The sequence below is a fragment of the Ixodes scapularis genome, unplaced genomic scaffold (assembly GCF_016920785.2).
Source record: "Ixodes scapularis isolate PalLabHiFi unplaced genomic scaffold, ASM1692078v2 PGA_scaffold13__105_contigs__length_92229423, whole genome shotgun sequence".
Lineage (NCBI taxonomy): Eukaryota > Metazoa > Arthropoda > Arachnida > Ixodida > Ixodidae > Ixodes > Ixodes scapularis.
In genome coordinates this window covers 48,878,916-48,951,004 of record NW_024609839.1, presented here as the reverse complement: position 1 = coordinate 48,951,004, position 72,089 = coordinate 48,878,916, and the positions used below count along the sequence as shown (strand labels likewise).

The following is a 72,089-nucleotide window of genomic DNA, read 5'->3' as shown; positions in this document are numbered from 1 at the left end:
GATTGGCCGGCAAAGGGTTTGACCTTGGCGCCGGCCACTCAGGGCGGTCCAATTCCTCGTAGACGTTTTTGGCAAAGTGTCCAGATTAGAGCCCCAGTTTGGATTTTGATGCCAAGAGCCAACGCTTCAATGACTGGCAACATGGGCTGCCAAGCTGAGATCAAGGGGCCCTAATCTACACAGCGGGACCAAGGGACCGGGGCATTGCCGTCTGCTGCGATTGGTCAGCGGTGCCGAGCTGGCCAATCGCAGCAGGCGGTGATGTCCCGCTTTCTATTCAAAATATACGCACGGCGCGAACTATGGTTCAGGTAGATGCTGTAGATTTTTGTTATTAATATTGTTTACGCAGAGTTTGTCTTGGGAACTAACGCCACCTGATTCGGCCCTGCATGCCGCTAGTCATTTATACCGCTCATCACAAGAAATAAACGAAATTAAACCAGCAGAAGCGCTAAATACAGGATTCTACAAGGAATCATAATCAGATAACAATGACAGATAAGGATGCACCACTCAAGGCTATCAAGGACAACTTATAGCAAGAACTGCAAAGGCAGCCTAGAAAACAATCTGCTAGGTTGCCCTTACAGTTTTGTCTTTGGCTCTGTGACGTGTATAGCTTACTGAATTAGTGTTGTGAACGGGTATTGTTACTGTTCATTTTCTTTTTTTTTTTACCCCCGGTAATAAACCTCAGTGTGCCCCGGTAATAAAGCAATAATAAAGAGTAAAAAAAAGAAAACGCAATGACAGGATTCGAATCCAGGGCAGGAGTGTGAGAACCCGACGCGCCAACCACTGAGCTGCAGGGGCTTCGCTGCAACGCTCGGCAAAACGAGAGCTACAAGTCTGCGTGCAGCTGTTGGGGATCACGTAAGTAGGTGCGTTGCGAAAACTATGCCCAGAAAATTCTTTCGGCTACTACCGTTCACTCCCTGATAAAAAAAAGCGAGCCCATAGTCCCGGCTTTCTAAATCAAGTGGTACTTTCTTCGAGGAATCACGAGAGCGTAAAATTATATATATAAAGCCACGTCTCGTTTGAGTCTTTTCACATAGAAAAGTTGCCGAATTTCAAACGTCCTTGGTATGACCTTCCGCTATTTCTTGGGGCCTTCTTTTTTGCATTAACGAGGTTTCAGAGACTATAAAGAGTATCTGAATTCGGTTTCATAGCGATGGGCTAGGCTTCATTTTATTTAAAGAATAGCAATTTTCCCATTGAAATTTTTGGAATGTACAAGTGCCTACTGATAGATCGCGCAACTAGGTTCCTGGGCTACATTGCTTGAGATTATGTACGACACTGGAAATTTACCCAAACGCCGAATCTGAGGAAAAAGTAAACCCCAAAAAACCAGCCTCAATTTTTTTAAACGCGAGATTATTGAATTTCGGATATAACGAACATACTTTAGATACCCGTTGACTTCGTTATAACAGAGTTTGACTATCAGTTATGAGAAAATTCAATAATACAAATTAATCTTGAATTCCTCCAAGCAGCACGTATATTATTGTCGCTTTGTTGCATAAAAACGCAAAAGGGAAACGCGCAGATGGTGTGCACCAGAGCCAAGAACAAGCAGGTCAAAGAATTTCATAAGCAAACTGAAAGGGAAAATCCAATAGCTTACTGCAGCTTCAGTTTCTTCTCTACTACTGAATTTCCATATTTAAAATAGAGGAAAAATTCTAAACCGAGCAGCGCCTAAAAACTGACTGACTAGGCCAACCTCAAGTCCCCGATGAGCAGAAAAGCTAAAGGGAAACTGAAGCGGTTTTGTATTTGTGCAAAAACGCCTAAATCTTTTTCATTTGGCCTCCAGGATCACGAATATCGACATTATTATTTTTTTTTTTTTCAATTTGGTGCACGGAGGCTGCAGAAATTTTTATTCTCAAAGTACCGCTGAAGCCCCTCCTTCCCGGGGCGTGACGTAATACTAGGAGTTTTCGGAATCCCTGCTCTCGCGCACCTTCAGGGCCAGTCAAAGCTATGCACGAGCACTCTTGCTATTTTCAGAAAGGTCAGAAAGAGACGTCACGACTGGCGTAAGTGCGGGAAAACATATCTGGCAAGCTAGCAATTGCACGCGCTGCCCACACGAGCAACACGCGCTTGGCGCCCCAAAGATCCTAGTATGACGTCACGACTGGTCAGATGTTTTCCGTGTTTTATCATGTTTATCTACATCTTCGATGAAAACGAACATGATATTCAGATGATATTCAGATTCACGGGATAAAAATACGCCAGAACTCACCTCCAACCCGTTTTTTTCTTCCAAGAACTGTTTCAGCTTTTCTTTAAGTAACCAGCGAACAGTTGAAGTTGTGTAATAATGAAATGCTTAATTAAACATACTGTACAACACATTTCTAACGGAGGTCCATATTGGCATATGGCCAATGTATGTAATGATTAAACGAAGCAATAAAAGCAACAGTGCTCGAAACAAAGAACCTGCTACCTAATATACAAAAAGAAGCAAGTGCACATGTCCATAGAATCAACTACCGTCAAGTTTTACAGATCGTGCAAAGTACGCATCAAAAGCCTATTCCCCCAGAAGAGCCCTTATTGGTCAAAATATGCCAGCGTTTACACGGATATAAAGGAAAACAAAAACCCGCTACCCCTTTCTTTCAGGGCTTGCAATTCTACATGACCCTGTGCCTCCATTTTTTTTTTCTGGACCCTCTCCAACAAAAGAGGAAAACAAACAGCTTTGGTATGCATTGTGCAACTGCTGAGTAACTTGAAAATGCTTTCTGGATGTTGTTCGGCTTTCCTTTTCCCATTAAAAAATCCTGTGAAGTATTTTATATTCTTGTCTTGAAGATTTATAGGTATCCCAGGGTTCCCCATCTTCTACATTTATTTGTAAGAAAAATTGGAGGGTGCCAAACTGTTTTTGCATATAAAATTAAGCTATTCGGATAAATCCAAATCCATAATATATTTAGCGGCATTTTTCTTTTTAACTTTCTATCCATTATCCATTATATCCATGCCTTTGTTTCACCAAATTTCTGGCGAGACCAGAAATCTGGTGAAATATATTTCTGGAACTCGCTGTTCGTTCGATATCTGAAACTTTTCAGGGAGTTTCTTCGGTATTTTGTTATAAATTTTATCTAAACATTTCACTTCAACATACCCAAAATACTGAAATTATCACATGAACCGTTAATTTCAAAAGCCAGGCAAGCTAAGAAACGCATGTACGAGACTGAATCTTAGCATAGCTGGAAACAAAATCCACAACCCATAATAAACATTCAAGCTCGAAAGCTTTCTCGTAGCTCGAGAACACCTACCTTCATCGGTGAATCCGTCAAGTCAATGAGCCTCTCACCGCTGTCAGTACTGGAGTTCAAGGCACTGCAAGTTGTATGCAGCAGCAAAGAAATGGTAGTACAAAACAAATACGGATCAGTAGGAAAAACCTCCAAGTTCCATCAAGCTGAACAATGGAAAAACAAACAAAAAGATACAAGTGACGCTAAAAAAAAAAAAAAGGACAGACGAAGTATCCCATAAAAACAGCGATGCTACGGTGCCTATATCGCATCTTGACTGCTGTGTAAAGCGTCCTATAGCGCCCACCCATCGAAAGTGGTCCCGCATCGCCAACAAGTTACACCACAGGAGCAGGCATGTCACGCCGTTGGACACCAATCCTGACGATTGCTCGTTGAAGCTCTGGCAAAAAGTATCCGAGAACGGAAGTGTTGCTGTCATTGAGGCGACGCAACTCATGACTGCCGACATTTCTAAACGTCGAACCCAGACAGTTACAGCAGACCAAGCGTCAACCGCAACCAGCTTCACTGCTTTGCCACCAGTAAGATCTCAGCAAGCAACAGTATGACACTGATGACGTTATCAGGCAGAAATCTATTAACATTTGAGGATGCAATAAGCACATCAGTTTTTCCAGGCACCATACCAATGGTACGGTGTGAGCCGTGTGCCACCGAGATATAAACTATAGTCTGTTGCAACTCAAGGTAGGGCGAGGGAAAGGAAGGCCGGGGAGAAGGAAGCTGACGGAACGCTGGAGAGGAAGCAGACGAAACTCTCCAACGTTTCGTCTGCTTCCTCCTCCCCGGCCTTCCTTTCCCTCGCCCTACCGTCTTGAGTTCCAACAGACTCTAGGAAGTGCCAGCAATTAAAAATTCCTTTGCAGTTGCATTGCCTCCCTTAGCAACAAAACTTTGCAAATTTAAAAATGTCGAAATGCACCGAGTCGTCTTATGGACCCCCATAAGTAGGAAATAACTCCCTATGAAAGCTGAGAAAACTGACACTGTTTGAAGAACGCAGACTGCATAAACAGTTGAACCAATCTAGTTTCTCGGTGTACGGAAGTGCACGCCAAAGATACGACAATCCTTTATTGTGGAACTGACATAGGCTCGGAATAATATAATAGTACTAATAATTTCGAGTACTGTACAGATGGGGCGTGTAATCACTTTGTTTATTTGCTGTTCAAAGCAGTTAACGCTGAGCATCTCGTGCTCTAGAAGGCTAACGCAATCGAGACAACCAGCCTAGCAGCCCACTCCCTACACTTGTTCAGTAAGCACTATACAAACTTATTAGCTAGTTTTAGATACCTTTGCCATGAGGCTTTCAAAACTATTCATAGAGTGAACCCTCTAATGTTTGACAAGTTAAGACACCACCTCAAGTTGGACAAGCTGGATCAGCACCAACACAGCATATCTGCCACTTGAAACCTCCCGGACGTGTACGACTGAGACGAATGTCGTAAGCGCGAAAAGTGAAGAGGCCTCACTGCATTAGGAAAGTCACAGCTCCTTCTGTCCCAAACGAGGAAGGGATATTACAGGGGCAGATTTCAGAAAGCAGCAAACAATAACGTACGATGGCTGTTGCTCCTCGGGCTGTTGCTCCTCTATAGGGTGCACTGCAAGTAAGTTAAATGTTAAAAAAGTAGTGAGTAGAAATGCCGAAAGAGTTGCAAGAAAGCACATACGAGCCTATCAGATCTCACAGCTGCTTTTGCCTGTTACAATATGTATGTACCCTGCACATTCGACAGACCGTTAACCGTGATGATTTTAGATAAGACCATGGTTCAACACTCTAGGCAAATTGAATCAACCAAGCACGCATCTATCTTAATTTAACAAAGAAAGCTTGAAATTCTGGCCCGTGCCAGAATCGTTTTAAAGTAGAAAAGTTCATGATCTAACCCACTCAACTTCGAAACAACTTTATTCACATTTTAAGGGCTTGGATAAGAAGGGGAATGTCCCTCAAACAATTTCCTGAGCGCCTTGCATAATGCCAATTCCATCTAAAACCATCCAAGTAAATTTAGTCGAGCTGTTGGATATGTTCAATATTTTCAATAGGCCATAGCGCTACGTTGTCATTTTGAATCGCCATTTATCTCATTACAATCCTTCATTTCATTGCCAAGAAAAAGCAAACCCGCCTGCATACGGAAGAGAAAACTAGCATAACAAAGAAAAACCATCATGTATGTAGAAGGCGGTTCTAACATTTAGTGGCCAATCATGAATATGGACTAAATTAAAACAGAAGTGAAAACCCAATAGACTAGTTTTAAATGCCTCCATGCCATACTGGACACGCTACGTACTGGGAACCAATTAGACAAAGAGCGGAACGGCATGGTTTCAGTCGACGCATAAAAAAAAAAAAAGACGTGGAGAGACTATATCGGGAGCATGGAGCCACATAAAGCACCTACCTCCGCTTTTTGCCACCTTTTGGCATCTGGACAAGCTGGACGACCAGCCCGCACCACAGTGTTTCTATCGGCGCATGTCTGCTCAATTGTCGTACAAGAACGTTTTTGTGGACACTTCCTACTCTTTAGCAGAGTCGGATATCGGTATCACGACACTGCGTATATCCATATTTGCCTCACCCTAGTGAAATATCTTATTTGTGTAAGATTTTGTTTTGGTCCAATAAGCGCATATGATCAAATAAGAAGCTTGCCTTTTTACACTGGTTTTGCTGGTGAGCAAGGTTACATGTAGGGTTCCATGTTTTCGATATTTATTTTTCTTCGAATTGGGGGGCTATTCATCGGTGTTTACTTCTCTCCCTTTGAATCGATGTTTTTCTGTGTCTAATGTTAATGTCGGAGAGAAACGGTAGTTTATCGGGCTTGCGTTGTACAGCAACTGTAATTTATGGAGAAAATATTTATACTTATAAGTACTTTCTCCAGTAATACTAGTAAAGATACAAAAATGAAACGGGGCAAGGAATGTGGTTTTGATAGAAAGGAACAACCCCAGGGACAGTTCAGTGCTGCTGTGTACACAGGACCACAAAACAAAAGCATGGTAGACATTTTTTGCCCATAAAGCTAACTTTTTTTTTTTTTTAAGGACACATTTGTTTTTGGGTTTTTTGGTTTTCACAGGTTCAGAGAAAACCGCCTCGGGGGTTAATTTTCGGGTGTTTATCGGTATATACCGAAAATACAGAACCCTAGTTATACGTTTCTGCGTCCATTGACGAAAGGTCCTATGCGAGGAAAAACAAAACATCGTTGAGAAGCTGAAAGTGACAACTTTGCCTTCTTTCCGTGCTGTATCACAGTGCTGCACGAAAGTAGGTACTCGCTGGCATTTTGCTCATTCAAATTTGCTTATTACGCCAGACTTATCATGCAGTAAAACGGGAACATCTAAAACAAACCATTTGTCAGAAAGCAGGGATCAAGCATTAGCATGGGGGGCCTCGCCCGGTGTTCACCCGTTCGTACTGGCATAAACCCCTAGACTGTGCACCAAATAAACTAAAACCCAAAGTATTAGTAGTTTTTCTGGGGGCTAATATATATACAAGAATTGGTATATATTATGTTTTCCTCACTGCATGAATTTGGAGCAAGAATTTCAGAGCCGCCGTTTCAACACTGAACTATACCTGTCGTAAAGGCTTGCCCAGAAGGCTTAGAGATGGAAGGAACCGCTGACATTTGCCACAGTCTTCGTCACAGTTAATCTCAGCGTGTGTAAATAATTACCACTCAGTAGAAAATTTGGTTAGATGACAGTTAACATGAGGAGCACTTGGCAGCTCATTCTGTGTAGCAGGCAATTGTTTGGTGCTTTATAGTTTTATGCGCCAGCAACAGGCACAGCTGTGAGTACAGCATGGGCGAAGCTCGCATGTAGATCAATATTTAGTCAAAACAACCTGACTGCTGGAAAACCACATTTATTAGGCTTGAACTAACCACACTTCAGTTGTCAGGCGCTAGTCTAGTACTGGATTAGATTAATAATATTGGGCTCAAAGATACTCTTGTGGAAAAACTAAAGTATTTTAATCTGCACAGAAACTGACATGTGGAAACCAGGAAAAAAAAAAAGGTTACAGAACCTTTTTTTCCGTAATGCTCGTAAACACTTAGAGTACATCAGATTTGTGGAAGTCGCATAATACAAATGCAAGCTGTAGATTCGGTCGCGACCTGATGCCCTGAATGAGTTCAAGGTAGCCAATCGAAAGCAAAACTCACTGGCTAAGTGGTTACCAGAACGCATTGCGCTGGGCCGTCTGTCCAGGGCACTTCAATCATGCTAAAAATATCTATTGCTAAGACTCACAACAAACACATCAAGAGCTTAGGATAAAAAAATAATGATCTACAATCTAGAACAAAGTACGCAAGTTTTTAAGAAAGTAATTTTATAATTCTAACACCCTTGTTAGTGTTAGACTGGTGGCAACTGATAAAACCTCTTTGCGCTACGGATGTCTACCAACTGTGCTAACCCCTGGTTAGCTTAGTTGGTAGAGCGCTCCACCTGTAATGGAGAGGTCCCGGGTTCGATACCCGGACCAGGCGGATTTTTTCGGTCGCGCACCAGTCACCTAGCTGTGTTTGGAGATTTGTCCTTTGTCCCTCTTGTTCCCCTTCTCCAGTGATTATTTTCGTCAAATACATTTAGCCCGACCCTGATCCAACAAATAAAAAAAAAGACAGTTTTATTTTTTGCGCCTCCGAACTGCACCGGCCAGCGTACCTCAAAGCAGCGACTGACAGCCACTTACCAGAACTCTGGTAGACTGGACGAAGCTCCGATAGCAGCGGATCAAACTTGAGCAAGGTGGACCTGCGTCCAAGATGAGTCTTTTGCAGGCGCCCACTGCTCGCCACCTTCGGCAGGAAATCGAGGTCCGACGGGTCCTTTAAGCTGGCCGCAAAGGAAAGGGACTCCTCTTTGGAGATCTGGGCCACTTCAGGACCAGCCTCAAAGTCCTGGGGCTCGTTTGCGGCCGTGCAAACGTCAGTCCCTTCCACCGCATCGGGCAGGACGTCCCCCTCTGGCTGCTTCTTTACACAAACACGGGATCGCTCCTGGAAGAGGAGCGTACCGGTCAGAGAAATAAAATGGCGATATTGTAGTGCCGCATAAAGACCTCGTCTTCCTTACGATATGCAAGGACAACAAACTGGACCCGAGTTTTGAGCCTACTCTAAGTTAGTGTGGAGTATTTAGCGTTTTCTCCCGTCATACTCTGCTCCAGAAAGGAGTCACGTACATGCTCAGCAATATTATTGAAGTGACACGCAGTAAAATGTATGAGGGACCCGTTCTGCTCAATGCAGTATCTTCCGTTCTAATTGCAAGAAATAGCTCCCCGGGATAAGGGACAGGACAAAACTGTGTCTAAAACCTGAAAAACAACGCAATTTTCAATTCCAACATGCAGGTCTGTCAAGAGTGATTTTTGCTTAACACTCACCTTTTAAAACCTTTAACAGCTTGTACAATGTACCCTTAAAAAAATAAACTGCACACCAAAAAGAAACCATTGAGCAAAACCTGAACTCAATTATCCTAACATTATGAATGCAAAACCTAAAATAAATTGAGCCTTACTACACTGCATTTCATAGCCGACGCAGCAAAATCGTGGTAGAAAGATGTTACTCTTACCCCAAAACAAGTTCAAAGCTTTACACACCCACTGCAATTTAGAGGATTTCACAAAATAGATTCATCTTCCGTTCACCTTATTTTCAAATTGTGATTGTTGGTGCAACACAGAGGTACCGCATTTTCAGTAATCAAAATCCCAAAACAATCGGAGAAAGGACGAATACCACGTCCAAACACAAGATCAAATATTAATGGACTACTCAGAGGAAAGGTTTTCACGCGTCTAGATTTTGGGCCTGTATGGACAACAAAACGCAAAGAGCAGGGCTTGTACTTCCTTTTGACAGATACAGCTGCCTTAAAACTTCGCTTATTTTTAAAAGACCACAAAATGAATCAAATGTGTCAATGGGCAATATTGGGAAAGTCAAAGAAAAGGCCGAGAGGCTTGCAACAAACCACTCACCGAAAATTGAAGAGGAGAGCAGTGAGAAGAGGCAGGCATGATCAGAACACGGAATAGAAGGGAGTAGCACATATGACGGCAAAAAAACACAAGATGCACTAGCTCGGCGACTGAACACCCACGATCACTGCGGAAATCTTCAAAACCTATAGAAACGTCACACAGTCGTGAGAATTGCAGAAGGGCACACAGGATAGCACTCATTCCTGCAGTGTTTTCACTGCCTTTACGAGCACTCGAAAAGAGAGGACGACGTCGCAGCCCTGAACAAAACACAGCTACATAGTGTTTAGGAGCATGCCGCGAACCGTTGCTGCTGCTTGGGGGCCAGCGGTTCACACTGACAGATGGGTATGAACAAGTTGGCTTACCTCGGCATCCATAGTTCCGCCAACGTTGAGTGCATCAAAATACAGCGTCTGCTCCAGCTCCCCCGGCGTCGTCTGCTCCAGCTCCCCCGGCGTGGTTTCCGCCGCTGTCTTAAAGGTGTAGTCTAGCTCGCTCGGCCTGTCGAAGGTGACGTCAGTGTCACATGCGGGGAGGTTACCTCCCGCAGAGTCCATTCAAAAGCAGCGCGATGCCGCACGCAGGTTTCGAGATCGCTCTAACCGGACGCGTGTAGCCCGAAACAACCCATTCTCGTTTTAAGCTGTGACAGTACAATCCATGACCAAAATGCTCTTTGCATTTGATCTCATCCCGTTACCCATTCCCAAAACGCCCTGTACATTTCAACTGTTTACAGCGGTAGCTGTTGTGCCCCTTCCCGGCAAAAAATGTTCATGTACTAAAGCAGAAACCCCTACAGCAGAGGGTCGAGGTACAACTCTCCCTCTCGTTCCTCACACACGACAAAGCTCTCTCGCACCCCTCGCCCTTCACCCCTGTAGGCCGCCGCTGTTTTCAAAAACCCATGTGATCACGGGAAGAGTGCTCTTAGCCTCCCCATCGTTCCTGCTACATTCAAGCATCCAGGCACCCTCCGGCAACACCACCTAGAGTCAAGGCCGGAGCGCTCCTCCCTTGACGTCATCGCAATGAGGCGTTTGAGTCGGGCCACGTGCCTCGCGATAGCGACGATATGAAGGCCTCGAGCGTGTATATATCGCCGTAAAAACAAGTTCTTGTTGATACAAACAGGTTTTATTATCTATAAAGTAGTTTAGAAAAAACAGATGGTCTAGTAAACAAATATTGTTGCACGGGAAGCGATCGGGCGCCGCGGAACAGCTCCAACATGTAAGAAATTTCAAGTGGATTTGTTTACATGCAATCTGAGCTGGAGCATCGGGAACCAGCATATGAAACTCGTAGGTCTGACGCATGGATAGTACCGCACTACAGAACAACTTACTGCAGTCCGATGTTAATCTGCAGTCGGCAGCAAACGTTTGAGGGGCGCGGGGGCGCCAGCCGAAATGACTCGTCGCGCCTTCTGACGGCGGGTGGCCGCTCTCCAGGTTCACACTCCGAGGATACACTTCCTTTCGTGCTCGCATTGATGTCTTATTTGATTCTGTCCAACGCGCACTAGATAACCAGGACCGGCGCAAGGTGTCGCTTTGTCAGCTGTCATGCCGTGCCTCAACCACCGCGATGAGTGACGGAGTTCGCGCGCTACAGGTAACATTTTGTGGCACCTTGGGACAGTTCGTCATCTCGTACACGTCGGACGAAAGTGAGCTAAAAAAGAAAAAAAGAGGGCTCCCAGCACTGAAGGAAGCGCATGCGCAAAGCATGCGCTTCCTTCTGACGGCGTGTTGCCGCTCTCAAAACGGTTTTGAGAGCGGCAACACGCCGTCAGAAGGCGCAGCCAGTCTTTTCGGCTGGCGATCCCGTGCCCCGCAAACCTTTGCTGCGGACTGTAGCCTTCCCCAACTTTTAAATTGTTCTTGTGCGCCTAGCATTGCCATTTCGAATGAATCTGCTAAAAACATACGGTCATTAAATGTTTGGGAGTCGCCATCTATGCTCTAAATGTATAATCACTGAACTAGTTGTATGATTTTAGTCCATTTATATTTCGTTGTGTTTTACGTTATTTTGTGTTTTACACTTTGCTTTAGAAACAAATATTGTGTCCGTGGTTTCTGAGTGAGAGAGAGACTCGTCAAACAACGAGGAGTTGATTTTATATTCGTCTCCTCTCTCCAATGCGAAGATAAAACGCGCTCAATAAAAGTAAATTAAATCTAGTAGCGTAGACGAATGGGCTTGTTGGTAGTTCCTGTCAAAGGAGTCATGAAATGATATGGAGTAGAATGTTCTGGACTTTGAAGAGGCCTACTGGATCTTATCCGGCCCAAGTATATTCGCACAGACCGCGACTCATTCAGAAGCTTCCTTGTCGCGATGAAATCGCAAAGATAAAAGGGGGAACTATTTCTCTCAGCCGAGCGCAGCTCATGGATTGGACACGAGAACTGCGTGAGCACTCGACTTCGGCTCGTACAATCAATGCCTCAGGGGACACTCGGGTAGTGGTTTGTGTCCAACCACTGCGGTGGTGAGAATAGCCGAACTCTAACAATGAGCTCAGCACGCGTTCTCTACCTTGCCGACCCCAGCGCGTTGCTATGATTAGCGTTGGCGGCATAGGATAGGCACCAGGCCACGTGACCACTTGTTCTGGCTCCGAGTTGAGGGGATGAAAGATGCTCACATTTCTCGAATTATTTTGGCGACTACTATTGCCTAGAAAGAAAAACTAAGGCAAGTTCATTCAGTTATTAACGTTAGGAAGTGACTCTAAGTAGTATTTAAGCGAAAGTATACAAATCGTTTCATGACCCCTTTACCGGTAACAACGCAGGGACGCGGACAGAGTATTAGACGGAAGACAAACACAGCGCTGACTTACAACGTGAGAGAGGTCTCTTCTTGGGAGTCCGGCTCCGGAGACCGCGGCGAATCCTGACCCTCCATGGTGAACGTTCGGTCCTTCCGGTGTCGTCCAAGTCCGTCCCCGGCGGCCAGACTCGCCGCAGTTCACCTTCGGATTCGGAAGAGTCAAAGCTTCGGTAGCCACTGCTCGACGGTTCAGATTGACGAACTCGACGTAACCAATAGCATGTCTTCCAGTAATCTGGGCCAAATTATCGGGGTGTCTGGTGGGTGGCAAGACGTTGCGCTAGTATATTTTTTTGTTTTTTTTTTTTGTTACGGAATTTCGCGGTCGGAACATAGAGTCGGAACAGATAAGGCTGGCTTTCCTATTTCTCTTTCGTAGTCCACTATTGTCAAGCGTACGCTCGATAACTGCCCAAAACGCACCGCGTTTTGGATGAGTCATCCTGTCATGAGCGGCGAATAAAACTTGATCATGCGAGCCCCGCCTTTTAGGAATAGCAGTACTTAGCGCGGATGATACAACTACACTGCATAGTGAAACAGCGCGTCTCTGTTTACTTTACTTCTACGTCGCCATGTTCTTCCTAAACATTGCACCGTCACGCTGGTCCGCGGGACGCGGCACGAAGGTGGGCGCTACGCTACGGTTCACCCTAGCGCCACTGTATATGGCTCCCGTAGGGAGCCAGAGTAGCGCCATTAATTGATGTCGATTAAAAGGTTAAAAAGCGCGAAGAAAACAGGACGATAAAAGACACACGTACGACACGAACAGTCGCCAACTTCCAAGTGATTTAATGAAACACGAAACATTGTCTAACTGTCGATCCCCATCACCTAAACAAATGCAAGTGATAGAGGTTTCTATCGCTCATTTCACACACTCCTCGAGAAACACAATTATTTTGTTTAGTAGATAAAGGGATGGCATGCTTACGCATCTGTTAGCCGCTTTGTGTATACAGAAAGCGCCGGTTAATTCCCTTTCCATCTTCTCATTACCTCTCTTAATAAACCTTGTGTTTTCACCAGTGTGTCGAACCGAAAAAAATACGGGTTCGGTTACGGTTCAGGTTCAGGCAAATTTATTTTGTTCCGGTTCAGTTCCGGTTCGATTAATTCGATCCGCGAACCGGTTCGCGAACCGGTTCGGAAATTATAAATGACAAATTGCAACATCAAAATAAATTACAAATAAAACATCTGAAATCAGCACATACGAAACGGGATACATCGTAGTGTAAGGTTCAGGGATTTCTACCAGGAATGGTTTCTTTATGTGCACTCAAAGGTTACCTCACCGACGTTTACGCGTTCGGACTTCATCTAATTGGGTCCGACGCAGTAGCTGTAAAATCCGCGACCTCCTTACAAACCCACTTACAAGTAGAACTCGCTAACTATCCTGTCACCTCGGCGTGTAAGCAATTGAAGGAACACTGGGAAGAAAATACAGCTTTCTTTATTTGAACTAGCCTTCGGTAACTCAAATTAGACCCTTAAAGAAGTTTTCATTAAACAAGATACGTAATATGAAATACACTTCACCGAACGCAACGCCAGAAGGACGTAATAGGATAAATATTAAAATAGAAGAGTTCGCTGTCTCACAAATATGTTAGCTTCTAAGTGCCTATACGCACTTAAAAAACAAATGGCATTGATAGCAGATTCATTGTCAACAGCGCGTGGCCGAACCTTTTCGACATGAGCCGGTAACCGTTATTTGTTTTCCGGTTCAGTTCCGGTTCGGGTTCATCGCGATTACAATATAACGGTTCGGGTTCGGGTTCAGTTCCGGAAAAAATACCGGTTCGGTTCCGGTTCGACACCCTGGTTTTAACAAAGGTTCACACCCACATCAGCCATGTCAACTATATTATTCCAAAACTAGCTCGCGTGGTAGGGATTGTGAATCGCTACGGTTACATAATGCCAACAAACGTGAAACTCTTGATTTATAACTCCTTGTTTTACTCCCACTTAGCCTACTGCTACCTCGTTTGGGGTACATCAACGTTAACTAATATTGAAAAACTATTCATACTACAAAAGAAACTACTCAGAGGTATGGTAATGTACCTTTTGATTTTCACACTGCTGAATTATTTAAAACCTACAGGATAATTTATGTTCACAAATTGTATTCATATCGACTTTGTACCAGTTTTAAGAGTGAAATAATGAAGGGCACATGTTTCTTACAAAATCTTGCATTGTTGGAGAAAAATTGACCAGTGTATTCTACTCGTCACGCGGAGAAGTGGAAGATGGTTACTCAGCGAACCAACTATGGCTCTCAGATGCTCCAATTTACTCTTCCAAATTTGTTAAATACTTTGTGCAGTAGTAATGTTTCTCTTGGAAACTTGACTTTCAAAGACTTGAATGGATATTTTTGTACATGATGCATTATTTTCATAAAACGTTGTTTGTTTTGTTTTCTTTTTCTGTTAACAATACCTTCAGCTGCTACTGAATGTGATTTTCATCTTTGTTTCTCGGTGCTTGCCGTTGACCACTGTAAGGGAACCGAGGACCAGTCAAGCTGCATATCGCAACTTTTTTTCTCGGGCTCCCCCATCAAGATTGATGGAAATAAAGATATTATTATTATTATTATTATTATCGTTTGCAGCGCTCCGCAACGGGCCCACCCGAATTATTGCAAAAGACGGCTGCGCTCAGGTTGTTCAAAGACGTGAACCTTGAAGGAGTAAGAAAGGCTGGTAACAAGGCAGAAAATCTCTTTTTTTAGGTTTTCTTTAGCGGAAAGTCTCATAAGCCTAGCTGTCCCTTACGAGTCATTGTCTCGGAAAAGAGTGCCTGGCAGGCCCAGGTTAGCAGGTACTTGCAGCGTCACTCAAGCGCATTATGGCGAATTCGCGTGGTTCTTTCTGCGCGCTCTTGAGCGCTCTTTCCAGAGCGCGTGAAATCGGCTATAAAGTGCTTGTGCATTCGACAGTGCGAGCATTACAACGGACCGGACGACATTCGTTTGTGACCGTAACAGGAAAAGCCGAAATGTGAAGTATTCCCAGTGCTTTCACGAGATTGTTCAACTCACGGCGATGAATCCGCTAAGCCTAACCGACGACGAAACAGCTCGCAGAGCTCGCCGCTGTTTTACCGGGTTTTGTGGTCGCTTCAAGAAATTTTTACGGTTTGGTAAAAGTGCGTTGAAAGGTTTGTGCTGTAAAATAAAGGGAGAGCAGAATATAATGCACTGTGATTTCTGTCACATTGCGATGCCTGCACGATATTTCGCCGTGAGAAAAATGCGGTTAATTAACCATTTTATATTTGCCTGCTCTGTCGTACGCATGACCGCTATCGCAGCGCGTTCACTGTCGAAAACGCGATGAGTTGACAACTGTTTCCAAGCGTTGGGCTTTCGTTCCGTTCTGCAAAAATCAATCCGCACACTGCTGTTTTCTTTTTTTTTACATGCCGATGCGTAAAACGATTTACGTCAAAACCGTTATTTCATCACGTTGCGAGCGTAAATTTTGCTCAATCGTCCACCGTACGCTGTAAGATCGTGTTGTTTTTAATGCATTACCAATGTCAAGAAATTTCAATTCCGTGACTGGTCTGAGAATGTCAGAGCGCTCTGAAGCCAGCAGTTGTGATCGGCTGAAAAAGATCCCGAGTAGCTCTGGCGGCGAGGAGGGGGCGCTCTGCTGAATCGAGGTCAGAGGAGACAGGCGACCACCCGAATTCACCATGATCATTGACGATCCTTTTCCAATTCGGAGCTCCAGAGAAGTAGTTCAAGTTTCGAAAACAGGATTGCAAAATGCGGCCACAGCCTTTTTTGTGGATGTAGATGAGTTGTTTTACTCGGTTCCACATAATGTACTTTACACCGCGGTTCGTAAGAGCATAACGCAGTCAGGTGAAGTGGGGTTCCAGAATTCTACGGGTGTCAACTGCGACCGCTTTATGGCGCTGCTAGAATATTACTTGCAGTCCAGGGCCGTTGTTTTTAATGAACAGTTCTACGTACAGAAGAATGGTATTTGTATTGGTTCCTCCATGGCACCCGTTTTGTGGGACATCTATCTTTCTGTAATGGACAAGCGCATATCGGGGCCTCTTGACGGGATAAATGTGGTCAAGATTTTCCGCTGTGTGGATCATTTTTTGGTTATTTTGGGTGAATGCAAAAGCAAATTGTATGGAACATGATGTGGTGAAAATTGTTAATCTGTTTAGATCACTGTCCGGTGAACCGAACGTCACTTGGGAAATGCCTCGTGATGGCAGTATTCAGTTTCTAGACTTGCAGCTCATTTTTACTAAGGATCATTTATGCTGGAGCTATAATCCATGAACTGAGAAAGGCCTCCTTTCTTTCAGCAGCGCCCACTCAAAGCTTGTAAAACGTGGGATTGCATCCACCTGCCTTCACATAGACATTACAAAAAGCTGCCGTCATAGACTGCCGGTCAGCTTTGATCACCAGGTTGCACGCTTGACGAGTACTGGTCAAATCTGTGTGAAAGGCTCCCACTGAAAATAAAACGAGAGGGCGGTGACAGATGTCGTGAAAAGGCAGACAAGATACCAGTGCAGGTGGTTCCATATTTGCACAAAGTGTCCCACAATAAAAAAAAAAAAAAGATGGCTGTTAGACAAAGGATTAATGTAATCTTCCCAGTCTCGTGCAAACCTTCAAAGATATGCTCCGCGATGTCAAAACGAAAGTTTGTAATGTGCTAAAAAAAAAAAATGTCACAAGAAACATCGAATGCGTGACTAAGGTGTTTCATGAGATTCCGTTTAGTTGCGGCCAAGTTTACATCGGTCAGACCGGCCGATGCTTTACTGAAAGAGCGCGCGAACACAAGCTAGCCGTACGTAATAATTCGGGTGGGCATCTTGCGGAGCCCTGCAAACGATGTGAGTGTGAACCTTTGTTAGAGCACACAAGGTGTATTAAGAGAGGGAATGAGAAGATGGAAAGGAAATTAATCGAAGCTTTCTGTATACCCAAAGCAGATGACAAATGCGTAAGCATGCCATCCCTTTATCTACTAAACAAACAAATCTTGTTTCTTGAGGGTTGTGTGTAATGAGCGATAGGAACTTTTATTAGTTGCACGTGTTTAGGCGATAGGGATCAACAGTTTGACGACGTTTCGTGTTTCATTAAATCAGTTGGAAGTTGGCGCCTGTCCGAGTCGTACGCGTGTCTTTATCGTCCTGTTTTGTTCGCGGCTTTTAACATTTTAATCAATATGTACAAACTAGCCACAACCAAAGTTTTATTGATGTCGAGTTTGACAATCCGCGCTCCCTATTGGCTCACGACGATCACGTGGGCGAAATTCTCCCGCTGTTTCGCAAAAGGTTCCAGTCTTCTCGGCGGGAGCATTGTTGTTGTATGGGCAGTCGTTGTTTTTGCAGCATTTTGAGCGGCTGAAAGGGATCCAGATGCCAGGGTGCTGCGCTTTCGCGTGCAGTAACCGGCATGAGGCTGGCAAACAGCTGTTTCGTATCCCGGAAGGCGAAAAAAAACCGCATACGACGACTTTTGTGGCTGTCGCGGATCAGCAGAAAGGGCTTCACTCCCACCTCTTGTACTGGGCTGTGCGAGTTATATTATTGCGATAATTCATGCAACAGTTTAAAGAACTGAATGAGCACAAACTGCGATGTTCGTAGAATCAATTTGCCGAAGACCAGTTTTTTGGACGCCGGAACGACGGCAAAATGCAAGCTAGCCCGAAATGCCGTGACTTCGGTCTTTGCCCACAAGCCGAAGAAGCCACCACGGAGAGCTCCTCTTTCACGAGGAACCGAGAAAAATGTATAGTGTGTGCGTAGTATTATTTAAAAACTACGCGTCAATGGAATGCTACTATACAGGCTTGCCACTAGATTGCCGTGAAATTCTCTCGCCTCATTACTGTGTCATGTTTCTTACTTGCACGTACAATGCCGCATCGCTTGTCGCGCATTGACTATACGCTGGTTTTATTCCGCATCAGGATCAGCGCGTCTTGGCTTGGAGCACATAGAACGAAAGTTCGCGCTGCAGAAGCGCGAAACGGGAAGAGGTGGTGATTGAGCACAGGGATCCTGTGCTCAATCACCACCTCTTCCCGTTTCGATTTGGATGAGCATCGTAATGGCACTATTTCGTGTATCACTACTGCGTGATGCACGTTACAGACCCCTGGTAGCAGTCGTCCTGCACTGGCTAAATTGCTCATCCAATGCGGAGACCCGTCACCTCATTTCAGTGACCGGCCAACTTTACGCTGTCTAAATACTAAATATGCACACACCTGAATTAGTATCTCCGACTTGAAATCGTAGAATTAATATTCCTAAAAATCTGTGTAATCTCATTTAGTTGCTCATGGAGGCGACTGTAAGTTCCCCGGTCAGCCCGCCAGTGGACTCCCAGGTAATTTATTAATTAATGCAATCTAAGCTCACTGAATGAGACACGGGATTCAGCGATAGATGTTGGTGGTTAATTAACTAGGGCACACATTACTTGTATCTTTTCAGGTACCTATGAAGCTGGTTCAAGAGATGTCGACAAGCGATAAGGTGATCCTCTTATATCTTTTTTTGAGTCCAGGCACTTGGCTTATTTGTTTTATGAGTGCATAATTTTCAAGTTCCCCTTGGATTTGTCGGAGGCCCGCAGTGCTCTCAGTGCTCCAAACAATCTGGTAAGTGATATACCTGGAACCTTCTGTTGTATATGTTTACTTGTATGCTGATGTGTTGCTAATCATAGGAGCGATACACCAAGTAATTATCTTTTTTTCTCTTCCCACAAATAGCTTCCCACAGACGTTTCCACAAACATCGAGCAAGACACTTGCGGCAACAGTGAGGCATGTATGATAACATTGAGCTCGTACACCTTTACTAAGGGCAGTGCGAAAGGAATCATTTTAACATACGCGTATGATCGCTTACTTACCGCTGTTATCCTTAAGCACAGCAGATTCTTCTGCATGTCAACTCCAGGTAGTCTTTTTGTATGTTCAATTGCGGAAACTAGGAGTCTGGACCTTGTCAAATATTTCAGATGTTTTAACCAGGAATTAAAGAAAAAGGTGCTGGATTTGCAACGCAAACTTAAGAATGCACAAAAGCAGGTGAGTATACTGAAGCAAGAAGTACAGACACAAAAGAATGACAGGAGACATCCCGCTGAGAACCAGGCAAGAATTATAAAATATTTGAAAAGAGTCTGTACTAACGGGCTCATATATTATCAGTTCAAAGCTTATACCCTGTCTTATTCAGCAGAATTTAAGATTAATTTCTATTAATTAATGCGCAAAGCCTGGTCATACCACAAAACAGATACCATAAGTGAGCATAGGCACTCTTATTATTTTCATTTTCGAGCAAAGTTTGCTCACACTTTGCTTTCACACCATTAAAAGCTGGTTCACACGCATGCGGCTTAGAAGCGGAGAGGCTAAGAACTGGTTTTTAAGCCTTTTGTGATGACCTATGACCGGCTCCGCAGCAGCGCAGTCAGTCATAAGCCGCAGCAAGAGGCTTAAAAAACCGGTCATGTCGGAGTCGGTCCTAGTGTGTGAACGGGTCAGTATGCTTTGAGTTGCCATTTTAGTCTTATCAGCGCAATATTGCCGCGCGCCAAGTAGGCAGCGCGGCCGTGGCCTAACGGTTATCGCGCCTGCCTCCCACGCGAAGAGCCACGTTTCGATTCCCGGGAGTTACGCGTCCTTTTGTTTATTCTTGCAGTTTAATGTTCTGGTGAATTCGAGAACTTTGTCGCCTGTTCGAGGTGCGAATATTCTAGTCGCCGAACCTTCCAGGTCGATCGTTCCAGAAGCCAACGCGTGTACATATGGGGCTCCGCGTGACGATCTGCAGTCAGTCTCGCCCCAGCGCTCGAACCTGCTTTTACGTCAACTTCGACGCCCGCGACGCTTTGTTCTCATCTTCTGTTTTTCCTTTTTGTTTTGGGCACAAGTTCGCCTGATTAAACGTTTAGTTTCTTCAGTTATTCTTTGCCTCATCATTTGTCATTCGTGACAATATGAGCTGTTGGCTGTTCACCTGGCATCTCAAATTACAACAGTTTTTTTTTTCTTTTAGCAGTTGTCAGGTTTCTTAAGAAAGGCTCATATGCGTATGAACTAAAAGCTATTTTGTTTTCGTTTTAATCCTGAGCTATGCGCTACCAAGGGCACGATTAGAGGTGTGCCATGGTCGGACAGCACAGTAAAAATGGCTCTCCAGCTTCGCTTCGCTTGTGGTAGCAGAGGCTACAGTTTTATGCGAGGGCATTTGGTGCCACTCCCTAGTTAAGCGAACTCTTCAACGAAGAATAGGAGACATCAAGCCATGCCAGGGGTGGTGAAAGGAGCAGGCAGGAGCGTTATATTTCCGCGGGCTCGAGCAAGAAACTGGTCTTCCTGAGTGTATATAACTCACGCGCGTCTTTTTCTCTATTTTTCTATCATTGAGACCGGAGGCGCCTAGCGGTGCGTCCAGTCCCTACACGGGTCTTTTAATCACAGCAGCAATCGATTTTTTACTCCTCATGCAATCATATTTGGTTTAGCTATTTCTCACTACATATTATTAATCTTAAAAACAAATAATTTCAACAAAGGTTTGGTAGATTAAGTTCCACGTCACTTCTGTAACCAAAAACAATCTATCTTTATGTATCCTTAAGTATCCTGATAGAGCTCCTGCCGTAATTGCCGAAAAAGGTAGAGACTATGCACACTGAAGAGCGACATGCAGCCCTCCTCATTCAAGAAATGCAGATAACAACAGGGATATTAAGGATATCTGCTCCTTAATTTTATATACTGGTTGTCCTTCTTTCCTGCTGTACATAGATTTCTTGTAATTAGTTGAAGAACTTCTGCTTGCCATGACCCTATGCGCCTTTGGTTCATTCTTCCATGTCTTTCGTTTTTGTGGGCTTGGATTATGATCAATCATCCAAGAAAGTGCTTGGGTACTCTACGATGAAACCTGGTCCTGGTACCACACAATCCGACCCGACCTATGCCTCACACTCCCTGGTGTCCATGCCTGGGGGGGGGGGGGGGGGGGGGGGATATGTCGTCAGGATGGAAACAAGTGTTTGGCTACCAATTCACATGTATGTACACCCTCCACATGGAAGGCAGTGCTTTGATTTCAGAGTACCATACAAACTACATACTATAACAATACAAACCACTCTGCTAGAGCAAACCCCCCCGGCCACCATGAGATGCACTAAGAGATAATCATAACGCTATGTATTTTAATTATCTGCAATATTTACCGATCGGGAAACTCCGAGCATTAATCCGATTGCACAAACCCGTACCTTGGTTTATAGGAGCCAGTGGAACGTTTCTACAGCCTTTTCAAAGAAATTTCAGTTTCAGTTTATTATTTCTTTAGCAACTCACCCGACTTCACAAAAAAAAAATATTCCCTTGAGTGAGCATGTTATTATGCTAGATGGATAGAGACAATCACCCGATTCTTTTACAAACTTATATTTGACTTCCCTCAATCTAACATACAGTCAGAACACCCTATGCTTAGGCTGTTTTATTGCTATAAATCCGTTTTCTTTCTAGAGTACCTCATTCAGGTGAAGAGCTTTGTGTATACTTTTTGTGTGGTAAAAATTACAAGCCTAATAGAGTAAGAAGTGCTAATTTTATGCTTGCAGGCAGTTCGTTTAATCTGCAGAAAGTGAAGAAATTTCGCTTCAAGATCATTCAGTAGTGCAAAGAAATCGACGTAGCCATCGATGCTGTCACTTCTGACAATGGGCCCGGGGAGCCAAGCCATCTGGCGACTTTGCGGCATTACAGCATCGCAGTTTGGCCCTACAGTGGTGTCGTGCAAGCATCAATGTACTGGGGAGATAAGCCGGCAACTTCACTTCCTCGTGGATGCCCCACACCTACTCACGAATATTCGTGGTCACCTCACCAGAAAACAAAAGTTCATCTCATGTCCAAGAAAAGTAAACCTGCCATCAAACCGAGTAATTTTTTCTGCTTGGAATCACCACTAAGTTGTATAACATAAAACAATGAAGATAATTTTTAATATATTAAAACACACACTCCTGGCTAGTGCAACTACACACTTATGAAACTTCACAATGGCAACTTGAATAAACCCGAATGTTTAATCGTTGTTTCAACATGTTCAAGTTGCTACCCGTCATTACTATTAGTAACATGATGCAACCGACAACTAGCAGTGATGGAAGTGTTGCGCCATTTACGCCATATTGCACCGTGAACGAAAGATCTACATCTTGGGCCAAAATGACATTTTCGCCCGAAATTGCGCCCCACTTGCGCAAAAATAAGCTCAAAGCAAAAAAAAAAAATAAAAAAAATTAATATTGGTTTATTTTAATATGCAAAGAAGTAGAGGGAAAGAAAAACGGTACAGAAATCAATTTCACGGCGTCTCTACTCACCATATAGTTTGTTTCATCTTAGGTCAGAGCACAGTCGAAGGCTCGAACGCATACAACCTCGAACACATATAGTAAAAGCACAAGTCACGGGACATTCACTGCACTTGATTGGTTTACCTGATGAAAGAGCACATACAGGGAGATGACGAATGCCATGATGTCGCACTTTAATGCTGTTCGACTGGTCTCATTGGCTCGTAGAGTCGGCTGTAGCGTCGACTTCAGGTGAGACGAAGTTTGGCACTGCTGGCGTCAACCTTCACATCTCAACAGCGTGCATGCGACGAGCTTCACCGCTTTGCACCGGAGTGCTAGAGGCAGCGGCTGACCTGGGGACCTAATCGACATTTGGCGAAAAAGTCGGCGAGAAATCTGGCGGCCGTGATTGGCCAACGCCGCACTTGACCTTGGCACCGGCCGTTGTCTCGCGGATTTTTTCACCAAATGTCCAGGTTATGGCCCCTGGGGGAGGGCTAGCGCGATAGGCACGGAATTTATGCTCAGGATTATTACAGGTCGATCTTCTTTCCAATTAATATATAACCAAACAAAAAAGTTGAGTCGAGAAAGAGAGAGAATAAAAAGACACGGTTCTATATTTGAATAAATACGGTAGTCCCTGTAGATGCCGTGCAGCTGTCGATCGAAAGAGCAGCGAACTTTGACTTAACTCTGGTTCCAACGCTGCTAAAGAGCAGTGCACCCTTTAAAACACAGGTGTAGGTTTTCCTAATCCTTGTAGGTGATTGTTTTTGGAGCTTATGATATTAGAGTCTCGAGTTTGGTAGGTTCATAAAACTTGGGGGACGGGTTTTTATCGATATACGTGTAGCGGATATGCTAGTTCTTCCTGGCATTTTACAGAAATTATTTTTACAGGAGAGAGAGAGAGAGAGAGAGAGATGGCGTTTAAGAAAGGGGAAATCGTCGGTCATTGTGCGCCCGTGCGGCGTTGTGCCGCCGTCAATATACTTACAGGATAAATAAACTACTGAGTGTAAACTAGGAAGGGGAAAGAGGCTTTATCCCAACTGAAGGGTTGCGCTATGGTTTATTTTTCGACCATTTTTATTACCAATTGTAAACAGAACCTACTCTGACCAGAGCGGTATTTCTAAAAAGAAGGCTCTGTGTTCCTTTTGCCTCCTATCTATTTTTGTCACAAAAAGTTATAAGTAATATGCTTCAGTACAAAGAGGAACTGTCAATCATTATCGTAGATGAACAAATTTAGATATGCAATCACTTTTTAATATTCAAGTGATGTCCTAAGAGATGTTCGCATCTGCTCCAAAAGCGTCAGCGGCTCCTCCAAACCAATACTTTGCATGCCTCAAAGCCTGCTAGAGAAGATGAAATGTTGAATCTTTGACACATCATTTTTGATTACTAAATGTTATGCTATCATCCACCCTATCCTGATATGATGTGCAGGCGGGCTTTAAGAGATCATTAAAATTAAATGGTATGCGCAGCTAATCTATAGAATTTTACATATTTACAGGTTCCACTGGAGCATGTGCAGAAGCTCGAGTCGATCAACTCTCAGCACGACCTCAAACTGGCTCCACACATCAAGGAGAAGCACCTGAATTCATTGTATTTTGACAAGATGGATGTGGGATCTGCTTATACTTTCTTGAACCATGCAGTTGGTGCCGCCATTAAGTATCTTGTACAAGAAGGAATAATAGGCGAGGAAACTTTAACAAGAGCCTGGTTCCTGGAGCTAGTTTTCAAATGGTTTTCGCTGATGACCTCGCGCACCATAAAACTGGCAGTGAGTGAGCTCAATCCTAAAAAGCACGAAGAAGCGGTCACTCTCCTCGAAAAAGTTGGGTACATCTTTTCGAGGCTGTCGTTTTACAAAGCAAGGATAGAGGGAGTGCTTCAAACCGTGTCAGGCTGGCATGATAGTCACAGCGAAGTCTGCCCTCAAGCTTCAACAGCTCTAAATCTAAGAAAAGGAATGAAAGTTTATTTTCATGATTCGTACGACACAGGACGGTCGGGAAAATCTCTTCAACTTAATTCGCAAAAAAAAAAAAAAAGAAAAGAAACTGTCTCGAGCCCTGGACTTCAAAATCTCCCTTCGACTAATAACATTCAGCCAGTTCGTTGTTCCATGCAAGTCTGGAAGCTATGATGAAGACCCCACAGAACATCTCAGCTACATGACAATAAAGCCACCACAGCAGAAGAGCGCAATCGATGAAGATTCCGAGCTTCCTGACTGTCTCTTAAATTCAATCTCTGAGGAAAAAGCGTCCCTGAACTAAGAGCTGCAGGGCAGGGATGAGCAGTATTTCAAATACAAGTATTTGAAATACGTATTTCAAATACTTTGTGTATTTTGCATGTGTATTTAATTACAAATTGGGTAATGTATTTGACGTAAGTATTTAAATACTAAAACGTGGGTATTTCAAAAACAATTGTAATTAAATACAATTTTGTGGGCGAAAATACATCCCTCAAATTTATTGTCACTGTCCAGAGCAGGAAGAAAACTACGTCCTGCACCGAATGCAGTGTCTCTCAATCAAGCACAAGCGTTTGGTGACTTTGCGATTACGGTGCTAGTCCAGGGCAAGAATAGTGACGAAATCGACGTTCACAGGCAGACTGGCTAAATAAGTGCCTGTGACAACTTGCGATGCTTTCCAGCCTGATTTCCCTCCATATTTTTGCCTGGAACATTCTAAATGCGCGGGTCGTCCAAATTTTTGTAACTGGTGCGAGTTGCAACAATAAAAAAATTCTCTAGCTAGCGCTGCGCGTCTTGGTCGTCTCGGTTCTTTGTTGGTCTATGCCAAAATGTAATCGACAAAAGAAGCTGCTTGAAGCTCTGTACTTTTTTCACCTATTACGTCCAAGCTGCTTAAATTTTTTTTGTAATTATATTTCTATTACGTTACTAGAGCCTCGCACACTAACTCCCGAGTGTGCAATGCAAAATTATAATGAGATACCCAGAAACCCGTTGCAGGTGCCCTGAAGTCGATGACGCAGATTTTGAGGAATGTATTTGGAAAAGTATTCGGAGGAGACCAAATACTGTATTAAAGGGGTAGTGAAACGAAATTTTAGCGCCGATCTTGTTGCATAAATATGGGCTAGGGACAGGCACCACCTCGGAAATATAAATATTGCGCTGTAAAACACAGGAGAACTAATTTTAAACATAATTAAACGATTTCAAATTCTCATCTGGTGGATGGGGGGAAGTTCTCGTGACATCACTTGTGCCAAAATAGCAGCGCCGTTCTGCGGCAATACGGCGTGCCGGCAGAATTCGCCTAGGCCTGAACGCGTTCGCAAAGCCTTGGCGGAGAAAGCCAAAGCGTAGTTGGCCACAGTGAGCTCGTTCTCGTTGCGGCTCTTTGCACGACACGGCCCGAGCATGTTTCTGGCACGGCCGGTATTAGTTGCTGCGAGTCGCGAGCTGCAAGCCGACGTTAAAAAGGATATGTTTGAACTACGAGAGTGTCAGCAAGAGCCACGCAAATGCCAAATACCTGTTCACACTCGGAGCGGACACGCGCGTTTGATCGAAGTGCTGGATTCGCTCTGTTAGACCGCGTTTCGGTAAGCGCTTCTGGACCGATCTTTTACGATTGCAACTCGATACTGACATGACACTCGGCAAAGAAAGGTTAGACCGACATCGCGTAGCTCCCACGAACTGCTATAGCTCGACACTGACGTAGCGTCGAGTCAGAATAAAAATGGCATACTAATAACAGAGTGTACATACCGAGTTGCCAAGGTAATCCGTATGGCGTTTATTTGAGCTCTATATCACACAAAACAAGGAGATAGAATCAATGAGAGTCCCTTTTCGACGACAGCGTTCGTCACCGCTGTCTCGGAAAACAAGGAGATCGAGATGACAAGGGGAAAATATTGACCTCTGAAATTTAGTTCAGGGATCAAACTACTCATCCGGTAAGGGTCAACAAGGGTCGCGCGGGCATATTCCATTCAGCACGCCAGCCGGTCATGGACAGACGGTCTTGGCCAAGGACCGCCGGAGCAACGGTGCGCCGAGTCGATGTTGCTGCTAGGCCTACTATATTCTGCCGAGCTCGCTCGGTCGGCAGAATCGTGGCTGTTGTAGCTCTTCTCGTGTGTTTGTGGATCCTGCGTTCTTGATCGTCGTGGTCTGTTTTAAGTACTCCTTCCTTTTTTCTTGCTGGTTGAAGTCGGGACGCACGAGAAGAGCACGAAGAAAAATAAATGTCCGTTGGTGGCCGATACCAAGTAACTGAGCGACGCTGTCGGCCTTGTTGATTTGATCGTAAAAAGTGCGTAAGACAGCTTCGGAGCTGTCGTAGGATTCTGTCGTAACCTGCGCAAAGGTTACGACAATTTCGTTTCGAGAGCACGGGGTTTCTCTCAAATTTGTCGTACGCACTTTTTTCGTCGTGAATTCGCTTTGAGAATCCGGCCTCAGAGCTGGTTTTGTCAGTGCTGCCGTGGTTGCCGACTTGCCGTGGTCCCGTGGTGCAGCGTGCGTGCAGCCCTTGCACATCTCAAACGGCCACGTTGTCACAGGTCGTAAGTCGTCGACGCGCCACCAAGTGGCAACGCTGGTAACCACAACATTCACGCCGTTCACGCCGTAGCCTTTCCCGACCGGCACAAGTGACGTCACGAATGCGCCCAATATCCCAAGACGCATCGCGCTCTCCGATGGCCGATTTTTGAGCGCGCGCCCAATCGGGCCCATCAGGGTGAAAAATATAGCCATCCGTTCAAAATACAAACGCGCGATTATGATTTATGAATATCATTGATCATATTGAACCTATTTCTGACCATAATAGATGTATCTCAAGTTTCGCTTCAGTATCCCTGAAGCGAAAAAAACGCGAAACAGATGCACGACGAAACCGTCCGATCGGACGTCCGAGCAGGCAATACGACGGTCGAAGGCGAGGGTTTTCAACGCTCTCCGATGCTACGAAAACCCTCGTACCCCAAGGTCCTTCGGCAGTCCGCACGTCGGATCGGAAGGTTTCGTCATACATATGTTTCGCGCTTTAGCCGCACCACGTTTTCCGGTGCATCGCACGTGGAGGTCTTTCGACGCATTCAGTGAACGCAAAGGTCGTGCCCGCTGTCTTCGGTGTTGTGGAAGAAGTTACGAGACGGAAGAAACATCCAAACCGAAGCGTTTAGGGCTCCAGGCCGGGCCGCCGGGTCACTCTGGACCAGAGGCGACGTGTGTGCGCACGCTTTGAGGAAGCCTCCGCGCTTCGCCGCGCCAGACCTCGCCGATCGCGACCGGACCAACCGGACCCCGAGTCCGACAGGCTCCTGCATAGCTAGGAACGGCACCGAGGTAGGAGCTGCTCGTTCTGCGCTACCATCCAGTGCTCTACAGTGCTCGGAGCTCTCGGTGTCGTTCGTGCTTGCGCCGAAGCCTTTGGGACCCGTTCGGACGCGCAAGTCGTACTTCGCAAGGCTTGGACTGGGGCCACCCTCACGGAGCAGCTCCGCTATATTCCGCTTACTTATGATGGCAATAAAGGCTCGCGTTTTTTCTCGGGAAAAAATTGCGGGCGACCATACGGGACCGCTCTCCGCGCCGTCGACGAGGTTGGCCGCCGCTATGTTCTCAGCTGTTCACTCACACCCTCAGCGAGCGCCTTCCCATAATCCTCCCCGCTCCAAAATGCGATGCGACCTCCGTTTACATGGGCTGAATAAATGCACACTCGCCATCTCGATCCACCTCTGTCTAGCGTCTTGAATGCGACGCGCTTTCTTTGCACATTATGCCGTTTACATGACCGCATTGAATGCGACAACTGGATTTAATGCGACTAAGTCGCATTCATGTAAACGCGGCTCCTGAGAGCTGCGAGAATGGCTTTTTATTGTTCGGTAGTTAAAAAGAGGATATTGGAGAGGGGTGTGGGCTTCCAAAGCCATCGCAAAGTGGGCCCTTTGTCCCATTCGTACCAGATAAAAAAAGAAAAAACAAACAAACAAACGAACGTTTTAATATAAGTTTAGAAAGAGTTATATACATAAAGACACCCTATTGAAAATTCCATCAAGATACGCAATTTGGGACACTGACTGCCAGTCAGCACCCTTGGTGGAACGTGATGGACCATCAGACGTCATCTGATGGTCCATCAGATGACGTCTGACTGCCACTGCCAAGGGAATTTCATCAAGGGCAGCATTTATATAAGAGTAAAGCTATACGCACTTATAAATATCGCTAAATGCCTCCATAAAACAAAATGTTCCAGAAAAAAAAAGCAAGACCACCGCGGATCCAACCCGCGACCACTTGCGTACAAATCGGACACCTTAACCCTTATGCTATGCCACCGCTTTGAAAACTCGATTTGACCATTCGTTTTATACGAGATGCTTCGGCTGTAAATGCAGTTAAGCCTTCAGCATGTTATGAAAAGCACTCGTAACTTCCTACAGAATCGCAGTGCCCAGCCCACAGCCCTACAGAATCGCGGGGCCCGTTTTATATTTACTATCATCGCACATCTAGTGTCTCAACTATGAAAACTAATTTATCACTTCCTGCTCTTTCATTACGCCGAAAAATATCTCGTTTGTGTCTTTTTTATAAAATTTATCATTCCAATACTTCGCTAAAAAACAAACTAATATTAAATCCTGTTTTCATCTCGCCGCGCGTAGATCATCAATTTAAAGTCGGAATTCTTCATTGCATTACCTCAGCCTATTATAACTCTTTTATTCCAAGGACATCTTCAGAGTGGAATCGCCTTCCCGCGGAATTAGTAAACATACCGTCCTTTGACTTGTATAAAAGTGCGTTGACTACTTACCTATGTTAATATTTTTCTTTGTTTGTTTGCCTTGTTCTATACATTTCTTAAGTTGTTTACACTTTTTTTTTTACGTTTTTCGTGCTTGGCTTTTAGTGTTTGTATATTGTTTTGTGTTCCAAATTTGTCTTGTACCACTCCCCTCTGTAATGCCTCAGGGCCTTGAGGGTACTTAGATAAATAAATAAATAAATCACGCGCCGTACTTCAGTTCTACTCACCTGCCATGTAGAGTACTTTCGCGCCGTAGAACAATCCTTTTGTTCGCGCGTCTCCGGCCCAGTAGACCTGGTACACCTATAGTCGTCTTCAACTACACCGCTAAAGTCCCTTACATCGTCGGAACTCACAACAGGCTGGGTCTTGTCGAGTAGAAATTCTACTAAAACATAAGACATTGTAGAGCCCGGGCAGGATCGACAGGTTGGAGCAAGCGGGCAAACAAAACGAGTCGAGAGCGATCGTTCATGAAAGCTCGGCGAAGCCTCTATGGGCGAAGCGAAGTCAGCGAAGTGGCTGTTCGGCGGGCTTCTGATCAAGGTTGTCGGTCGGCTGCGTGTCATATCTCTAACATCAGCGGTTTTATGGGCTCACGTCCCAAAATCGTTTTCTTGTGCATAGATTATTTGTCGTATTCATAGATTTGACGAAATAGTGGTATCCGAACGAACTTTACGTCCTTTGACCGTACGTCTGTCTGCACGTCAAAGCTTTTTGATGTACAGTCAGAGCCAATCGATGTACAATCAGAATCGCCATCAAGACATCTTGATGACATTTCGCGGCGGCCGACTGCCACCAGGGGATCTATGTTGGACAAATGTTTCGTTTCTCCTAAAAGAAACGGAAGTGACGACATCGCGTCTGATTGGTTGGGGCTCGAATGACGAAAGTTCCCTACGAAAATGTGGGCGGAGACGGCGAATTGCCCCCACCGGAAGTGACATCACTTTGACGTATCGTTTCCTCGGTGTTTCGTCTGAAAAGGGAACGAGTCTGTCGATGGTCTCTTCGCGGTAGCGAAATTGGAAACACGGCGTCTCGGAGGCAGAGCGACAGTCTTTCTATTGTTCAACTTTTTTTTTTCCGTCCGGAAAGGCTCCACCGGCTGCACCGCGACACCGCGATGCCTTTGAACTACCGGAGGAAGCTTTTCGGAGGTAGTACCGTCTCACCAAGAATGTGGTCCGTTGATTGTGCGACGAACTGAGCGAGGAGCCAGAGTTGAGGCTGCGAGGTTCGTGGACGGTGATGTCTGTGGAACAGCAAGTATTGTCGTATTGTGCGCACTTCGGTTTTACGCCACGGTGAGCAAACTGTGCGGGGAGCTTTCAGGGCATGGTGGCGAGCGAAGAGCACATAGCGAGGAATCAAGCTACAGTCGGCATCGTTGTGCGGGCTGTGTCCCTCGCTATTGTGCAGCGTCTGGGGATCCGGCGCGGCTAGATCGACTTTCCCCAGACAACCGGCAAGAGGGACGACGTCGAGAGGGGCTTCCAACGGCTCGGCAGGATACCCGGCGTCATCGGTTGCGTCGACGGGACGATGATCGCCATCGTCGGCCCGTCAGAGAACGACCCCACCGTCACGAAGGCGACGTATTGGTGCCGCAAACAATTCTACGCTCTGAACGTGATAGGGGTATGTGCGATCACATATGTACTACGTCTCATCTTAGCATGAGTGCAAGCGCGAACGGCTTGACTGGAGCAGTCGCTGCACGAGCGCTCGTGCAGCCGTCGGGGCTTTATCCAAAGCAGCTAGCTCGCGCTTTTAGCTATAGATCAATGACCGTTCTGAATGGGTTTTGAAAAAGAGCGTAACGCTAATACGGTGTGGATATGCCATTTTATAAATGAGAGTTGTGAATTGTTAGTACTCGTTCATCCTCCGCACAAGCGTTTGTTCGACGAAGGAAGGGAGGGTTTGTTAGCTGAAGAGCTTTCGATCTCTGTTTGTTTTCATGTCGTGTTAAGCTTTTAAGCATTAGTCCCTATCCTGCATGATAAACTGTAAACTCTCCTTTGAAGAAAAAAAAATTTGCCTAAACTATTACGTGGATCAAAGGTAGTGGCTATTTATCATATAATTTTAATCTTTGTAACGGACAGCGCTCTGTCTGTGTCCTCCTTCATTCACTTCGTCGTTTTTTTTGTTTTTTTTTGCGCTGTTTTAATACTTTAAATTTGTAAATTACATAATTTATGGTGTTGTGTTGGTCAGCATGTAAATAGTGTTTGACAGGGCCCCATGACAATGAGTGCAATCAATTGTTTGTGGATTCAGTTGAATTAATGTCGACATATGTCTCACTATTGCAGGTGTGACGCCGACTGCCGGGTGATGAGCATCGATCGACCCACGGTATCCTGGGTTGTTGCACGACTCCTTTGCGTGGCGCTACTCGTGGCTCCGGAGCAACTTCGAGCAAGGCCGGCTGATAGACGATGGCAGGCTCCTGCTCGGTAAGCATACTTTATTTGTTGGTTTTGTACACGATGGCTCTGCACCACTTATAAGCTACAATATCACATATAATGTTCCAAACATGAATAACTGGCATGCGCTCTGGCCATACCTGTGACACGTCTCCTTGGAAACACTCTGACGCAGCTGTCAACTACGGGGGGGGGGGGGGGGGGGGGGGGAGGGGAGGGGAGGGGAGGGGAGGTTAAGTTGCAAACAGCAGTTGTACCTGCTTAGTTGTCAACAATTTTAAAGGAATAGTACAACGAAATTTCGGTGCTTATTTTTCGGTCTATACGTGTTCAAAAGAGCAGTATCACATCGGACACATCCATATCTTGTTAAAAAAGGCACAAAAAGGCATTTAAAAAAAATTAGGCGATTAGCAAAGAGCAATTTCTAGATGTCGCTAAAGCCGTTTGTAATGCCCGTCTAGGAACCTTGACAGGTGGTGATGATAACTGTCTTACCTAGAACTATACATGCTTTGAACCTGACGTCATACGGACAGCTGTTCGGCGAGCACAAAAGTGGAGGGAGGAACTCCACACTCAACGGGACTCTCTTTTGTGTGTCCCAAGATGATAGAAGATTAACCCGTCGCTAAAAATTCACACAAAGCAGCTTTGGGGTTAGTTGCGGTGGCCCGATCGCTGGCGTGCTTCGACCGCTTTGGTTGCTGGAACAGCTAGGGCATCCTGACGACGTCTGCCTCACCGCAGCTTTGCTCATCCCGAGATAAACTACATCACAATTGCACCGGATGTGACGTGCTCTCAGCTGGCTGCTCTCCGAGCGCTTGCCAGTGTGGGCTGTTTATAATAAAAAATACAGCCATCAGGCTCAAAATATAAATGTGCAATTGTCATTTACGGGTATTGTGGATCATATTCAGCCTATTTCTGAACACGACGGGTATATTTCAACTGTCGTTGAAGTATTCTTTTAAGGAGAACAGCGTTAATATCTTACATTTCCTTCTCTGACTCTGCAGGTGACAGCGGCTATGCCTTGGAGCCTTGGCTCATCACCCCTGCCCCTGGATTCCACGCGACCTCCACCGCTTGCGGCCGGTTTAATAAGGCACATTCTTCTATAAGGTTCGTTGTGGAGCGCTGCATTGGGCTGTTGAAAAGCTGATTCCAGTGTCTGCAAAGGCATCGGACTCTGTATTATCATCCAACAACAGCCACCGTCATTATATCGGCGTGTGCAGTGCTCCACAATATCTGCCTTTCATCGAGGGAGCCAGAATCGGAGCCAGATTGTGACCCTGACAAGCCAAGGTTGGAGTCTGGGCCAAGCTCGGAGGGGTCAGTCGCGGATGACGAGGGGCTGGCTCCTGCCCACCCTCGGGTCAGCCTCTCGGACAGGGGCAGGGCTCTGAGGCAGCGCCTTGTTGCCCAGTTCGGAACCCGCCACGGCCGTGCCTCCCTGGAGCCCCACGGAAGCCATGATGGCAGTTGCGCCCACCAGGGACACCACCGGCGTTAAGGAGTCCGTCGCCACAACGGAGGTCCCGCCCGTCAGGGACGCCACCGACGACAGCGAACCCCTCGTCGTCCTCACCTCGACTGACGCCCTCGCCACCAAAGAAGCCCCCCCCCCCCCCCCCCCGTGGCAGCATGTGCTTCAGTTGTTGCTCCACAGTCATGGCCGTCCATAAGCTCCACAGTGTCAACTCCAACGCTTTGCGCAGTTCATCGCACAACCACCATGTTACCTTTACGGACATGTAGAACTGCCTCCGAAAAGCTATTCGGTGCATCACGGTGATGTTGTTAGAGCCTTTTTTTAATTTGCAAGCAGGGTGCATAAGATGCGTCGGACAATAACAGAAGGTTTTGTAGGGTTATTTAGCTAGCCAACGGGGCATCTGGCTCGCCCTTGTAGGAAACGGAGAACTCAATGAGGCTACTGGTGAGACCTGTTTTGCTTCTTTTACTGCAATATATTGTTTGTATCGGGTTTGGACATTGATTCTTTTTCTCTACACTTCCATTGCCCTGCTCCATTTTACAATCTATTATGGCTACCACAGAGCCAAGTGTATTACTCGATAATCGCATATTGGATTTGTGTCTGTTTGAATGTATAAAGAAGACAACAAGCAGTTTGTCTTTGAAAGTGCTTTCTTTTTTTTTATAACAATGCCGTAACGTGAAAAATAAACATGTTTGAAAACACAGGTTGCAATACTTTCTTTAAAGTGAAATTGAGCATGGAACAGTGTATAAACTCTTTGCCATTATCCAGGATATATCACAGACATTATTTCACACTTCACTTAATTCAGCACACTGCCATTTCGTTTGTGTTTTGTCGCACATGGAAGCATGACAGATTCTATAGTAGAGGCATGTTGAGATCAACAATGATATAAGAAAACAAACAAAAAACACAGGGACACAGACGAAGGAAACAGGACAAGACGCACTTTCAACTGAAGTTTATTGGAAATTCAACTTAAGTTGAGAGTGCACCTTGTCCTGTTTCCCTTCGGCCGCGTCCCTGTGTTTTTTTCGTCGCTTTTTCTGTTTGCAATGAACGAACTGGCCCAAATCTCCACTTTATTACGATATAAGAAAAATGGCAAACCCGGTGGCCAGTTTCAGGCGGGTGCCAAGTTGTGGCTAGAGTGCAGGCCTCTTGGTTTCAAATAAAGAAAACCCGGGAGCGCCCAGGGCCGAGTCCTCGCCCACCAGCGTCAAAATACGTGAGTATGATGACGCCAGTGAGCGCACCCGGGCGCCTCCGCCCCCTGTTTGCCTGCGGGTAAAGGAAGTAATTCAATAGCTTGGTCCACACTATGAGTAGACTACGCAAATTACCTCGCCTGTTTCGCCAGCTCCGTAGCCCGCGCCCGCGCCTTAGACACCCGCATGGCCAAGTAGCGTTTCCAACCTTCCGGCTCCTTCCTTAGAGGCCCGAGGAAGTTGAGCCGGGAGGTTAGCTCGTTCCAGAGACGAACTTTGTCGTCTCTGGACAGCGCCGGGCTCAGCTCAGTTGCGCCGCGTACCAGAGAGGCCACATCCTCCCGTTTCATGAGCAGTCATGAGCGCCAGTAATTTGAACTAGGCGCTCATCCGCGTCCCGCATGTTGTTCTAACCTTTTATGCGAGTTTATTGCATCTAATATTTTCTAGAACCGCTACAAAATCAGTTGTTCATTTCAATAGAACACGTGTATTTTTTTAGTTTGACAAGTTTCTTTAAAAAAGAGCCGATGTGAAGGTCACCGCCGCAAGGGATTGGCTGCCATCGCTTGACTAAAAGCAGAAAATGCTTTTCCGGTTGCCGGAGAAACGGACGCTTGCGTAGGGACTAGGTACCACCGGGAAAGCGTGGGTACGGCAGGGGGACAGCGTAGCTACTTCCGCTCTTCGGCGGTTGGCTCTTGACGCCTCTCAAGTGAGTGACAGACGCCAATCTTGCCATGTCGTCACGGCGTCATAGAGGGCGGTTTCGCGGTGTGCGCCGTTGCTTGGTTACGCGTCACCTGCCACTACGTCACTTCTGTTTCTAGTTTCTCGAAAGTCCAACATAGGTCCCCAGGAAACCATCCGAAAGCCGACAAGTGGAGTCTGACTGGAGTTTGACTGTCGGTCAGAGTAACTTGTTGGCCTTATGCTTGACGTACAGTGAGGCACAGTCAGCGGTCCACTAGAAAACATTGACTGCCAAACAGGGTTACATTGATGGATTTTTCCTTCGGGCAGGGGACGGGACAACACATCTTTCAACTTTCAACAGACAAATAATTTATTGCCGGACGCTTCGCCTTCGGAACTCTACCATGGGAGAGGGAAATTTAAAGGGGGGGGGGGGGGGGGAGAAGGAGAAGGAGGGGGGCAAGACAAGGCCCCGGGAGGAAACAGGGGGAAAGTAAACCGCAGAGACAGCTGGAAGGAAGGGAAGGGAGGATGGCGTCCTGATTCCCCCTCAGGAGCAAGAACCACTTGCCCGGCCTGCCAAGGTCGTCAAATCCGGTCTCAGAAATGGCACCTCTCTCTCCGACAGCGACAGCGAGGCCGACGAAATGTTCTTTGGAAGTTCGGAGCCTCTTTTATGGCGTACGCCTCCACGATCTCCCGCCCGTAGCGGTTTTTGTTGGCCCCCAGAACACGCGCGGACGGGAACTCATGGGCACAGGGAGCGCAAACCTTGAGGTGATGGGCCATAAGGTGTTGTGAGTCTTCGTCGTTTCTTGCGTTTTAACCGCTTTGTTTTTCGGCTATTTCCGTGTTCCGAGATTTTTCGTACGATGCGATTTGCAAATAGCATGTAGATTGTTTGTATCGTCAATAGAAAAACGAAATATGCTATACATTTCTTTCATGGAGTTGTGTCATAATGTTGCGAAATAATCTACCAGAAGTCGGAATGGCGTTGCGTCCAAAGAGCCTAGATTTCACCCCCGCGACTCTCTCGAAAGAGTGTCTGATCTCCCTGTGCAAAAAGAAACGAAATTAACCAGTTCGCGGTGCAATCAGCAGCCATGGGCGTACCAACCGCCCCCCTTCCCCACTTCTCAGAGTGTGTGTGGGGGGGGGGGGGGGGGGGGGGGGCAAAGCATGTGTTTTGTCCCCCCCCCCTCCCCCCTCCCTGAAACAGCCGCCACTGAGCAGGGCAAACACTGGCCGGCCGCGCCCAAGGAATACCAAAAGCACCGCCCCCCGACCCGCGGTGGCATATTGTTAACGCGCAGGCGATACACACCCCAGCAACGACGTTCACACCGGATTGGATGGTTCGTGGAGGTATGCGCTGCCGCCGCCAATATAGGCAGCGGTTGCAACGCTCGTTTCCAAAGCGGTAGCGTATACCTTAGTGGTACGATGTGTGCTTCATACATAGCGGACCCGGGTTCGATTCACGGTGTGGGCTTACTTCTATTTTTTTAGAGCGCAGCTCTTAGGGGCCCGTTTCCGGCTTCAGCGGCGTCGGCGTCGCCGTCGGCGTAACCGCGCGGTGCATTATGGGTAAATTTCCCCGCTAAATCTAGCGTAAAAATTTCCCCGCTAAATCTAGCGGAAAATATTCCCCGCTAAATCGAGCGGAAAAATTTCCCCGCTAAACCCAGCGGAAAAATTTCCCCCTAAATCTAGCGGAAAAATTTGCCCGCTAGATTTAACGAAAAAATTTCCCCGCTAGCGGAAAAAATTCCCCGATAAATCTAGCGGGAAAAACTCCCCGCTAAATGTAGCGGAAAAATTTCCCCGCTAAATCTAGCGGAAAAATTTCTCCGCTAAATCTAGCAGAAAAATCTAGCGGGAAAATATTCCCCGCTAAATCTAGCGGAAAATTTCCCCCTAAATCTAGCGAAAAAATTTCCCCGCTAAATCTAGCGGAAAAATTTCCGCTACATTTAGCGGAACCTAGCAGAAAAATCTAGCGGGAAAATATTCCCCGCTAAATCTAGAAATTTTTCCGCTAGATCTAGCGGGAAAATTTCCCCGCTAAATCTAGCGGAAAATATTCCCCGCTAAATCTAGCGAAAAAAATTCCCCGCTAAATTTAGCGGAAAAATTTTCCCGCTAAATTTAGCGGAAAAATTTCTCCGCTAAATCTAGCAGAAAAACCTAGCGGGAAAATATTCCCCGCTAAATCTAGAAATTTTTCCGCTAGATCTAGCAGAAAAAATTTTCCCCGCTATTTAGCGGAAAAAATTCCCCGCTAAATCTAGCGGAAAATTTTCCCGCTAAATCTAGCGGAAGATTTTCTCCGCTAAATCTAGCGGAAAAATTTCTCCGGTAAATTTAGCGGAAAAATTTCTCCGCTAAATCTAGCGGAAAAATTTCCCCGCTAAATCTAGCGGAAAAAATTCCGCGCTAAATCTAGCGGAAAAAGTTCCCCGCTAGATTTAGCGGAAAAAAATTCCCCGCTGTTTAGCGGAAAAATTTTTCCGTTAAACCTAGCGGAAAAATTTCCCCGCTAAATCTAGCGGAAAACTTTTCCGGGGGGTCACGTGACCCCCCAAGGTCACATGACCCCCCCCCCCCCCCCCCCGCCCCGAGAACAGGTAACCCTCAGTACCCTTCCTCCTCCTCCTGAAGAGCTGCGCTCCAATTCGGTGTCACAGGGACTGTAAACGGCTTTCATTTTTTCTCTCGAACATTTTGTTTTGTCGAGGCATTTTGGGATATTTACAACATTTCTTTTTTGCGATTAACACTGAAAAACACGAATGTTTACAACGAAACTTCGCTGACCTAAATGGTATGGGACTGTACACACCAACTCATCTCTGTGACGTCACGGCGTTGTGGTGGCGTGTCGGTCGCACTTGCGGTCTGGGGCTGTGGGCAGAAGTCCCTATGCCAGATGTGTATTCCTGCATTGTTTTGATAGGAACCAGACAAAAACCTGCCTTCTCGTCAAAACGCCGCGACTGGGCCCGTACCAAAAGTGTCAAGAAAGGTTTAAAGGTCAGTTTTCACGTGCTCGGTTCGTCAGAGAATCTGGATATGTGCCGCAAAAAGGGAAAAGCAGACGCCGTCGGACGACGATTGCTTGGGCGGGAAGCACTATGGCTTGGATTCACGGATACTTGTGGTGATCAGATTTATTTGTTTTGTTCCTACATGAACGCCAGAAAAGCGTCAAGTTGTGCGGACCACCTGCGGACTACGTTCAGTGCGTCTTCAAGTTCAAACGGCCGCCTGATCGTTCGAACTGTCGTCTGCTCTTTCAAGCGTTTCAGCTTGTCGTCTGCTCTCTTAGACGACGCCGGCCTGTAGACCAAACGTCGGCCCGGTACTTGCGATAAGAAGTAAGTGCAGGCCTCAAAAGACCTAAATTTGAAGGTTAGTAAGCAGGCTCAATGTAAACAGTAGATACAAGGAGATGTTGATCATTGTTACCAGTGACCAACACCGACTTTTTAGGATGCGGTTCTCGACTGACAGCGACGAAATCGCGACCATACGCGCTGGTTCACTCTGGCATATTTACTAACAACGTGCTGTTGGGTGCGTAAATAGGTGAAAGGAGGGGGGGGGGGGGGGCCACGGCCGCAGTCTGCCCAGGGCGCTTGCTGCTCTAAGGCCGGCCCTCAAACCGTAGCAGGACTTGCTTCGCGAATTCACGTAAATGCCGTAGTATCAAGCGAAAAAAAAAACCTTCTTGGGACTGCGGTGACGACAAAAAAACCAAAAAACAAACGAAGGGTAGGAGGATCAAAAGATTCACACACACACACACACACACACACACACACACACACACACACACACACACACACACACACACACACGCACGCACGCACGCACGAGAGCAGCACCAGCAGTGTGAGACGAGAGGCTTAACATTGTCTACCCATCTCTTGCTCGTGAGCGCGCCCCTCCCTGCGGGGAGGAATGAATTTTTTTGTCGGTTCCTTTCCCTTCTGAAATGTCTCAGCGTACCTTTGCAGACAGTCAGCAGCTCACACGCAACGTAAATTTACCAGAATCAGAGCCCGTACGATGGAAGATGCCGCATCGGAAATTCAGAGCCGGTTCATTCGAAAAGTGTGGGGAGCTGCGGGACTGCGCGTGGTCCCGCGGTTATGGGGATAATCAGAAATATAAATTTGGTACTTTCAACCTTCGTAACGCGTTGTATATTACGTTTATATTATATATATAATTAATTGTACAAGATTGCACTTTTAAAACGCGTATTAATGTCGGATAAACGCGCACAAACATTACCGCGCCGCTCAAGAAGAAATTTTTTTTTTTCACGTCGATACGCGTCGACAACAGGAATACTCTCACGCAGTTGCGCCATAGCCTTCCTTCCTTTGACATTGTGACGTGCCCACTCGGAGCGCTACGGACTCATTTCTAGGAGGTGTTGGTAGGAGAAGGCATGACGCCAGCCACGTAGCCTCCACAAGCCATGCTCTTTTGACGCTTCGCCTCTTTCTCATTTTCATCCTTACTCTCCTCACTTATCAAGCCAACGTGATCACATCACGTGACCGTAGCTAGCCTTCGTCTAGCTATGGGATATCAGAATACACCACAGTCTAGCCTTCGATGGGATAAAACCTACCGGACGGAGTGCGCGCAAGCCTGGAAGGAATCCTTCTACAATCAACCATCCATCTTACACGTGACATGTCACACGCACCAATGGCCAGAGGGATCTACGGTCACGTTGGCCACAACATCGTTTAAACTTTTTATGACTAGGCTTCGCCAATATTGCAACGTGCCCCCTTCTAGTACTTCTAACCTCCTTGCCCTCCCTCAGAATTTACGGCGGTCCGCGGTGGCCGCCATATTAAAACTTTATATCAGTGTTGCTGCATCTGTAGGTGATCTTGAAAGCTGACGTTGGAGCCGACAGAGAAAATCTGGCCACGGCGCAAGCGCAACGCCGATGTACGCTGGAAGCTATACTCCCTTTCACCTTATGTTGTACCGCAGCGAAGGCTAGGAGCGGAAGCTCGTAGCCTTGGTGGCCTTGGCTGCTGCCCTTAAGAGGGAGCGCTCCTCCAAGCCCCATAGAGAATACACGCGATTTTCTGCCATTTTACGAAAATTCTCATTTAATAACCGCTACTCCGATTTTTTCAAACTTTTTTGCTATAAAAAGATTGATTCTTCGTCCAAATATCCCACCGAGCATAGTTTTCATAAAAAATTTTATTATATTTTATATTAAATCGTGAAATCGGTTGGAATCGGCTGTTTTGACATGTTAACGTTAGAACGCGTTTTTAAAAACCTGTGAATTTCGAACTACAAATGTTTCTGGTGGAATATCTGCGGAATTTAACACGGAATTCAATTATATTCGAATTATAGCTGGAAGTACATCCGTTCTGTAACTACGTCGAAAAAACTGAACCAAGGTGATGTGGCTTGATTTTCCTTGTTTGGACGGTCACGACTAGTTCGAAGAGCGGCGCGTGAGGGCGCCACGGTTCCGCCACGCAGGCTGCTCTGATTTTGTATTACTCCGCGCGCATGCGCTCTTCAGTAACGCGCTTGTGGTGGTCCAGAGACGGCAAGACCCGTCCAGTCAGAGTGGTTTTGTTCTTCGGAGTGGATGTCAGGCGGATAGCTGTGCGTGTTTTCAAAGGCCGTTGTCGCAGCTATGGGTCCAAAGAGGTATAAATATGGCAAGCGAAAGGTCTCGAAGTCGCAAATAGAGTTTACTCGTAAGCGACCCTCTGCTGAAACTACGGATGGTGAGGTTTCAGGTGAGGTTGAGTCATCGTGTCGTAGCGCTCGTGGTTCAGTTTGTGAGAGAAATCCAGGCGATGCTGGTGCTGCGACCGCGGAAGACTCGCCGTTCGCTCTTGACGAACAGGTAGAACCTGCAGGGGAACCAGGCGGTTCTTCAGAACGAATAGGCTTCTGTGTGGATGAAGATGTGATCCGACCTTCAGAACAAGCGCAAGCATCCACGTCCGTTTTGGAGGGTCGTCGCGTTGTCGACATCGGTCATTTGTTTCGGTCGGTACAAGGAGCTTGCGACCATGCCCCATTCTCTTGCTCGTTCGCAGACATGGCGTTCGTGTCCGAACAGAGACGCGGGCTGCACAGTTCCTTCACGTTCGTTTGCAAGATGTGCAACAAAAAGGCTGTGATTGAGTCTGAGGTACTTCCTCACACAGCGGAAGCAAAGTCTCGCATGGACGTGAACACTGCCGCGGTCTCGGGAATAATTTCCGTTGGTTGCGGGGTATCGAACTTGGCAGAGCTTTTAGCTTCAATGAATGTGCCGGCGATGTCCAGGAAGACCTTTGCGAACTGCGAGAAGAAATTGACTCAGGGTGTTGAAGATGCCGCTTGGCAAGCCATGCAACAGGCCGGAGTTGAAGAAGCGAGGCGCGCGAGGGAATCTGGCGAGATCGATGCCGAAGGCTGTCCGCTTGTGACCGTCGTTGCGGACGGTGCATGGTCAAAGCGATCTTACAAGAACAAATACGACGCTTCTTCTGGCATGGTAAGTACTACATTTCTTCCTCTCAGAGGGATGCAAATTTTGATCATAGATATAATATGCATTTCTTTAGAGTGCGTTCGAAAGAAATCCGAAGCATGTTTTTCTCGCCGCGAAAATACATTATATATTGTCGAACGCTCAGTCTCTGTCGCTAGGCGGCATTTGGGCGGAGGCTGAGCATTTGACAATGCGTAGTTTATTTTTATGAGGAGATGACCGTGGTTAGAATGCCGCTTTATTGTATCTGTGTTTCTGTGAATGCAAGATTTGTTTCGGCAACTGGGGTCCGACGATTTCTCACGAAGCATTGAAAACAGTTATGCTTCTTGTGTGCCTGTTTTAGTGACCTCTGTTTTATGTAGTACATTCCGAATATACGCGGTGCCATGCAATCAGTTCGTCGAATGACGTTTCATAGACAGCTCGTTTCTTCGAAGATGCACTTTTGCATCGATAAATCCTTCCGTCGGAAATAGCCGGCGTTCGTTTCATCGATACACCTTATGACGTTTCGTCGAATTTTTCTATTATGTGCATGCATGTTCGTGCTCGCGCCTGCGTACGTAAGTGCGCGTCCGTGTCTGCGTGTGCGCGTGCACGCGCGAGATTTTTTGTGCGTGCTTGTACATGCGTGTTTGCCTGCCTACGCGTGAATTAAAAGTTAATTAAAATGCGCGCGTCGCGCTTCCCTATTGGAAAATCTCGATGATGGAAAGATGACGGAAAAGGCTCATACAAGCGTAACCGTAATATGGGACATCCTATACAAGCGAAAAAGGCGGCTCCAGTATAGTGGAATAAGGCGGAACGATACAGGTGGGCGGAACCATACAAGCGTGTCGTATTATGGGACATCCTATACCAGCGTAGTGGATATAGGCGGAACCATGTAGGCGGACGGAACCATACATGCATAACGTAATATGGGACATCCTATACCAGCAAAAAGGCGATACCAGCATGGTGGAGCCATATGGCTCCAGCGTGTTGGTTTCGCCTTTTCACTGTTGTACTTGGCGATTTAGTTTTAAGCTTTACATATATGTTTAGAAAGGTCGTGAAAGCTATATTAATGCGGTTTGTGCAGGCGAGTTATACGGCCAGGCGTACGTAGTATAGGGACCTAGTCGTAACGATCAGTCAGATAATTAAATACAATTTGTTAATCAACTTTTTAATTAGTGAAAATGAAAATATGGTTTCAATTAGAAACTTGCTGAGTCATTGAAAACCACAAAATAATGTCTTTTTAAAAGGATATAATTCAGGGGTAGCGTTTTATGCATTCTGTAAAAAGCTTTATTTGGACGAGTTTCTAGGTTTCAGTTTCTTATCAGAGCTCATCTCTGCACCCACGGTCCTGTTCCCCAGGGGCATAGACACGCAACACACATGCGCCTTGCTTCCCTTCATCCTACGAGGGAGGCGAGGGGGCGGCTTCGCACTGCGGTCACCGGGCAGCAGGACCGCAGGTGCAAAGATGCGCTCTGGTAAGAAACCGAAGTCTGGAAATGCGTCCAAATTGACCATTTTTTTATAACGCCATAAAATGCTACTCGTCTTATATCTTTACAAAGAAAATTGATTTAGTGTGTTTTGATGATGCTTAGCAGGTTTCTAATTGGAACCATGGGTCTATTTTCACTGATTAAAAATTTCACGAACATACTATACTTAGAGAGAGGCTGAAGCAGTTTTGTATTTGAGAAAACACTTTTAAATCTCCTTCATTCGACCTCCAGAATCTCAAATATCAAAATTATTTGCTAATTTAATTAATCGAGGCTGCATAGTCATTTTTAAAGCGCTGTGAAAGCGCCTCCCTAGAGAGCGACGTCACAACAGCAGCTTTCAAAATCTTTGTTCACGCATCTTCAGCGCCTATCAAAGCTATGCACGCACATGCTATTTTTTAAAAGGGCAGAAAAATGTGTCACGACTGGTGCCAGTGCCGGAGAATATACCTAGAAAACTTGCGATTGGACGCGCGGCCCTTAAGCGACACACGCTTGGCGGCCGAAAGGTCTTCTTAGGATGTCGCTGTTGGTGGGATGTTTTTTGTGTTTTCTCACGTTTAGTTATATCTTTGAGGAAAACGAACGGGATATTCAGATTCGCGGGATAAAACTACGCTAGAATGAACCTCCATCTAGTTTTCTGAAAGAAGTCTGGCACATCTCTGTAATAAGCCGACGGATCATTACAAATTAGCCTTTTATACTATGCCGCCCTGGCCATATAACTCACGTGCACAGACCGCGTAAATGTAGCTTTTACGGCTTTTTTAAAAAAAATCTGTAAAACATAGAAAAAAAACTGTAGAATGTCCCCCAATACGATACGATTGTATGGTTCCTTCCCCGCTTGCATTGTTCAAGAAAGACTTGTGGACATCCAGCGTTTCATTGGAATGCTGGATGTCAGCGAGTCTCTACATCAGTGAGTGGTTTCAAACAAGCATGGTGTTTGCACACCAGTAAGCTCTTATCCGAGGCTCACCAGGACCACTAAGAGCAGAGGCGAAATGTCGTGACCTGGTAAATTTGGTTGCAGGTATTTATTTTTACAAGAACTGCATGCAGCAAAGCTTAACTTTGCTTAAAAGAAGATTATTAAAAATTCAATACTGAACAATGGTGTCCCTTGAGCTGTCAGACCAAACTCCCACTCTTGCCACTCAGGAGTTCCTAACTTGTGCGTAGAGGATCAGCACAACCCAGATTTGTGCTGCGAGCGCACCTGCAATATAAAAGTTGAATAAACATGAGATGAAATATGAGACGTTTACAATTCTCTGTAACGTGAAATTAGAGCACAGATCTTGAAGAGGAGGATGGGAAGGTATGCCCCTCCTCCCCCTCCCCTCCTCCTCTTCTGCTCCCTCCCATTTAGCAGGAAACTTCCCTGAATTTAGCGGGAAAATTTCCCCACTAAATTTAGCTGGTTAAGTTTCCCACTAAATTTAGCGCAGAAATTGATGTCACATGACCTCAACACAAATGCAGTTTTTCCGCTAAAAGTAGCAGGGAAAATGACGTCGCATGACCGTGTCACGTCAGCCATAAAAAAATTCAGTTTCTCAGCTAGACTTAGCGGAAATATTAACGTCACATGACCACAACATTAATTCAATTTCCTGCCAAGTTTAGTTGGGTGGTTACGCCGACAGCGACGCCGCAAAACGCGGAAACGGGTGCTAAGAGCTGCGCTAAAAACTAAATGCATCAGGTGAAATAAAGTGAACATTAGAGATACTGTAAGAAAAAGAAGAGAATCTAAGATACCGTTCTCAGATCCTTCCTTTTGTCCGTTCTCAAATGTTTTGATTTCAAGAAATGTTTATCTCTTTATTCATACCCAGAGAACACCTCCCAGTTTCAGCATGAATGCAATAAATCAATGCAGACTAGACCTTGTAAACTATAATCCACATGAAAATCAATGTTTGCCACATAGTCATGTATGAGTCAGTGGCTCAGATCTCTAAATACATTTGTATTGAGGAACATTCTTGAATAAAACTTCTGGGCTTCGAATTCAACAGTTTGTACTTCCGTAAGGAACACTGTATGGCACTGATTTTTTTTTTTTGTGACACATCAGAAACAGCACAGCACTGTCATCCTCGCATACCTAACAAGAATTTGTATTTTTTTTTTAGCATGGCATGTGCTATTCTAATGCCCATAAAGCATCCTTTAACAAAATTTCCTTTGTAGAGCTTTTTATTGGTTCTTATTTAGCTCGCACGACAGATTCGGTACCTTGAATTCTCACTCGGCATCAACAGTTTTATATATTAATGTAATAGCGAAAGACAAGATGTATGGACTTGAGTACGGCTCAGCAAGCACAGATGTTGAGAAAAGTACTGAAGAAAACTCAAATGTCAAAATAAAAATAAGCTGGAATGTGGAATTATGGACATGGACATGAATACAGTTAGCAGATTCAATATGAAGAATATGTGTTAGACGCACGCTCAAAGAAACCTGTTGCATCTATATTCATTCAAATTACTTTGCAGAACCCAGCGCTGCAGTCTCAGGTGGAAGTTCGCTGAATGAGTCTACTGAAAATGAGTGTAGACGGAAAAAGCAGTTTGATCTGCGATAATGAACATTACATAAGTGACATGTCATTATTACTGTTACAGTGCCGAATGTTCCAAACTGTCAGTCGCATCATTCTGTGAGTTCCCTCCGTACATTACAGGGTTTGGCTCTCTCGAATGCTTTGCGAGAAAAATGATGAACTGGAAATATCTAGAGTAGTTCTAGAAAAACTATTTCCAGAATCTTATCTCAGCATCGCAAAGAATATAAAAAGTTTCTAAAGACAAGGTTAGTGCAGGAGTTGAATAAACTAAATACTTTGTTTTTCGAAACCATCTTGCCGTAGTAAACGTATGAAGTTCCCCTAGGTAGAGCTAGTCATTACGGATGATTGTGCCCATTGCGTACCATAAAAATTTAATTTGCGACCTACAATATTTACAAACTCAATTAACTCTGAATAAGTGGACCACTTGGCATTAAGGATTGGCCTCACCATGACTGTCTGCCAACATCTACATAATAATTTCCATGAACCTATGTATTTCAAGAAAATATTTGGTGCGAGCTGCTTAAAACACAATAGCACTTTTTAGCAAGTGCTGATTGTTGGGCAAGTTGGTACGGTACGTTAGAAAACATGATTGTGCTTTGAAGACGGGGACATAGGAAGGACAGACACCACAGAGTGCTAACTTTCAACTGATTTAATTCAAGAACCTCGGCATAGAAACACACTGCGTCACCGCACCACATCTCAACCAATCCGTGGCCCTGCCACGGACCGCAAGTACGCCAACTCCTTATCCGCCAAGTCAATTGACGCCACACTGACACAACACGTGCCGGAACTATTTATAGCATCAGCCTCCATAATCTCTCTAACAGTCATATCTTTGTGCCTAGCAAGAACAGTAGACTGAGCAAATAATGGTTTGCACTCGCAGTCATGATCTGTCGTGTCACTGTCATGACTGCGGGTGCAAACCATTATTTGTTTCGTCTATTGTTCTTGAGAGGCACAAAGATAGGACTGTTAGCGAGATTATGGAGGCTGACACTATAAATAGTTCCGGCACAAGTTGTGTCAGTGTGGCGTCAATTGACTTGGCGGATAAGGATTTGGCGTACTTGCGGTCCGTGGCAGGGCCACGGATTGGTTGAGATGTGGTGCGGCGACACAGTCCGTTTCTACGCTGAGGTTCTTGAATTAAATCAGTTGAAAGTTAGCGCTCTGTTGTGTCTGTCCTTCCTATGTCCCCGTCTTCCAAGCGCAATCATATTTTCTACCGCACTTTTTAACACTAATAGAAAGCCTGTAGTGGGCCACAACTTAAGCAGTTTTCACTTCATTATAAAGAGCAATTACACATATGTGAACCATGAATATAGGCCTGCACTGAATTTTTTTCTTAAGCTGAACGTGCTATGCTCTGTTTACTATATAAATCTTTGCAGAGCTGACAATGTGCAAGTTCCTGTTTTTTTATATTTCACATGTCCCGACTGGTGAGTGTGGTAGGGACATAAGATTGATGACACCAACGAAACACAATGATTATTTTAAGAATTTGTTTGGGTATAGCACGAGCAAGGAGATCTGCGGGAAGTTATTTCTGTGACACCGTCGAACCTACATCCGCGGGCTTTAAGTTCACATGTTAATCATGTCTGCAGACTCCTTTTTGTAATTGGAATTTCATCGAACCCAAGATTTGAATATGTTTTTTTTCATTTTAGGCTTAGTAGTGCTTTTGCTGTTCTATTAATAGGTAAGAAAAATGCTTATTTCAAGTGGCATACCTAACACCTGGTGGCACGAGGACTCCCCTGTCGTGACGCAGACCGAAAGTCACAGCCAGGGAGATACTGCGATGCTCTTGTTGCTGGGATTACCTCCCCCATGGTCCTGCCCAGACCACAGAAAAAGATTGAGTCCAAGCTTGTGGCCACTAGGATCTCCAGATCTTGAGGCACCCAAGTAGCTGAAAATAAAAACAAATCACAATCAAGTACTTGGCAGAGCTACATTAGAATGGCTAGCATATTCTTTCGTGATCAGCACATAGATCCTCTTATTTTAGTCATAGTCACCCCCCAGGACAAAGCTACGTAGGCGTTAAAATGATGGGTACCGAATTTAGGTGAATGATCAAATGCATTCATTTAACCCCCTTTCGCCCCAACCTGAGACTTCTGTCAAATATTCACATTCAACTGTAAAGACTACAAATAAAACTACTACTGCAATGCAAAGCCGTATAGTGGGAGAGTTTAGCCAGCGGGTGTGGCAACGAAGGCGCCGGAGAGGAGGAAAGGGAGGAGAACGCCGAAGGAGGGAGAGAGAAGGCAGCAGAGAAACAAAGAGGAGACGACCACCATTTTGACGCAAAGCTGTCTGCACGGAGCACTGTTGAGGCTACGTGTCGTCTGCTACGGGCTTATTTATTTTTTTTGCCTAAATAAAAGTGCGTTCAAACATGGAGGAACTTCTTTCTTTAGGTTTTTAAGCCACCGAGGAATAACACTATATCATTTTATTGCCAGAGCCTGCCAAATAAAAGGAAAGAACCGAAATTTGAATATCGATCCCATGCCGGGCGAATGAATGAAAATGGCGGCCCTCCCCGCTCAGCTGGGAGCAGCCTAGAGTTCACGCGCATGCGCTCACGCCTCTTGCTCTGTGCCGCGGGCTGATCAGCTCACTCGGAAGGGAGACGTTACGGCAGCGAAATCATAGACTGCCAGACTCTCCCCATATATGGCTCTGCTGCAATGGAAAGATTTTCCTACCCTCGTGCTCAGCGAGTGTCGACTGTGGATACAACTCTGGTTCATACACTCGCTGAACATGAGGGTAGAGTGTACCAGCAGAGGGCAGGTGTCTGTATACAAAGAGTTTAGTTGGCACACCAAGAGGCTAACGAATAAGAATGGGTACCACTCTGAGCAAAATGCCAAAAAAGCGTGGATCTCGGCTTGACACTAACAGCGGCACACAGTATCTATTTTAGTGACAAAGGGGTACTAAATCATTATTTTCAGCTTCCTAACTAAACTAAATATTCTTCCCGGCTTGCTTTTTAGGAAAATCTCCAAATTTACAAGAACTACTAAGACAACGTCTAAAAACAAAAAAAAGCAATGGCAAAACCAGCAATTGAATTCGCCTGCTCTCCAGTAGCAGGACATCTATGGCAGGCAGACCTGCAGAATGAGCAAGCAGTTTAAGAAACAGAGTATGTCCTATGTATAATTTTTTTTTATGCTGCAAAGCAAGCGCTGGAAGGAGGTTTCACGACATTAACGAAATTTCTTGCAATCAGTTGAGAACAAATTAGAGCAGTGAACTTGTCCTTGCTTCTGGCATAACGTTTTAGTGTTGCCCATGGAAACTCACATAAATTTGAAAATAAAAACAAAAAAGACTAACCTTCATAAAAAAATCTAACTTTGGCAAAGAAAAGTTACCTTGGAAAAAATATGTACAATACAGTTGTACAGCGTGCATTTGTGTGCTTAACCAATTTTGAGGCAAATCGGCGACAATGAAAAGAAGACGTTTGAGTACAATTAAGGGAAAGACAGAAAGGCTGCATACCTACAACAAAAACATTTAGAACGACCACGGGCAGGAAACTCTGGTGAGGCTCTCGGAGTGACTCCCTCATATGGGCCTGCGCAGACCACAGAACAAGATCGGTCAGAGCTTGCAGCCATAAGGTGCTTCATACCATGAAGTTACAGAAGCGGGTGCAATTGGAAGCAAAGTGCATTTCATTTCTCTGAAAAACGAAGAGTTTAATAGGTAGCTTGCATTCATAAGGTGATACAGTCATGAATGCACAGACTTTTCAATGCAGCGCTATATCACCAACTTGTTAACCATGCCGGGCAACACTAAAAACTGAGAGCATTATTTTAAACTATCTCAGCTTAAAGTTAACCACGACAGAAGCTTCAAGCCATCCTTGCAAATTCAGTGCACAAAGCAAGCCATGTGACCTTCTAGTTGGACGCCATGGTACGTCGAGCTTATAATCATGCGTCATGCTGTTTTTGCTGCAAAGGCTTGTAGTTTCAAAAGTGGTCCAGCTTAAAGAGACTAAAAGTATAGACGTTTATGAGTGGGGCCCTCATTTAGTCTGCAGCTACATTGCGAAATAGGACGTTCCAACCGGGATGTTTGCTGCCTGTAACCACATGACCAGCTTGTGCCCAGCGATTGTTCGAGCTGAATACATGTCCTCGACAGTGCCATTATTTGACAAGCATTTCTATGACTGTTAAACATGAGTGACTTACAGAGAGACTCCACCTCAACGACTAATGACTTGGGATACCTAACTGAATACTGATATATCAACTAAATGCAAAACAATTACCTGGCAAGCATTAAATTTTTCAAGAGGCTGGGTCGACTCCGCATTAAGTTGAAGGAGTCGATGCGTAATAGGACAATACAAACAAAAATATGCCTTAGAATTCCTTTTGCACCCCCAAAATGATGTGTTTTTGAAGGTAAGGTACACAATGTTCTTGATTTAGAAAGTGCCTCAGCTGTACAAATGCATATGCAATAAGGGCACTTGCCAAGCCTATTCTACTCAGCTCTGTGCAGGTTAAGCTAAGTTAGAGTATAGAAGTACATGCTCACTGACACCATCAGAAAGGCAGGGAGAAGTCTCCGTTGTTCGACCTCCAGCCCGTCTGCTACCTTCGATGACGTTTCAGCGCCTGATGAGCCTGGAGCGAGCACATCTGTCTAAAGCGGGGTGAAAAGCACAAGCATGTGCTGGAGGACGCCCAGCCATTCTCTTTTTGTCATCGGCTATACTACATATTTTTAGTAAGACATATTTTTAAGTGAGGAAAAGTACTGCAAATATGCAGTCCACCTTAAAGATAACAACAGTTGCCATTCACCATTTTCCAAATAAGTGCTCCCACGTACCGGAACATCTACACATGTGGTGCGTGAGTAGGTTCAGGACTGAGAGGCTAGAAAACGAAGCGCTCGCAAGGCTTGTCTGGCCCTTCCAACCATGCGGGTACATTCGTTGCAAGTTCCCGATTTGTAGACAAAATGATTTAGAATGAGCAAATCTTGTCTACGCCCGAGGTAGAACATTGAATTGCGATTCCCCCATATTGTGCGAACCATCCTTCAAACTGCGGTACCACCTGCAAATAAACTATGTTGTGCTGCGGCACGCGTCCATGCTGCCTGCTTCAGAGGAAAACCACTGCTCGTGTTGAAGACGACATCCCACAGTGGACAGGCAACAATTTTTAACGAACAAAAACAAAATTGATATCATTCAATAGACACAGATAGGCTCACAAAGTGTCGGCACCATGATTGTTGTTGTTGGTTTTACTCTTGCATACAAACAAAGGTGACTTCCTCTCTCCTCCATGGACAGTAAAACCCCCTTATCTTGGTGGCCCCTATTTCTTCTCGAATCGGTCACAGAGGACATAATCGCAGTCACTGAATTCCGCAAAATTAAAGGCCGCGAAAAGTAAAGGTTCGCCAACATTAAGGGGTTTACTGTTCTTCTGAGTGTCACATGATGTTAACATTTCAAGGAGGCTGAAGGTATTGGTTTAAGAAAAAATTGACCTATGAAAAAAATGCCCTTCTCCAGGTTAGGCACGCGAGGTTCTTTTGCACTACCTATAAGGTGGCAAGTTTATTTCGGCAGAGCTTTTGGTAAAACGGAGTCACAAAAGTAGCTATACTTGGCGTCAACTATTTTGTGCTGCATTATAAAGCCAGAGTAGATTCCACAATGCGTGCTTCAGCAGAGCACTGTTTGTTGCGACAGCATATGTGGTTTAGTGTTGCATCCCATTTGCATAATCTAGAGAAACTAGCGCTGACAGAGTTGGAGCACTCCAAATATTAACAGCCGACTGTAGAAGCATTGAGAGATGCACACATGCGAACTGTGCATTTCTTAAAGGTGGGTCCGAGCAAAGGTAAAAACAATATCTATACTTACGGCGGCCATACTTGCCTTTCCCAAGCACGACCACTTTTCCCTCGGTAGCACCATCCAGTAAGAAGCACCAGCAACACGCCCATGAGACGCCGCCGCCTCCTGGATTGAATGACGACCCGCCTGAGGTCTTGGAAGGAGATCCGGAACACTGCTTTAGGCCAGATGTTGTATCTGGTGGGGCAGAGACTAAAAGCAAAAATTAACAAATTTATCTGAAGCGCTACATTCCTATAGGACAGCAGTATTTTTTTTAGGCCAGTGACTCGCTTTATTTAAACACAAATGGTTGGTTTATATGATGAACCATCAGCCCCTATTTTTCTTAAGTGTAACGCAGTGTCTAACGTTACGTCCGACGGAACCCGAAATAAAAATTAAAGTTACGCCCAACGTAACTGTCAAGCATTCGAGTTACGTCCGACGTAACCCAAAATAAAAATTAAAGTTACCGTATTTACTCGAAAATAGGTCGAACTCTATTTGTTGGACCCACCGAGAATAAAAAAAAAAAAAATTCAAATATAGGTCGACTTTTTTTTTATTTTTAAGAACAGGGGAAATTTTGGGCAAAAGAAAGAAACCTTTATTTACATCACTTCACAGCTTGGTAGACATCCTCGCAAATCCGCCACAATACTTCACTGACACCGTTGTAAAATGACGACAAGAAACGAAAGAAGGTGCGAAGCGACGAAAGACAAACTACAAAGACGCAAACAAAGCCGCCGTGTCGCCATGAGCAACACGCGAGCCGAGACGCCTCAAGCAACTAACAAAAGTAACATCTTTTTTTTTTTCTTTTTTTGTGCGCGTTTGCGAGGATGGAGGACAAAGTGCATGGCGCATCGCGTTCCTCTCCTTCCCCATTGCCCAGCAAGGGGAACGCTAGAGGTGCGATGGCGAAATCCAATGCCCCAAGAGGTGCGCGCGATAGCGGCATCGGCCACCGCTGTTGTTTTCGGTTGTTTAACAAAAGCTTTTGGAAACAAGAAGCGGCGCAGCTCTACGGCAACGCCGGCTCGGTGACTCGATAGCTCCATGCCTCCGGTACGGTCGCAAAATTTGGTCGCGAATGTAGGTCGAAATTCTTTAGTCACGATTTCCGAAAAAAAAAAAAAAAATAAAATAAAAGAAAAGAAAAAAAAAAGGTCGACATATATTTGAATAAACACGGTAGTCAGCTGCGCGACGAGACACACATTATGAAAGCGATTGGTGCGAGCGATCAAGGTGATGAGCGACGTTTTCTAGAAGCCCAGGAACCGAGCGGCGCAAGCAGCGAGAGTGAGAAATCTTCGTCGCTCGGCGCCGGCACTCGTAGCTTCTCGTCGTCGCTCGTCTCGTTGATCGCTATATTGCTTACATGCTGTTCAGAAAGGTGCTCTAAGTGGTTACCATTGCATTGGGACCAGCCTCGCATCCAACCGTAACCAGTCTTGACTTTTTTTTAAGCCGCCCAGGTAGAAGTTAACATCGTACATACAGGGTGTCACAAAAGAAAATTTACACGGTCTTTTTTACCGCAAAAATAAACTAGGCATCGCCGAACGCTCATTCTCCGCCCAAAGGTAGCTCTAGAGGTCACAACCAGATGCCAAAGTTTCAGCCCGATCCGATAACTTAATCAAAAGCTATAAATGATTTTCCGAAATTTCCAATGGGAAAATGGCGGCCGACGGAGTTTTCAAACACATAGGGCTCTACGGCACCAGAAACCGAAAACAGGCAAAAATGGGCTCCATTTTCCCATTGAACTTTTCAGAAAATCACTTATAACTTTTGATTAAGTTATCGGATCGGGCTCAAACTTTGGCACCTGGTTATGACCTCTAGCTCTACCTTTGGGCGGAGAATGAGCGTTCGGCGATGCCTAGTTTATTTTTGCGGTAAAAAAGACCGTGTAAATTTTCTTTTGTGACACCCTGTACATCGTTTTCAAGCATGGCTCCTCGTTCATTGCTCGATTTACTTTTTCGTAAATGACAAACCGCAATGAAGCACAATTATTCTAGTTCAAAATTGTCACGAACACTTGGCACGCATGCTTACACTGTAGCGCACCTAACGTAATTTAAAAGTAGAACGAAAACGGGACGAGATTCGCTTACCGCTGCACGGAAACAGAGTCCTTCGGATCCTAGGCCTAACGGCCGAAATCGGAAGTCGCCTGCGGTCCGGCGATCGGACGAGTTGAGCCGGTAGCTGTGCTGACCCCGGCTGACCACGCCTGGTTGAACCATGAGAGGCGTCGTCGAGTTGAGAGCCAGAGACGCAGTAGAAACGGACCGTAAAACATCTGTCCCGTAAAACGCAGAAGGAGCCAGCGCCAAAACCGCTACGTCTGGCTGCGTCGCCATCTCCACGACGACCGGAAGCGTGTAAACCGGGACTGGCCGGGAAGTTAGAAAAGGCGCGGCAGCGGAAGCCACTGGGCGGAAGCTTTACGTTTCGGTTTCGCTTTTCTCCGACATCGGCCACGGTCGCGGGCTGGTATGTTTGCGGCTGGTTGCGACGACGCGAGGGGCCACGAAAAGACGCCGAGTTGGCCGAGTACGAGTCACGGCCCACGATACGAGCAACGGGCCATTTGCCCCTGTCGACCGGCGATGCGGTATCCGCGGCTTAGTGTCACGATCGGTTTGTTGCCGTGCACGTTGACTCAAAGCTCGAAGTTATGCAGTTCCGTCAGTTCCGTTCCGGCACTAGCCGCACCACGTTTTCCGGTGCATCGCACGTGGAGGCCTTTCGACGCATTCAGTGAACGTAAAGATCGCGCCCGCTGTCTTCGGTGCTGTGGAAGAAGTTGGGAGACGGAAGAAGCATCAAAACCAAGGCGTTTAGGACTCCAGTCCGGGCCGCCGGTCCACTCTGAACGAGAGGCGACGTGTGTGTGCACGCTTTGAGGAAGCCTCCACGTTTCGCCGCGCCAGACCTCGCCGATCGCGACCAGACCCCGAGTCCGAGAGGCTCTTGCGCAGCCAGGAACGGCAGCGAGGTAGGAGCTGCTCGTTCTGCGCAACCATGCAGTGCTCTACAGTGATCGGAGCTCTCGGTGTCATGCGTGCTTGCACCGAAGCCTTTGTGACCCCTTCGGACGCGCAAGTCGTACTTCGCAAAGGTTTGGACGGGGCCGCCCTCACCGAGCAGCTCCGCTAAATTCCGCTTACTTATGATCGCAATAAAAGCTTGCGTTTGTTCTCGGGAAAAAAATTGCGGGACCGCTCTCCGCGCCGCCGACGAGGTTGGCCGCCACCATGTTCTCAGCTGTTCACTCGCTCCCGCAGCGAGCGCCTTCCGATAATCCTCCCCGTTCCAAAATGCGATGCGATCTTCGTTTACATGGGCTGAATGAATGCGCACTCGCCATCTCGATCCACCTCTGTCTAGCGACTTTAACGCGATGCGCTTTGCGCATTATGCCGTTTACATGACCGCATATTGAATGCGGCAACTGGATTCAATGCGACTAAGGGCCGGTTGCACCAACGCCGCTTACCTTAACCCAAAGCGGCGCTTTCCTAAGCCGGCTTAGCGCCCTAAACCGAGCTTAGGTAAGCACGGGTTTAAATTCCGGTTGCACCAACGTTAAGCCGGCTTTACAGACGCGCCCCTAGCTAAACGCTGGATTTGCGTAGGGAATCTAGGGACAAACAGAGCAAACTAGGGAACGCTCAGAGCGACGAATACGATTGGCAGAGAGGAATCACGTGATGCAAAAAAAAAAAAAAAAACTGCCGTAGTAGTCGTCGGCGGCGTCTGCTTTTCGCTGTATTTCTTCGGTGAGTAACAAATTAAAGGCCTCCAAATTCAATCATTTTTTCGTTTAACTTTCAATAACAGAAGTCAAAGCTTCAAATAAACACGAATGCTCTTTACATCTTTGATTGTGTGTTTAACATCGGTTGATAACAGGATATTTTGACAGTGGTAGTAGTTTTCGTGCTCACATTTTGAGGCGAAGGAGCCATCGGGGGCCCCAAATCTCACCGAACGCGAGAAGGACACTCTACTCGCTACATCGCTGAAGACAAAACATCATGGATATAAGTAGGCAGGTAAGATGACCACTAAAACCAAGTCAAGCCTGAGACCGATGAAGTTCAAAACAGTGACGAACTCGCCACGGCAGCTGCGAAAATGCCCGGAAATCTTCGAATAGAAGTCGTCGAGAGGTCAGGTCAAGAGTCCTTCCATCGACGGTACTCGTTGCTATCAGCAAGGTGACAGAACTGCACTGTACCGTCGTTGAACATCCGCTGCAGCCTCAAACGGACTTCAGTTTCACACTGTCGAGTTCAGAAAAAAAAAAAAAAAAAACTCCCACTAGTACATCACATCGTGCCGATAAGAACGGTCGTCCCTTGGCATCACCTGCCCCAGCCTGCCCCGATACAGCAATGAACGAATCTAACATAGTAGTCGTTACGATTTGTCGTCACCACGAATGAAAGATATAAAGCAAAATATTCCTAAAAAATCGTGATCACCAAAAAAGTAACGGAGGACACAACAAGGCGCAACTTTCTACTGAATTTTATTGAAAACGTGTTCCGGTATATAGTCGCAACCATCGTCACAATGACAACAAACGACAAAAGTAAAGGGAAACACCATCACAGAGCACAACTCGGAAACAACAGTATCTCGTTCTCGGGAAACGGATGAAAGATATAAAGCAAAGTATATGAAAAAAAAAAATGCGATCACCAAAAAAGTTACAGTTATGGAACGATACAGTTTGCTGAAGCCAAGATTCTACTCGCGAGATAAGAAAAATTCACTGAAGATCTTCTCAAAACTCAGAAAACGAAAGAAATTGAATTTTCGCTGTTTTATTACTTAAAGCGCCGCAATCTAATGCAAACGGCAGAGGTGTCGACAATCAGCTGATCGCCGAGATCATGTACTGCCACTATTCAACGCGCTGATCAGACTGAAGGATACGCGCTGCAAGTGTAAATAAACAAGGTGGTAAATAACAATACGTTACAGCTATGCAAAAATAAGTAAGTACATACGAATAAGCTCGTTGACGGAAGAACCAACGGGAATACAGACGTGAGCCCCACAGCTCCGTACGTTTCTCGGTTAGGGCTAACACGCCCTGAAAGTGGAGAGCCAACTTGAAAACAGGGGTCGATAAACACTTCACACGACAATATTTTGCATCCTTGTCACAATCGAAAGTCATTTTGTCGAGACTTTCACGCTGATGTAGCCTAAAACACTTTGCACAACCAATTTCGTCCACCGCGTCGACCGTGACAAACCAGCCGCCATGTTTTTAATCCAGGGTTAAGAAACAACCAGAAGCAAAGCGCCCAATGTTGAGCGCTTAAGTTAAGCGTAGTTTAGTGCTAGGTTTAGCGATAAGCGAGTTTGGTGCAACCGAACGAAACCAAAACTAAGCTTAAGTTCCCGGCTAAGCTCCGCTTTGCGCTAAGCGACGTTGGTGCAACCGGCCCTAAGTCGCATTCATGTAAACGCGGCTTATGTTATTTTTCGACATGTATGATGTATGTAACGATACCGGTGGTAAACGATGGACGTTTTTGTTGGAAGATGGCGGTCGTCTTTCTGCATGTATGGTTTAGTTATACCGGTGGTCTTGTGGTATAGGCGTTTCGTTGGAAAGATGGCGGTCGCCTACGTCATCGGACGCAAAATCATACCAGCCATACCGAGTCATATCGGCGAGCAAACCGGCTGCCAGTATAGACAGACCCGGAGCCATAGCGGTGCCGGTATCTCCAGTTATGGAGAACGCAAAACCAAACTAGCTGCATGTATAATAACAATAAATTATGTTGGTGTCATACCAGGACTGTACAAGCAGCAGGTTTGTTTCTTGTACGTTTTTCCAATAGGGTTGTCTGTGTTCACATTATTATACGTGCATGTGCGTGGGTTTTTACACGCGTGGGCGTGTGCCTTCATATGTGCGAATGTGTGCGTGTGCACGGGCTTGTCCGTGCGTACGTGAATGCGCATCCGTGCTTGCGCGCGCGTGCGCGTACATCCGCGTACCTGTGTTCGCGCATGCGTATGCGGGCCTACTTCGTGCGTGTGTGCTGGCGCGTGCGTGCTTGAGTGGGCGCGTATGTACTTGGGCTTACGTTCGCACGCATGGTCGTGCGTGTTTGCGTGCGCATAATTAAATGTGCGTGTTGCGCCTGCACGCGCGGGCGTGTACATGCCTGTGCCCATGTGTGTGTACGTGCGTGGCCTTGCGTACGCGTGCCTGCATGTGCGTGCATGTCGCTGCCTGCATGCGTGTCCATGTGCGCGCATGAAAGTGCGCGTTTTCGCGTGCTTGCGTGCCTGCGCAATATCGCACGCAGCGCAGGCGCAGCGTGTGATATTTCGCGGAGGAGAGCTACTACGCATGCTTAGAAGGCGTCCCATAGCCTAGTAAGGAGAGATGACAGCTCGTAGAAGGCGTTTATTGCAAAGTTCTCTCGACCTTTCCGAAAACGCCTTATATATTATTTATTCTAATTGTTTGTAACGCTGCCTGAATGAGAAAGAATCGTGCTATAGGGTAAATATATTTTTAGTTGCACCAAACGTATTTCATTAAAATAAAAAAAAAAGAAGAGTAGCTTTAGGACCAGGCACGTAGCCCGGGGGGGGGGGGCAATCTTTCATTTTGCTGAGGCCCCCTTCTCTCCCCTCCCTCCTTCTCATACAGCATTTTGTCATGGGCTCTCCCCCCCCCCCCCCCCCGAAACAAAATCCTGGCTACGTGTAGTATGCTTTTAATTTTGTCATTACCTTACCCGACTTGGGTGTCAGCATAGTAAGTTACAGGTCAAGAAGGTAGCGGCAAATACCACCTCCGCATCCAATCACGTCTCATTGTTTCCGAGACGTCGTGAGAGAGGGTTTTGCCTTCCTGTGAATATTTGCTTTATCTTTCGACTTCGACTTAGCATTGTGAAAGCCACAAGAGGTAGATTAGAAGTCCCACCCCCCGATGGGATCAAAAACGACTTTGGGGGGTTAGGTTCCCCTCCGATGGATACAAATGTCCCTTTGAGGGGTTCGGTTCCCTCTCCGAGAAATACAAAGGTCACAAGTTGGCATTAGGGTGCCTTCGTGTGCGCTTCGCATAGAGTGATGCCAACTGCCTGTTTCTCTTTCCCACACCCTCTTCCACCGCCATTTTGTTCCTCTCATTGTTTCCCCGTGCGCCAGAAAGTGGCCTTTGTGTCCATCGGTCCTCCCATCCGAGGGGCAAAATGCTAATCCTCCCTCCGTGGGTTCCACAACGCTGCTCCGAACTTGTGAGATAAGGTGCTCGTTTCCGGGAGGGTTATAAGCCCCACGGATTATCGTCGAGAACCAAAATGGCTGCTGGTTTGTCGGCGAGTGGTATTACAAAGGGTGGTATCACCCTAGCAAAGCGCACATGACGGCTCCCTAGTTGACATCACTCTGTAGCCGATATCTATTCATTGAAGCGGAACAAGGGGCGTGTCCAGTGAACTATTCTTTCAACTGCGGATGGATTTGAAACGGGCGCATCACGCTTATGGGAGGAGCTTCTCCTACCTTCTTGACTTGTAACCGACCGTCGGAACAAGGTTTTTGTGCAGTCAGGCGGCTATTTAACAAGGACTTAGAATTGTTTTAATTTATTAGCATTTTAATTAACTTTGTAATTATTGATTTTAGAGGGCATATTGCAGATATGGAATTGAAGCCCAACCTCCGTATGCTCCAACTGCACGCTGAAATAAGCTCACAAAAAATCTCTGCGGGTGCTACCGGGCAAACTATTACACCACTGCAAACCGTAACTCTATGGGAAAGGTATGACAGCGTCATCGAATAATTTGTCCGGTAGCACCTGCAGCGATTTTTTCTGTGTTAATTTCAGCATGCGGTTGGAGCATACGGAGGTTGAGCTTCAATTTCGTAACTTCAATATGCCCTCTAAAGTCAATAATTAAAAGTTAATTAAAATGTTAAGTAAATATCTCCGTTAATTAGCCGCATAATTCTACCAACAACCTTGTTCTTAGTTACCCCCAAGTCATTTCTTTTAAAGAGTCCCTAATGCCACTTTTCTTTCTTTATTTATCATGTTATACATTTGGTGCAACTAGAAAAAACACCCGGTTTTACAACTTAATAAATAAAGCATGACGATTCTAGAGACCAGGAAAGATAACTATCTTACTTAGCTAAACAGTGTTTTAACAATGCTCGAAGTGTCTTGTAGCACTGTGCGATTAGCCTACATGATCCGACCGCGCGGCAATCACTTATTACAATTATTCACCTTTTTTTTTTTTTTTTTGATGCAGGCAGCTATTGTTGGCCACAGTACCCAGAAAGTCCTGTTCCTTGGCGTCAGGAACAAGTTTTGCATAATGTGCGCAAGAACGAAGCCCGGAGAAACGCCGCCAGACCACAGGTGCTTCAAGAACTGGCAGGGGAGCTCAACGGGCATGGAGAAGGACATAATTGTTGAAGGTTTCCGTCAAAGCGTCGTGATGCATGGCGTCAAATACACTCGTCTCATTGCAGATGGTGATTCCAGCACATATAGGGCAATCTTGGAAGCGGCTCCATACGGAAACCAGGTGGTCCAAAAGATTGAATGCAGGAATCACATCCTCCGTAACTACAGTGGACACCTTAGAGAGGTAGCTCAGAGAAAGAGGTCGACACCAGTCCCGGCAGCATTGAGGAACCTCGTCCTGCAGAGTTCAGTTCGTCTGAGGTTTGGTGTAGCCACGGCCATCAAAGCGAGAGCAGCAGGTGAGGATCGTCCATTGCGTGCAAAAACCGAGGACTTGGCAAGGGACATTCGAAATGGGCCAAGTCACGTGTTTGGGCAGCACGACAATTGTGCCCCATACTTTTGCAAGGGCCCAAAGCCAGGAGAAGTGAATCATGTGCCTGAACTGAAGCGATGTGGCTTGTACGATGAGGTCGCGATTGCAGCAAATCGTGTTGCCAACAATGCCAGCAGCCTGATCCTGGGCGTTGACAACAACTCAGCAGAGCATGTGAACTCTCTGGTGGCGAAGTTTGTTGGCGGCAAGCGTATTAACTACTCGCAAAGGGGGTCGTACCGACTGCGTTGCCTTGGAGCCTCTGTCGCTTTCAATTCGCCAGGAGGGTATCACCGAGCAGTTCACAAATCTGTGTGCAAGAAGAGTCCCGGAAAATACACGAAGGTGTATCAGATGGCGCTGGCATCGCGTCGGGCTGCGAGAAAGAAGCGAAAGCTGTTGCAGCAGCCTCGTGCAAGACGCTGCCTGATCATGGCATCTTCCTCTAGGCGTTGTGGGCCTGACGCAGATTATGGCCCTCAGGCACAGCAACCAGACATGGAACCAGAGACGTTCCAGCACACTTGTCAGGTATTTCTGGAGTCTCTTCGTCTGTCGGATGAGGGTAGATCGGAGCTCGAACGGGCCACTCAGGGACAGGCCGCATGCCCGAGATGGAAAGAGGAGCGGAAAAAGCGACTGACTGCTTCCTCCTTCGGCAAGGTTTGTAAGATGAAGCCAACAACAAGCTGCGCAAAGACGGTGGTAGGGCTTCTCTACAAGGAATTCAGTTCACCAGCAACACAGTATGGCAACGATCAAGAGCCTCTGGCTCTAAGAAGGCTCGAGGCTGACATGGGAGTTTCTGTAGAAAAGTGTGGGCTTTTCGTTGATCGGGAGCACCCGTACCTTGGAGCAAGCCCTGATGGGCTGGTGAATGACGACGGCCTGGTTGAGGTTAAGTCTTCTTACACAGCCCGTGGCCTCACTGTGTTGGAGGGAGTCAAGCAGAAGAAGATCAAGTGTGTCACGGAAACAGATGGACGTTTCAGTCTCATCAGGACGCACAACTTCTGGTACCAAGTTCAAGGACAACTGCACATCACAGGGCGTCAGTTTTGCCTCTTCGTTATATGGACGGGAAGCGACATCTCCATCGAGAAAATCGCTCGAGACGATCAGTTCTGGGAAACTCAGATGCTCCCACAGCTCCAGAAGTTTTACCGCTACTGTCTGCTTCCAGAAATCGTTGATCCCCGACAAAGTCGAAGCATGCCCATCAGGGACCCTGACTACATCCTTGAGGCAATTAGGGAGAAAGCCCAGAAGGCACCGAAGACGAAGAAAGCGAAAAAATGAGAAAGCATTAAGCCTGCAGCAACAGCAAGCGCGTGAAAATCTTTTCCGGTGTGCTCTTACATTGTATAGTTGTTTCTTACGTTCTCACTAATACCAGCGCGCTCACCTCAAAATGCAACGCAAGTGTTTTGTCGATGTTTCATGATACTAACCAAGCTGACGTTCTGTTTGCCGTTCCTCCCGTGCCTTTCGTTCAATTTTTGCGCGGCGTAGGAACGACATGGTGTTAGATATGTGCGTTCTCTCTGTTCATTAGCTTTTTCGTGATACCGCCGATTACCTCTCCAGTTTCATTTTACTGTCCAAGTCGACGTTTTGTTTGCCGTTCCTCCCGCGCCTTCCGTTCAATTTTTGCGCGGCATGGGAACGACATGGTGTAGCATATGTGTGCTATCTCCGTCCATTAGCTTAGTTGTTTCATGATACCGCCCATTACCCCTCCACTTTCATTTTACTGTCCAAGTCGACGTTTTGTTTGCCGTTCCTCCGTGCCTTTCGTTCAATTTTTGCGCGGCATGGGAACGACATGATTTAGCATATGTGTGTTGTCTCCGTCCATTAGCTTAGTTGTTTCATGATACCGCTCATTAGCTATCCAGATTCATGTTACTGTCCAAGCTGAAGTTTTGTATGCCGTTCCTCCGTGCCTTTCGTTCAATTTTTGCGCGGTATGGGAACGACATGGTGTTGCATATGTGTGTTCTCTTCATCCATTAGCTTCGTACTTTCATGATACCGTCCAAGCTTCCGTCTCCTTCTGGATAACTCTTGACACGGTATGGGAACGACACGGTGCTTGCATATGTGTGTTCTCTTCATCCATTAGCTTCGTACTTTCACGATACCGTCCAAGCTTCCGTCTCCTCCCGGATAACTCTTGACACGGTATGGGAACGACACAGTGCTTGCATATGTGTGTTCTCTTCATCCATTAGCTTCGTACTTCCACGATACCGTCCAAGCTTCCGTCTCCTCCTGGATAACTCTTGACACGGTATGGGAACGACACGGTGCTTGCATATGTGTGTTCTCTTCATCCATTAGCTTCGTACTTCCACGATACCGTCCAAGCTTCCGTCTCCTTCTGGATAACTCTTGACACGGTATGGGAACGACACAGTGCTTGCATATGTGTGTTCTCTTCATCCATTAGCTCCGTACTTCCACGATACCGTCCAAGCTTCCGTCTCCTCCTGGATAACTCTTGACACGGTATGGGAACGACACGGTGCTTGCATATGTGTGTTCTCTTCATCCATTAGCTTCGTACTTCCACGATACCGTCCAAGCTTCCGTCTCCTCCTGGATAACTCTTGACACGGTATGGGAACGACACAGTGCTTGCATATGTGTGTTCTCTTCATCCATTAGCTTCGTACTTCCACGATACCGTCCAAGCTTCCGTCTCCTCCTGGATAACTCTTGACACGGTATGGGAACGACACGGTGCTTGCATATGTGTGTTCTCTTCATCCATTAGCTTCGTACTTCCACGATACCGTCCAAGCTTCCGTCTCCTTCTGGATAACTCTTGACACGGTATGGGAACGACACAGTGCTTGCATATGTGTGTTCTCTTCATCCATTAGCTTCGTACTTCCACGATACCGTCCAAGCTTCCGTCTCCTCCTGGATAACTCTTGACACGGTATGGGAACGACACGGTGCTTGCATATGTGTGTTCTCTTCATCCATTAGCTTCGTACTTCCACGATACCGTCCAAGCTTCCGTCTCCTCCTGGATAACTCTTGACACGGTATGGGAACGACACGGTGCTTGCATATGTGTGTTCTCTTCATCCATTAGCTTCGTACTTCCACGATACCGTCCAAGCTTCCGTCTCCTCCTGGATAACTCTTGACACGGTATGGGAACGACACGGTGCTTGCATATGTGTGTTCTCTTCATCCATTAGCTTCGTACTTCCACGATACCGTCCAAGCTTCCGTCTCCTTCTGGATAACTCTTGACACGGTATGGGAACGACACGGTGCTTGCATATGTGTGTTCTCTTCATCCATTAGCTTCGTACTTCCACGATACCGTCCAAGCTTCCGTCTCCTCCTGGATAACTCTTGACACGGTATGGGAACGACACGGTGCTTGCATATGTGTGTTCTCTTCATCCATTAGCTTCGTACTTCCACGATACCGTCCAAGCTTCCGTCTCCTCCTGGATAACTCTTGACACGGTATGGGAACGACACGGTGCTTGCATATGTGTGTTCTCTTCATCCATTAGCTTCGTACTTCCACGATACCGTCCAAGCTTCCGTCTCCTCCTGGATAACTCTTGACACGGTATGGGAACGACACAGTGCTTGCATATGTGTGTTCTCTTCATCCATTAGCTTCGTACTTCCACGATACCGTCCAAGCTTCCGTCTCCTCCTGGATAACTCTTGACACGGTATGGGAACGACACGGTGCTTGCATATGTGTGTTCTCTTCATCCATTAGCTTCGTACTTCCACGATACCGTCCAAGCTTCCGTCTCCTCCTGGATAACTCTTGACACGGTATGGGAACGACACGGTGCTTGCATATGTGTGTTCTCTTCATCCATTAGCTTCGTACTTCCACGATACCGTCCAAGCTTCCGTCTCCTTCTGGATAACTCTTGACACGGTATGGGAACGACACGGTGCTTGCATATGTGTGTTCTCTTCATCCATTAGCTTCGTACTTCCACGATACCGTCCAAGCTTCCGTCTCCTCCTGGATAACTCTTGACACGGTATGGGAACGACACGGTGCTTGCATATGTGTGTTCTCTTCATCCATTAGCTTCGTACTTCCACGATACCGTCCAAGCTTCCGTCTCCTCCTGGATAACTCTTGACACGGTATGGGAACGACACGGTGCTTGCATATGTGTGTTCTCTTCATCCATTAGCTTCGTACTTCCACGATACCGTCCAAGCTTCCGTCTCCTCCTGGATAACTCTTGACACGGTATGGGAACGACACGGTGCTTGCATATGTGTGTTCTCTTCATCCATTAGCTTCGTACTTCCACGATACCGTCCAAGCTTCCGTCTCCTCCTGGATAACTCTTGACACGGTATGGGAACGACACGGTGCTTGCATATGTGTGTTCTCTTCATCCATTAGCTTCGTACTTCCACGATACCGTCCAAGCTTCCGTCTCCTCCTGGATAACTCTTGACACGGTATGGGAACGACACGGTGCTTGCATATGTGTGTTCTCTTCGTCCATTAGCATCGTACTTCCACGATACCGTCCAAGCTTCCGTCTCCTCCTGGATAACTCTTGACACGGTATGGGAACGACACGGTGCTTGCATATGTGTGTTCTCTTCATCCATTAGCTTCGTACTTCCACGATACCGTCCAAGCTTCCGTCTCCTCCTGGATAACTCTTGACACGGTATGGGAACGACACGGTGCTTGCATATGTGTGTTCTCTTCGTCCATTAGCTTCGTACTTCCACGATACCGTCCAAGCTTCCGTCTCCTCCTGGATAACTCTTGACACGGTATGGGAACGACACGGTGCTTGCATATGTGTGTTCTCTTCGTCCATTAGCTTCGTACTTCCACGATACCGTCCAAGCTTCCGTCTCCTCCTGGATAACTCTTGACACGGTATGGGAACGACACGGTGCTTGCATATGTGTGTTCTCTTCGTCCATTAGCTTCGTACTTCCACGATACCGTCCAAGCTTCCGTCTCCTCCTGGATAACTCTTGACACGGTATGGGAACGACACGGTGCTTGCATATGTGTGTTCTCTTCATCCATTAGCTTCGTACTTCCACGATACCGTCCAAGCTTCCGTCTCCTCCTGGATAACTCTTGACACGGTATGGGAACGACACGGTGCTTGCATATGTGTGTTCTCTTCGTCCATTAGCTTCGTACTTCCACGATACCGTCCAAGCTTCCGTCTCCTCCTGGATAACTCTTGACACGGTATGGGAACGACACGGTGCTTGCATATGTGTGTTCTCTTCGTCCATTAGCTTCGTACTTCCACGATACCGTCCAAGCTTCCGTCTCCTCCTGGATAACTCTTGACACGGTATGGGAACGACACGGTGCTTGCATATGTGTGTTCTCTTCATCCATTAGCTTCGTACTTCCACGATACCGTCCAAGCTTCCGTCTCCTCCTGGATAACTCTTGACACGGTATGGGAACGACACGGTGCTTGCATATGTGTGTTCTCTTCGTCCATTAGCTTCGTACTTCCACGATACCGTCCAAGCTTCCGTCTCCTCCTGGATAACTCTTGACACGGTATGGGAACGACACGGTGCTTGCATATGTGTGTTCTCTTCATCCATTAGCTTCGTACTTCCACGATACCGTCCAAGCTTCCGTCTCCTCCTGGATAACTCTTGACACGGTATGGGAACGACACGGTGCTTGCATATGTGTGTTCTCTTCGTCCATTAGCTTCGTACTTCCACGATACCGTCCAAGCTTCCGTCTCCTCCTGGATAACTCTTGACACGGTATGGGAACGACACGGTGCTTGCATATGTGTGTTCTCTTCATCCATTAGCTTCGTACTTCCACGATACCGTCCAAGCTTCCGTCTCCTTCTGGATAACTCTTGACACGGTATGGGAACGACACGGTGCTTGCATATGTGTGTTCTCTTCATCCATTAGCTTCGTACTTCCACGATACCGTCCAAGCTTCCGTCTCCTCCTGGATAACTCTTGACACGGTATGGGAACGACACGGTGCTTGCATATGTGTGTTCTCTTCATCCATTAGCTTCGTACTTCCACGATACCGTCCAAGCTTCCGTCTCCTCCTGGATAACTCTTGACACGGTATGGGAACGACACGGTGCTTGCATATGTGTGTTCTCTTCATCCATTAGCTTCGTACTTCCACGATACCGTCCAAGCTTCCGTCTCCTCCTGGATAACTCTTGACACGGTATGGGAACGACACGGTGCTTGCATATGTGTGTTCTCTTCATCCATTAGCTTCGTACTTCCACGATACCGTCCAAGCTTCCGTCTCCTCCTGGATAACTCTTGACACGGTATGGGAACGACACGGTGCTTGCATATGTGTGTTCTCTTCATCCATTAGCTTCGTACTTCCACGATACCGTCCAAGCTTCCGTCTCCTTCTGGATAACTCTTGACACGGTATGGGAACGACACGGTGCTTGCATATGTGTGTTCTCTTCATCCATTAGCTTCGTACTTCCACGATACCGTCCAAGCTTCCGTCTCCTCCTGGATAACTCTTGACACGGTATGGGAACGACACGGTGCTTGCATATGTGTGTTCTCTTCATCCATTAGCTTCGTACTTCCACGATACCGTCCAAGCTTCCGTCTCCTCCTGGATAACTCTTGACACGGTATGGGAACGACACGGTGCTTGCATATGTGTGTTCTCTTCATCCATTAGCTTCGTACTTCCACGATACCGTCCAAGCTTCCGTCTCCTCCTGGATAACTCTTGACACGGTATGGGAACGACACGGTGCTTGCATATGTGTGTTCTCTTCATCCATTAGCTTCGTACTTCCACGATACCGTCCAAGCTTCCGTCTCCTCCTGGATAACTCTTGACACGGTATGGGAACGACACGGTGCTTGCATATGTGTGTTCTCTTCATCCATTAGCTTCGTACTTCCACGATACCGTCCAAGCTTCCGTCTCCTCCTGGATAACTCTTGACACGGTATGGGAACGACACGGTGCTTGCATATGTGTGTTCTCTTCGTCCATTAGCATCGTACTTCCACGATACCGTCCAAGCTTCCGTCTCCTCCTGGATAACTCTTGACACGGTATGGGAACGACACGGTGCTTGCATATGTGTGTTCTCTTCATCCATTAGCATCGTACTTCCACGATACCGTCCAAGCTTCCGTCTCCTCCTGGATAACTCTTGACACGGTATGGGAACGACACGGTGCTTGCATATGTGTGTTCTCTTCGTCCATTAGCTTCGTACTTCCACGATACCGTCCAAGCTTCCGTCTCCTCCTGGATAACTCTTGACACGGTATGGGAACGACACGGTGCTTGCATATGTGTGTTCTCTTCGTCCATTAGCTTCGTACTTCCACGATACCGTCCAAGCTTCCGTCTCCTCCTGGATAACTCTTGACACGGTATGGGAACGACACGGTGCTTGCATATGTGTGTTCTCTTCGTCCATTAGCTTCGTACTTCCACGATACCGTCCAAGCTTCCGTCTCCTCCTGGATAACTCTTGACACGGTATGGGAACGACACGGTGCTTGCATATGTGTGTTCTCTTCATCCATTAGCTTCGTACTTCCACGATACCGTCCAAGCTTCCGTCTCCTCCTGGATAACTCTTGACACGGTATGGGAACGACACGGTGCTTGCATATGTGTGTTCTCTTCGTCCATTAGCTTCGTACTTCCACGATACCGTCCAAGCTTCCGTCTCCTCCTGGATAACTCTTGACACGGTATGGGAACGACACGGTGCTTGCATATGTGTGTTCTCTTCGTCCATTAGCTTCGTACTTCCACGATACCGTCCAAGCTTCCGTCTCCTCCTGGATAACTCTTGACACGGTATGGGAACGACACGGTGCTTGCATATGTGTGTTCTCTTCATCCATTAGCTTCGTACTTCCACGATACCGTCCAAGCTTCCGTCTCCTCCTGGATAACTCTTGACACGGTATGGGAACGACACGGTGCTTGCATATGTGTGTTCTCTTCGTCCATTAGCTTCGTACTTCCACGATACCGTCCAAGCTTCCGTCTCCTCCTGGATAACTCTTGACACGGTATGGGAACGACACGGTGCTTGCATATGTGTGTTCTCTTCATCCATTAGCTTCGTACTTCCACGATACCGTCCAAGCTTCCGTCTCCTCCTGGATAACTCTTGACACGGTATGGGAACGACACGGTGCTTGCATATGTGTGTTCTCTTCGTCCATTAGCTTCGTACTTCCACGATACCGTCCAAGCTTCCGTCTCCTCCTGGATAACTCTTGACACGGTATGGGAACGACACGGTGCTTGCATATGTGTGTTCTCTTCATCCATTAGCTTCGTACTTCCACGATACCGTCCAAGCTTCCGTCTCCTTCTGGATAACTCTTGACACGGTATGGGAACGACACGGTGCTTGCATATGTGTGTTCTCTTCATCCATTAGCTTCGTACTTCCACGATACCGTCCAAGCTTCCGTCTCCTCCTGGATAACTCTTGACACGGTATGGGAACGACACGGTGCTTGCATATGTGTGTTCTCTTCATCCATTAGCTTCGTACTTCCACGATACCGTCCAAGCTTCCGTCTCCTCCTGGATAACTCTTGACACGGTATGGGAACGACACGGTGCTTGCATATGTGTGTTCTCTTCATCCATTAGCTTCGTACTTCCACGATACCGTCCAAGCTTCCGTCTCCTCCTGGATAACTCTTGACACGGTATGGGAACGACACGGTGCTTGCATATGTGTGTTCTCTTCATCCATTAGCTTCGTACTTCCACGATACCGTCCAAGCTTCCGTCTCCTTCTGGATAACTCTTGACACGGTATGGGAACGACACGGTGCTTGCATATGTGTGTTCTCTTCATCCATTAGCTTCGTACTTCCACGATACCGTCCAAGCTTCCGTCTCCTCCTGGATAACTCTTGACACGGTATGGGAACGACACGGTGCTTGCATATGTGTGTTCTCTTCATCCATTAGCTTCGTACTTCCACGATACCGTCCAAGCTTCCGTCTCCTCCTGGATAACTCTTGACACGGTATGGGAACGACACAGTGCTTGCATATGTGTGTTCTCTTCATCCATTAGCTTCGTACTTCCACGATACCGTCCAAGCTTCCGTCTCCTTCTGGATAACTCTTGACACGGTATGGGAACGACACAGTGCTTGCATATGTGTGTTCTCTTCATCCATTAGCTTCGTACTTCCACGATACCGTCCAAGCTTCCGTCTCCTCCTGGATAACTCTTGACACGGTATGGGAACGACACGGTGCTTGCATATGTGTGTTCTCTTCGTCCATTAGCTTCGTACTTCCACGATACCGTCCAAGCTTCCGTCTCCTCCTGGATAACTCTTGACACGGTATGGGAACGACACAGTGCTTGCATATGTGTGTTCTCTTCATCCATTAGCTTCGTACTTCCACGATACCGTCCAAGCTTCCGTCTCCTCCTGGATAACTCTTGACACGGTATGGGAACGACACGGTGCTTGCATATGTGTGTTCTCTTCATCCATTAGCTTCGTACTTCCACGATACCGTCCAAGCTTCCGTCTCCTCCTGGATAACTCTTGACACGGTATGGGAACGACACGGTGCTTGCATATGTGTGTTCTCTTCGTCCATTAGCTTCGTACTTCCACGATACCGTCCAAGCTTCCGTCTCCTCCTGGATAACTCTTGACACGGTATGGGAACGACACGGTGCTTGCATATGTGTGTTCTCTTCATCCATTAGCTTCGTAGTTTCACGATACCGTCCAAGCTTCCGTCTCCTCCTGGATAACTCTTGACACGGTATGGGAACGACACGGTGCTTGCATATGTGTGCTCTCTTCATCCATTAGCTTCGTAGTTTCACGATACCGTCCAAGCTTCCATTGCCCCTCCAGGATAATTCGTTACAACGACAGTTCGCTTTTATAAGTGTGTTATCTGCGTTATTAGCTGTGAAAGTGTACGACAGCGGCATATCTGTAATCTTTTTATCATTGAATCAGTTGCCCAAATTCATGAGCCCACCTGAGTGTGAAAATATATCTCGGCTTTTGGAAGCGTTTTTATGCTCCTTACATTTTATTCAATTGTATGAACTTCAACCGTCCCCACTGCCAATTGGTACCAGATGCACGCATACTGTGCCGTTATCAACATTAGCGTGTAAGTATTTTATTGTATGTTTTACATTATATTGTGGCATGTATTTGGTTACATATTTTTCTTTACATATTTGTATCCAGTCTCCGAAAACTGGTTACCTCCACCACATTAAAGTCAAAGTTAAGTTTTTGTTTCAAACATTCAATTCTAGCTTTTATGTGGACACATCTAATGTGTTTTTCTTTCAGGTTTAAACTACGGCGGTTCCAATGACAGACGTGCGTACCTTTTATTTGTAATATTTACGTTGGATGTGCTTAATTACATTCGAAATTGGAAGTATATTGTGCAGCTTTCTTTGCAATCCTGCCATCTGAACTAATTTTAAATACCGTATTTGCACGAATATGAAGAGCTTTTATTTCGGAACTGTTTTCCCGGTGTTTGTCGCACCTTTACCACACTACTAGGAATACGGGAACATGCAGACGACCCCGTGCATGCTGAACTACGAGTCCCGTTCGCAGATATGCGAACGGGACTCGTACTTTGGATGTGTGACAGGTAAACCTCCAATTATAATTCAACTCCATTTTCACGAATTTCAGCGTAAAAATGTTTTCCCATGCAGCGACTAAAACTCGGGAGGGGGACTTCCAAATTTGAAAGCACTGAGCTCTGACGCCCGGCGAGCCTCTGACGGACGATGTTATAAGAGTTGCGGCAAAGCCTTCGAAACAGCACCCCACCGTCCGCCAGTGGGGAACGTCGGGTCCTGCTCAGTGTCAGTCACTGAAAGGGGGAGGTAGCATATTTGCCGATCACCTTTCACGAGTAGAAATAGCAAGCGAGACAAGGTTATCGTTAGATTGATAACATTATTTGCCATGTTTGATAAATAAAAGCTCATCCATGTTAGGTTCTTGCAGATAGGGTATGGTAATTTGCAGGATTCTTTTACTTGAAAACCTTCGGCATCATTTTCACGTTGGAATGACACAGGAACTGCCCCTGGCGAGAACAAGATAAGTGTTTAAATCACCGATATTTGTGGGATCTGTCCAGAGCAGTTCCATTTGCCAGTAAATTTTACTTCGTAATTGCTTTAAAAATCTATTTT

General features: G+C 46.3%; 1 protein-coding gene and 1 long non-coding RNA gene across 5 annotated transcripts; one reads left to right on the top strand and one right to left on the bottom strand.

Moving 5' to 3' along the window:
- The first annotated feature begins 14,959 nt into the window (after positions 1 to 14,959).
- Positions 14,960 to 24,864, top strand: LOC115320100. Of its 4 annotated transcripts, XM_040213390.3 has the most exons (6): positions 14,960 to 15,084; positions 18,602 to 18,655; positions 18,763 to 18,804; positions 18,876 to 18,929; positions 19,044 to 19,097; positions 24,204 to 24,864. In XM_040213390.3, the coding sequence occupies exons 2-6, from the start codon at positions 18,608 to 18,610 to the stop codon at positions 24,843 to 24,845; spliced, it is 840 nt and encodes a 279-aa protein (XP_040069324.1). In that variant the 5' UTR covers positions 14,960 to 15,084; positions 18,602 to 18,607; the 3' UTR covers positions 24,846 to 24,864. The 4 variants fall into 4 exon arrangements, with proteins under 4 accessions (XP_040069324.1, XP_040069325.1, XP_029836072.2 ...); XM_040213391.2 differs by lacking the exon at positions 14,960 to 15,084 and having other exon boundaries at positions 18,366 to 18,655; positions 19,044 to 19,101; XM_029980212.3 differs by lacking the exons at positions 14,960 to 15,084; positions 19,044 to 19,097 and having other exon boundaries at positions 18,366 to 18,655.
- Positions 24,865 to 43,990: 19,126 nt separating this feature from the next.
- Positions 43,991 to 54,674, bottom strand: LOC121835496. The gene is made up of 5 exons (XR_006077619.1): positions 54,115 to 54,674; positions 50,660 to 52,192; positions 49,600 to 49,675; positions 47,802 to 47,983; positions 43,991 to 44,682 (listed from the first exon to the last, which is right to left on the bottom strand). It is a non-coding gene; the product is annotated as an uncharacterized LOC121835496 (long non-coding RNA).
- Between the last annotated feature and the right edge of the window lie 17,415 nt (positions 54,675 to 72,089).

Excerpts from the sequence above, each read along its gene's own strand:
- LOC115320100 (XM_040213390.3), top strand. The coding sequence starts at position 18,608 with ATGGAGGCGACTGTAAGTTCCCCGGTCAGCCCGCCAGTGGACTCCCAG. Across the intron at positions 18,656-18,762 it reads GCCCGCCAGTGGACTCCCAG|GTACCTATGAAGCTGGTTCA; the intron begins GTAATTTATTAA and ends GTATCTTTTCAG. Across the intron at positions 18,930-19,043 it reads TCAGTGCTCCAAACAATCTG|CTTCCCACAGACGTTTCCAC; the intron begins GTAAGTGATATA and ends TCCCACAAATAG.